This window comes from Engraulis encrasicolus, chromosome 2, assembly GCF_034702125.1.
Source record: "Engraulis encrasicolus isolate BLACKSEA-1 chromosome 2, IST_EnEncr_1.0, whole genome shotgun sequence".
Lineage (NCBI taxonomy): Eukaryota > Metazoa > Chordata > Actinopteri > Clupeiformes > Engraulidae > Engraulis > Engraulis encrasicolus.
In genome coordinates, this window is record NC_085858.1 from 13677979 (window position 1) to 13749496 (window position 71518).

The following is a 71518-nucleotide window of genomic DNA, read 5'->3' on the forward strand; positions in this document are numbered from 1 at the left end:
TTCAGCAATCCCCCATGCTCATGCATGATATGCATGACATTCACTCCAGAATACAGAGAATGTTGTGAATTTATGCATATATTAATACCCTGGGTTATCAGTAATGGTTCTTGCCAAAGGCGATGCCGGCTAGCACCCTGTGGGAATTCAGAGGTAGCAGACACTCAGAATATTGCCCACTCTTACCCAGCCCATGAGCCAGGGTGATGGACACTGAGTCCTCATTGGTCTGGTTGCAGCCTATTGCATGGGTGTCCTACATAATGTGCTAAAGATGGTAACTGTTAAACATACTCCTCCTTGCAGTCTGCCACTTTGGCCCAAAGTAAGAGAGAGAGAGAGAGAGAGTGTGTGTGTGTGTGTGTGTGTGTGTGTGTGTGTGTGTGTGTGTGTGTGTGTGTGTGCGTGTGTGTGTGTGTGTGTGTGTGTGTGTGTGTGTGTGTGTGTGTGTGTGTGTGTGTGTGTGTGTGTGTGTGTGTGTGTGTGTGTGTGTGTACGCACGCTCGTTAATGTGATGGAAAGGTCGGACTTGTGCTAATGGTCACTTGTGCTTTCACTCTCAGGGCACCAACCATGGTTCCTGGCTGCAGTAATGAGGGCAGTTGGCCTGGGGAACATGCCTCCCTCCAACTGCTCATTCATTGCTGTCCTAACGATAAGCCAGCTACTGTAGCATCTAGGGCTGTAATGATATTGGATCGAACCGAGAGTCCCGATACTCTGACTCACGCTACTGTATCGTTAAACACCCTTTCAAAGTTTAGTTATCCATCAGTCCAGAAAACAACCATATGATTTGATGTGATAGTGATTCCAAGCTTCAAATGAGAAACTTTTCAGAAATCGTGGGGTTTATCGAACCGTAGGTCAAAAATCGTGATACAGATCGAATCGTGAGTTCATTGTATCGTTACAGCCCTAGTAGCATCTACCCAGCACCTCACAGAACACTGCCTGAGCTACAAAACAAAAAGAATGTTGTAGGGCTATTACACAGAGTTATTTCCTAAGCTGCAAGTTAAGAATGTAGGCCCTATTGTTTGACCACATACGTATTTAACTAGAGTGACCCCCATTATTTAGTTATATCGCCAAAACACGAGCGTCTGGGATGTAATGGTTTTGTGTGCGCCGCGTTAGGTCTGTCGTGTTAACGTGAATACAAAAGTTACAAATGGGACTCTTATTCACCCACACGCACCTGCTTCAATTATCAAGCGAAACACTGGGTGTGGCGCGCATCCCACTACACAAGCAGACTGGGGCTGGTGTGGGGTTCAGGTGATTTGGTCAATGACACTTTGCTAGCAGGTGGACTCGAACCTTTCAACTGTTGTACAACTTCTCCATCTATTCAGCCAAAGTCGCCAACACTGTCATGATGATGTTACAGCTGCATCTCTGGTCAAGACACACATACCATGGCACACACTTTCACACTGAACTCAACGCTCTCAATGTACGCTTTGGACATCTCATTGTGGTGTATTCACTGTTGTGTTGCCTCTGTGCATCCCTGTTACGTAACGCTGCTGCCACACTTTCACACCTGAGGTCAGTAAAGCACATATTGGAACCATGTGGTCACCATGGTTGGCCAAAGGTCAAAAGCAGTACCAACTGAGGCAGCACACATATTGGCAAAATGCATCATCTTCATGGTTTTAGACACAGCTTTGTTTTTATGACGCATACATAAAATCACACATGGGGCAGAGAGAAACAAGCAGGTAAAATTGGAGGTTGAGACGGTGATAAAAGCCTTTATGACATACAGCAACACATTTATGTGAGGAGCATCAACTACAGCAGGCCATTGTCAGGCACACCGAGGCTTTTGGCAGGCTTTTATAAATCAATACGCTGTCTTTGCTTGCCCCGGTAAACCAAGGGTAGGTGGCCATCAAATCGCACTAAAAATAGCATTCGCAGGCCATTCTCCTCATCTCTTTTAGTGAATGTGCGCATAAAGCTGAAACCCCTCTTGGCCTTGACGGCAAACAGAGTTTAAAAGAACATGGTGTCCTACTCCACAGCAGAGAGAGAGAGAGAGCGAAAGAGAGAGAAAGAGAGAGAGAAAAAGAGAGAGAAAAAGAGAGAGAGAGAGAGAGAGAGAGAGAGAGAGAGAGAGAGAGAGAGAGAGAGAGAGAGAGAGAGAGAGAGACTCTGAGATAGCGAGACAGGAAAAAAGAGAGGGACAGAGAGAGCGTGAGAGACTCAGAGATGTGAGACAGAGAAAGACAGATGTAGAGAGCGCGCTGCGCCACTGGACTGAGGCCAGCTAGGTAGAGGAGCAAAGGCCATTAAGGGAGGCTCACTCTTCCTCTTCCTCTCTATGATGGGAGCCTTTGGAGGTGTCATGGCAACACAACATTTGAACAGTGTGGGAGTGAGGTGGAGGGGTGGGTGAGCACTTGATCATCAGCATGGATTGTGTTCTGTGTGTGTGTGTGTGTGTGTGTGTGTGTGTGTGTGTGTGTGTGTGTGTGTGTGTGTGTGTGTGTGTGTGTGTGTGTGTGTGTGTGTGTGTGTGTGTGTGTGTGTGTGTGTGTGTGTGTGTGTGTGTGTGTGTGTGTGTGTGTGTGTGTGTGTGTGTGTGTTCCTCAAGAGAGCTCTGTCCAAGTTTTTGCCTCTGGGAAAATGATTGGCGACGTATTAAATAGGATGTTGTGCAACATTGGACCATTTTCTTGACACAACAGCTCCTGAATTCACATCACCATTTCTTATGTTATAGGCACTGGGGACCAAGGTCATGGCATGGGTCAATGAGGAGAATATACATTCTTTCACCTTTTTAATGCTAATTTATAATAGAAAAACACATGTTGTAGTACACATAGTAGTTATTCATCTCTATTAAAGGAAATCTAGTAGAAATACCGTCGAGATCTATTTAATAATACTGTAATGTTAGAACAAAGTCATAATTCAAATAGAAATTAGAGGGATTAATTCACTTTTAGGATGAAAGTGTCTCCGTTCTAACATACTTGGGTAAAAGTGTATTGAATTGTCAAGTCATTCATGCCATTCATAGTTGTACACTATCAACTATGCTTTAAATGTGCACTGTTATATTTTAGTAGTTTATTTCCAGAATTCATGCAGAATGGGCTGCCCATTCACAAACATGACCTTTTTCATGAATACGTACCACCAAAATCAAATTATACAGTTTTCAGTTATACATTATGACTGGGAAAATTGTACCTTTCATACATGAAAAGGTGGATATTTTCCATGTCCACCATTTTGAATTTGACATTTTTAGCTGAAAAACTTACTGTACCTTGGTCATACTAGTAAATATTGATGTATTACTTAGTAAATATTGATGAAAACATCAGATTTGGTATAGGTAGCAGTTTCAATGAGTAGCATAGTAACAATACCTAATCTGGCCCAAACCCAAAAGACTGTGAACCAGTCTCGTCATTGTGTAAGATGGCCCCATATGTATGTATTTTACTTCAGAAGTTACGACCCACTCTGCATCCTTTCCCCCCCAATCTGAAGGGTTCCAATTTTTACATAGGCCTTCTGGGCACCCCAACTTTGACAGTGTGTCCCGGAGATTCCCATGGGATTTGGCTGTGGATAAATTGTGAGGTGTATCCAGACACCTGTAAGAACACATGGTAAAAAAATCTATAAATTAATAGATAAATTAGTTCACAGATTTTCCCAAAAAAATCCATATCTTTCCCGAACTACCAGCTGGAGCTCCGCCATAACCTCAGGCACTATGCCCCATGACATTCCCCTTTGAGAAGCCAGTTTTGTCTGTTAGGCTGTAATAGGATTATTCTTTGTGCCCGCACACAAAAGCCTTGAGCCTTTGATCAAATTGTAATTGCTGGCTTGTTTAACTCCCGAAATCAAGCCATTATGCAGGCAAGGTGGGTCCATTTCAACATCTGGTGATTTCCCAAACGGTGTATAACTGGGTCGTGTTTGTCTTTACACAGCCTCCTTTCAGCTGAGCCACAGATATAAAATCACCACATGGCAGGTTGTCATATTGCCTTTTGTATGTCTAAGGTCATTTATAATTACAGATGGAGAAGTAGAGGGCACCTGCTCCATATCCAACCTCAGCTGTGGCTGGTGGTGACTACCCAGTAGAGTAGGTAGAGTAGTATAATAATAGCAATCCTACTGTATCTGGAGTATAAATCTGTATTGTAATTTATTGAATAGCACGACATTTGAAAAATGTAAATGACTGCATTAAAAACCCTGGGAGCCGGTAGCCATGGTTGGCACCTGCTACCTCTTTGTTTTGCCATTGTGTAGAGAGTGGACCGGTACACACTGCAGGAAAAAATGTTTCATGGAGGCGGTGTATACATGGGTTCAACATTTTTGTTTTCTACTGACTGCGCGAAACTAGTTGCGCACAACTCAACCTCTGATTGTTGGAAACCGCTGTCGGTCAAAAAATTAGCTCACGTGGTTGAATGCCAGTGTCTTGCCTGCCCCTCCTCACAACACTGTGTTGATAAACAAAAAAATCCCCATCTATAAGTAGGTGGATTCTATAGCGGCCATACACTGCAGGGAGAAATGGTAGGCTATGGCAGTGGTAAGGGGTTTGCAGACAGAGTGGAAGCTTTATAAAAAGTAGGGATGGGAATTTTTGGCAAAAACACTATTAGAAAATCAATGGCCACTATTCGAATAGGCCTAATATTTGAAAATTATTCTCCCTGGCTGTAAACAGTACCCAGGCTCCGCCCTTCTAATGACGCAACACCTTCGGCTCTTCGACATTACTCAGGTAAAGAGCTTGTTTAGGTACAATCTGAGCTCCGCCGACCTGGGGAACTCCTCCCACTTTGTCGGGAAGCAATGAACTTTGAGCATACATGTTGTATGAGTAAGTGGATTCTATATTTGTCTAGCCATGTCTTGGCTATGAGCTGACCCATCAAAATTAAAAGTGAAAGTAAAAAAAAGTAACTTATCCAAGTAACCAGTAGACCTGTGCTTGCCTTACGATCAGCTAATTCTGCACTGACTGGATCAAGTTTGTGTTGGGTCTTTGTTGGGTTTTTAGTGTTTTTCAGTAACAACACAGTCTATTTAGGTACAATGGAGTAAGTGGTGTAACAGCTATTTTGACACCTCTGGCTGTGAGTCCTGCCAAAGTCAATACCTGTTCTAAATTCTAGTACATAGATTCTAGTTCTGGAACCTGTAGATTCTACCAGAGTCATCTATTAAGAGAGTTACGTCACTCCCATAGACCTCAATGGTCCAATCTTTCCACAACAACGGCGGCTCTCGTGCAGCCTCACAGAGTGTTACATGTGAATCGCCATTGACCATAGTTCCAATAGAAGTAGTTACTTAGTTCCAGGAGGTGACCGTAGAACGCAGAAAATGTGGTAAAGGTAAATGTAATTCGTTTGTACTTAACCCTCCTGTTATCCTTGGGGTCTATTTGACCCCTTTCAATGTTTAACACCTGAAAAATACATGAAGTACATATTTCTTCTGCCTCATCTTTGATGACTTTTCCTAAATAGATGGGATGAATGTGAAAAACGTGAAATTTCTGCAAAAATGTTTTCCCTAAGTGCTGTACACATTTAGGTTACATCCGTGTTCCTTGGGGTCAATTTGACCCCAATTGTTTCAAGTGTATAAAACATAAATGGAACATTCATATTTTGCAAATAAATGTTAAAATCTGTTTAGATAATGTGAAATACATGAAAATAAGCTATTCAGCCATGTTTCTTCTGAACATTTTGCTTTTGTTTGGGCCCTGATAACTAAAAATGCTTATGATATGGGGGAGGCCTAAAAGTAATTCACGGCAACATTTTGGACATTGGTGGCTAATACAGCATTGACATTTTGACAAAATACACCAACTGAACCTTGTTGTACCCAAAGCACCATCATGGCACCCACCACAGCAACACCCCCCCCCCATTCCTGTACCTTGGGAGCTACTTTTGCACCCTCCCACTACACACAAACACTAGTATAAGAAGGGTCACATATAGTCAGCATTGCTGTGCATGCTGTTCTGTGCCCAGCATACATAATTATAAGTGATGGTATATTTGAAGAGAAGCTTTATGACTGTGATCCAAATATTGAAATGGACGGTTCTGATGGTGACAAGCCATTGTACTTATTTAGATGGAGACGATCTCAAGGTTGTTTGCTATGTTGAGAGATATAATGGTGCTATTCTTCTCCTCATTTCAGTATTGTGTTCCAAATTGACATCTTTGTCTGCAGCCTTGGTTATAAACTGGTGCTACCTGTCATAGAGAAGGCAGGAACAGCAACAGCTGTAACTTTTGTGAAGGACATACACATTGACATCCATACCACAAGTTCTCCAGTGGGCATACATATTGAATAGAAGTAAACATACAAGTTGCTAGCCCTGTTCCTTCAAACATTACCCCACAACCATGACCATGTAATATGTCTACAAGGAGCACATGCAAAACTTTTTTCCTTATGTGCACACTAATTCAAGCGTAGACACAATGTAGAAAACAATGATTTTCTATGTTGTTCCCGAAACTCTTGGTTGGCAATGTATCCATTTTCTTACCTAACTGTTATACTTGTGCTATAAATACACATTCAAACATTCAAAAAAATGAATGTTGGACTTAAAAAACCTTCTGAATGTTTGGAAATATGTCTATTTCTTTTAGGGTCAAATTGACCGATATGGTAATAGATAGATAATATCCTTGATAATCAAATTTGTTTTTTTCTTTTCAAATGTTATAAGTTATAGAAATTCATATTTAGGGAGTATATGGAGCCAATAAAATTAAAATAATATTTGTCCATCTGTTTTTATACCAATTAATGACATTTTATTGGTATTTTTTGGTGTATAGGCTTTGTGTGGGGGTGCTAGGATATATTGAAAGGACTTTTTATGTCACCAACAGAGCAATAATACATATCTGAGACATAAACATGTGCCAAAGTGTTGTTTCATACTGATTTTGTAGACATTTAAGTGGTTGGGGTCAAATTGACCCCAAGGATCACGGATGTTCCAAAATTTGAGGGTAACAGGAGGGTTAATCTTTGTTTGGTATGTAATGGTTCTGTGTTAGTCTGCAGCAAACAGAAAGTTCCTGGTTAGAAATATTTTAATCTATGTGAATCACATCACCAACCAACTTCCTGGTTCCCGGTTGTCACAACTCTTATTAGACGGCTCTGGATTCTACCACTTTTTGTATTCTCTCTGGTCCTGCTGGGAAAGCCTTCGTGGAGGCGGCCATGCTTGGCCTAGGACTCTTCTCTTCTCTTTGTTTTACCATTGGGTCAATACATGTTGTATAAGTGGGTTCTATAGCCGCCATAAAGCCCTTACGGCCCACGGCAGATGGCCGTGATTGTCTCTTGCTGGAAGTGAATTGCATAACGGCCATAAGCGCTTATTATACTCATTAACCTCTACACTTGTCTGACCCGCGCTGAGCACAGGTCCTCCACTTAACAGTAATCGCTGTGTGTGTGTGTGTGTGTGTGTGTGTGTGTGTGTGTGTGTGTGTGTGTGTGTGTGTGTGTGAAGGAGAGAGAGAGAGAGAGAGAGAGAGAGAGAGAGAGAGAGAGAGAGAGAGAGAGAGAGAGAGAGAAGATGGGGAAGAAGAGAAGGAATGAGTGGGTGGATGTGATAATAGTTTGCTGCTCGATGAGTCTTATCTCTATGAGCCTCACTGTGTGTGTGTGTGTGTGTGTGTGTGTGTGTGTGTGTGTGTGTGTGTGTGTGTGTGTGTGTGTGTGTGTGTGTGTGTGTGTGTGTGTGTGTGTGTGTGTGTGTGTGTGTGTGTGTGTGTGTGTGTGTTTGTTTGCCCCGCCTGCTTGGACTACAGACCCACATCCAGAGTTGTTTCCTGACTGTTCCTCTCAGTCTGTTTGCACTGGCCTTATTGCCACTGCAGCGGAGGCAGACACACAGCAGAAACCCCACTCCTGTCGCTGACACAGAATCCAGCATGGACGTCTTCTTGACACAGCAAGTGAGTGCAATAACTGCCTGCAAGTCCGTCAAACATGGTCAATTTCACCGTGTAAATTCCATGCTTAGAGAAAGAAGTACGTACTTGGGAGCAACTAAAAGGGTCAGATTCAACTCTCACGTTTTTCAATTAACACTGAAAACATTTACACTTGAACAACACGATTCCTATTATGACCGCCTGCCCACCCAGTACACCCTGCCTTCCAAGCACATAATCACAACACCCCCCTCCCTGCAGCACCTCTCTCACCACCATCCCCCCTCTCGCAACCTCTTCTGAAACCAGGACACAAACATCTCTTCACCTGCCGCCAAAGCCAATGGGAACAACATGTGGTGTAAGAGATATGCGCGCGGACAAATGGGGGTGCCAGAAAAAGAACATCCGCTAATTACATGTCACGTTCCTCACGCTGGACTACACCACACAGGATTGAACAGGGAGTCCTTCTAACCACCTTCTCTGTGTGTGTGTGTGTGTGTGTGTGTGTGTGTGTGTGTGTGTGTGTGTGTGTGTGTGTGTGTGTGTGTGTGTGTGTGTGTGTGTGTGTGTGTGTGTGTGTGTGTGTGTGTGTGTTTTGTGTGTAGCATCCATGATGAAAGCACAGGTGTTTGTGTTTACCAAATCCAAGCTCGTCGTAATGGCTTGGGTTCCATTTAGCCTTTCATTGCTACCCTCCATTTCCCTTCTATTTAATTTCATGATTTTATGGCTATCGTTAAATAAGGTAGCTGGTGATGCCGACACCACTATTTCTCAAACACAGCTCTGTCACCAAAGTCCAGCTGCGAGTCTTTGCTGCCTGCCTGTCTGCCTTTGCCCGTCGTGAAAGGACAGAAGGACAAATGCTGGAGCTACAGAGAGGCGGCTCAAAAGATTGGCGGCCCTCTTCCTGATCCCCAAACAATATACCGTACATAAGCCACATGAAGGCGGTGGACTGATGGACTCCTTGATGGCAGTTCCAGACACCAGACAGCTCCTACTATTCTGCAGAGGCTCACGTCAGGTTTGGAGAGACTGCTGAGAACACCTTTCATCTCATCAAAGCCCCATGGAGCTTCAATCATCTCGCAGGACTGGCTTTCAAGGTTCAAGGTTCAAGAGTTTATTTGCCATGTCAACAAAGTTGATAGGATTTTTTTTTTGTAGCATATCCCCCCAACATCAAATCAAATCAAATACAAACAATGGACAGGACACACAGCTGCAAAGCACATACAATAAATATAACTATCGGTTGACGCCGCAAACAGTAAACAGAAAGGGTCCCAGCAGACATTAGACAGCAGTTAAATTACAGATTATGCTGCGCTAATAAAGTGCATTAAGGGTAAAGTGCATAGAGAGTGGGAAATTATGGCAGGTTAAGATGTCTGATAGTGGGTATGTGCTGTTTCTAACTCTGGATGTGGATGCTGTGATGCTTCTATCTCTCTTGCCTGATGGGAGGAGGTTAATTAGATGATGTGCTGGATGTGAGGGATCGGCTATGATTTTCCTTGCCTTACACCCATCCCTCATGACCTATATTCCCTACTACCAGCAGAGGGATAACAGTGAGAGGTCTTCTACGTCTGCAGTCACTTACTGTATAGCATCGCACAAAAGTAATATGCCCTAAAAGTTCCTTGAATTGTCAATCCATCACAGACTTCTTTAAGTGAAAGTGAAAGCCCATTGGGAATCTCCAACTTCCATTGTAATTGTGACACACACAGCACTCCACAGCACACAATTGAACACTGCACACAAAGAAATTGCATTTATGCCTCACCCGTGCAAGGGGGAAGCCCTCAATGGCGCCCCCAGGGAGCAATGCGGCGGGACGGTACCATGATCAGGGTACGTCAGTCATGGAGGAGAATGGGGGAGAGCCCGAACCGGCAACCTTTGGGCTAAAGTCTGACACCCTAACCGCTTACCCATGACTTACTTACCTATTCTGCCAACCACATCAGGTTTGAAAAGACTGCTGAGAACACCTTTCATCTCTTCAAAGCCCTGTAGAGCTTCAATCATCTCGCAAGGACTGGCTTTCATCCACGCATCCCTCATGACCTATATTCCCAACTACCAGCAGAGGGGAAAACAGTGGGAGGTCTTCTTCCTAGGCAGTCACTTACTGTATAGCATCATGCAAAAGTAATATGCCCTGAAACTGAAAGTTTCTCTGCGGCCGAACTCTGTAGATGACGAGTTGTGTGGCATTGTAAAGTGGAGTTGGGCTCACGCCTTCCAACTCTCAATCAATCAGAGCAATCAAGCTCAGAGAGTCCAGTTCATGCTCAGCCTCACTCTCAACGATCATGAAATCCTGATAAGTTGTCATTTCCCATACACAGAATAAATGGCCATGCAAAATTATACTAATCAACCCCACTGAAATGGACCACTTATAATCATGCTATCAGTTCAATGTGGAGTTTATGATGATATATATACTGTATATATGAGGAATACTTCACTGTGGAGTGAATGGCTAACCATTTCAATTAAAGTTTCATTGGGATTAATTAACTTGTAAAATAAAGGCGAAGAAACGTGCACACTAAACATGCACGTCGAGGCAGTTTTGTTAAGTGTGTTGCTTAGCAAGGCAATTTAAACGGTAGTCTAAAAGTTTACAAATTGCAGCGTTTTCAAACAGGTGGGTAGCCTAAGTGCCATGGCCTGAAAGACACAATGTTCCAGACAGGAGATGTGGAAAAACACTAACATCACCACTTCTCTACTCTGTAATTGCAAAAAAGGGTGTATAACAGAGATGTACAAAATGGCACGCCACACAGACAGACAGCAATTACTCTCATACGAACATCCCAATCAAGGCAGCGCATGAACAAAAGCAGCCAGCCTGCTCTGTACTGGCCATGTGTCCACATAGACGAGCCTGTTACACAAATGGGCTTTGGTTATCATGGCAACCTGTGCCATCGTGCAAGCCAGAGAAAATGTACAAGACAGAATGATGACTGACTGAGACAGAGAGAAAATGAATGTGGGAGATTGAAACAAGAGGGGGTTAAGAAGGGTTTGAGATTATTGGGAAGAAAAAGGAAAAAAAGAGTAAATGGAAGAAGGAAACAGAGGAACGAGTGGATGAGAAAGAAAATGTTAGAGAAAGAGAGCAAATGAGAGAGAGAGAGAGAGAGAGAGAGAGAGAGAGAGAGAGAGAGAGAGAGAGAGAGAGAGAGAGAGAGAGAGAGAGAGAGAGAGAGAGGACAAGAGAACAAGTGTCTGACTAATGCTCGGCACCCACTTCATATCAAAGGTGGAAGCCCAGGGCAGCTGGGGATGCAGGTGGGTACACCCCCCCCCTCCAGAGACTCTTAGGCATCTAGAGGCCAAAACCATTAGCACTCGACAGAAACATGCTACTGATGGGAGGTTCATCATTTCATGACGGTCTATCAGATTATAGAGTCAATTTTACAGGGGAAAAAAGGTCAAAGTGGTTGAGTGGTTGGTTGGGAGGAAAGCAATCCAGAGACGGGCAAATGAAAACGAGTTATGTGAGCAAGAGGGAGAAGACGAGGGAAAAAGAGAATCACAAAAAACACAAACACAAGAGATGAATTGGACAAGACAGCAAAGACCTGAACTTGATTCCACACATTTAATGCATGTCATACAATGGCTCATTTCCATTTTATATGACCTAATTTTCCATCTCTTACTGCAATATTGACAACGTGCAAATACAAGTCTAATAAGAGACTGAGCATGGGTGAAACAGAAAGGCAAACAGGGTGTGGTGTGCGTGTGCATGTGCGTGTGTGTGTGTGCGCATGGGAGAGAGAGAGAGAGAGAGAGAGAGAGAGAGAGAGAGAGAGAGAGAGAGAGAGAGAGAGAGAGAGAGAAACAGAGGCACAGACACAGACACAGACACAGACAGACAAATAGATAGAAAAGAGGGTGAGAGAGATAGACTGAGAGGACAGAGAGAGAGGGGCGATTGAATTCGACCATGGTAGCATGCAGGCGCACAATAGATAAGCCGGGAGTTATTAGTCTGTCGTCTGAGATGCCGGCTCCTCTGATAAGAGAGCCCCCTGCCCCTGCTCAACTCTGCGAGTACCGGAGCTGCTGCTCACCGCACCAAACCTCCCCCACCACCACACCACCACAATGCACACAGAGCAACGGTGCCTGATCTAGCTGCATGATTGAACTTCACACCGATAATGGCCAACTCTACGTACCCTGCTGCAATACTGTTCCCAGAACTGTTTAATCAACAGGTCGATAAGCAGGAGGCCTGGAGATGGGAACAAGAATTGGATAAAATGCTTTACACCGTCCCCATCTCGTTACACATACAGTATACAGTATTTATGAAAATGCACACCTACAAATACTACCCTTTCTGTAGGTGTGTATGATTGAGGTGACCCCAGTGCTGTATGGATGCTGTGCTGGAGCTTTGAAGTTTGGTTAGTGGGTAAAATATGGCTTATTTCTCTCTCCCTCTCTCTCTCTCTCTCTCTCTCTCTCTCTCTCACACACACACACACACACACATACACACACAATCAGTCAGTCGCACGCACACATACACACACTTCCATCACAGATTCTTTTCCCTGCACCCTTTCAAAATAAAGAAGACCCTTGAAATACTGAATGATAAATATAAATATAAAATTGATATGACAAGGTGTTGCTACAATGTCTACTTAAAATTCACAACACCATAGGATAGCACCAATGGATTCATTTCTCAACGATTCATGAAAAGACCTTAACCTCGTTTCTACGGCAACTAAAGGGAGTGATGCTCTGAATAACAAACATGTGCTTTCAACTTGCATTGCCAGAGAAGGAGCTGAAAGTAGGCAATGATTATGCCAACAGCAAAACCATTTGCTCTGATTAAATAGGGTTTTAAAGCCATTTAAAATTCTTCTGTTGGAAACAATATCATTGTAAGCTATTGAAAAATAACTCTAGATTCAGGAAACCGTAGGCAGCAAGGAGGCTAAAAATAAATCTAGGCTATTATTTAATCTATTCTCATTATTCACCCCCAGAGAAACCCCTTACAAGGTCACCAAACCCTTCAAAACCATCCCAGGCTCCTTACAAGTGCAGAGTCTTCAAGTCTGGCATGCTCTGAGGTGAATTCTCTAGCACAGCCTCCTTATTTGCCTACTCTACTCTCTACTCTCCCTCATCTGCATGCCGCTCAGCGATTGGATGCCAGGAATACAATAAGACCGGCTCGCTCCTCATGGATTGGCCAGAGGCAAAACCGGGCGGCGAGCTAGAGTGATTGAAAAAATCCATAAATAAGGCACGCAGGCACAGGCAGAGACACATCTGCACCTGCCAGCCATTGACACCATCCTACTACTACTACTACTACAGCTCTCAGCTCTGTAGCCAGCCGTGTTCCAGCAGTAGTGCTTCTACTTCTAGATTCTCCTCCTGTGATTTTTTTGTTTTGCTACGTTAGGCTACTGAAGATACTCCACAGGTCCTGTTAAGTGAACAACTCAACAAGTTATTTCACCCTCATTTATAGAAATACAAAAGGGTTGAAACTTGTGGAAGTAAGAGGCATCATAGAGAGCAAAAAAGAGAGAGAGAGAGAGAGAGCACGTCAATCCAAGTGACTGTTGACAGAAGACAGGAAAGCACAGGTGAGCAAGAGAGAAGCAAGAAGCAGCATGTCACTGGAAGTAAAGGAGAAGACGGAGGTGCGCCTGGTGTTCCTGGGCGCCGCCGGCGTGGGCAAGACGGCGCTCATCCGCCGCTTCCTGGAGGACTCCTTCGAGCCCAAGCACCGGCGCACGGTGGAGGAGCTACACAGCAAGGAGTACGAGCTGCCCGGCGGCCTGAAGGTCACCGTGCACATCCTGGACACCAGCGGCAGCTACCCCTTCCCGGCCATGCGCAAGCTCAGCATCCAGACGGGCGACGCCTTCGCGCTGGTCTACGCCGTGGACGACGCCGACTCCCTGGAGACGGTCAAGAGCCTGCGCCAGGAGATCCTGGAGGTCAAGCAGGACAAGTGCACGCCCATCGTGGTGGTGGGCAACAAGTCGGACTGCGGCCAGGACGCGCGCAAGGTGTCGGGCGACGAGGTGCTGCCCACCGTGGAGCTGGACTGGAACAGCAGCTTCGTGGAGGCCTCGGCCAAGGAGAACGACAACGTGCTGGAGGTGTTCCGGGAGCTGCTGCAGCAGACCAGCCTGCCCAGCCGCCTCAGCCCCGCGCTGCGCCGCCGCCGCGAGACCTTCCCCAAGGACAACGGCGCCCGGCCGCCCATGAACAAGACCAACAGCTGCACCGTCTCCTAACCGTCTCGCAGAGCAGCACAGAAGACGTGACGTCACGCACAGCTGAAAGACCTGTTTTGATGATGAAGAAGGATGTGTCCTGTGTGTCTGTGAGTGCACTCAGGGACATCAGCTGATTGGCACACTGACTCTCAACATGCACAGTGACACAAATGCCATGACGTATTCATGAGTGAACTGTGCGGCACAGACAGACACATCGTCAAGAGACACATCGTCACAAACTTTTGTTTGTTTGTTTTGAAGCTGAAGCTCGTTGTGACTCTGATACTGTTGCCCGAGCTATTGTGTGCCCAAGCAGCAGCCAGAGAGAAGAAAAAAGGCACAGACGGGGAAAGAAGGAAACCCAGTAAGGCACAAGGAAGGAGATTGGACACTGGCTGCACCACTTATGTCAAAATGTGACATATGTGAGAATAGGGATTGTGATGGTGCAGAAGAATGTAAAAACAAATGTTGTGTTGTGACAGATTCTCAAAGGGTGCCCAAACCTGTTCAACCGTTGTTTGTCTGTGTGTATGTGTGTGTATAAGGGACAAAGCTAAACATATGATCAATTTAAAGCTGCCTCATAGAATTGGCTCTGTGCATTGGTTAAAAATAGATGCTTTTACTTATGTAACAATACCTACAATGTATTTGAGAAACACTATAATGTAATGACTGTTCTTTTTTTTATTATACTGTGTATATAGGAGAGAGGAGTTTCTTGTATCTTAATGCACTGTTATGGTACCTAACAAGCCACTGCCATTTAGTAGCAGTGTATTGTCCATTGCAGCTGTCAACTTGCACACTCATTTGGTGAAATCATCTATGCTTTTTTGTACTACACTGTGAAACCTGGTGCAATGTTGTTTTTGTTGTTTTCAGAGGATTGTTGACTGAGAAGCAAATGGGAATAAAATCATGAACAAGAAAACAGGTGTTTGTATTACGTAATACATTACACTACAACGCATTGCATTTGACAGGTTGAGTTATCCAACTCAATGAATAGATGCAGATAATATTTTGCATTTTGGGGACATGACCATTATGTGGGATTTGTTGAAGTGTGCAGTCTTTGAATATTTCATAGATGTCAAATTATTCTGAGACAGAAGGTACAGTACAGGACCACAGAATCCACTCATCTACTTTCTCATTGGCCATTTAGGAAGTCATATACAGTCATGAGGTAATCTGTCAACACATTAATGAGATAAGCTTTGATGCATCATGGTGTATTTTGTGTGGAGCGCCTGCACCCCATTATAACACACCTCAAAACTACTTCAAAACTACACAGCAGCAAAAGAAGTCTATAGCCGAGAGTTCAGTGGTGCTAACTTCAAGGGTCAATGCACAATGAACAAGTAGACATTTAAAAAGAGATGTATATTAACTGCAGTGTTATTATGTGGCCAACAAGGGATTTAAAATTAATTCCTCAGAATTCTGTTCGGATGCCTTTGGCAAACCATGCACTGCAAATTGCTCCCCCGCTGGTACACATGTACTACATTTACACATTTTGCCCCAAATTATGCTGTGGAAATGCAAATATCCCTATTCACTATAAATGCAAAACAGTGCCATTGCATTAGAGTTTGTGAAAGTGACTGAAATATCTAATAGGCTATCAGAGAAAAACAGATTTTGCCTAAATAATTCATAGGCACACTACAAATAAGGCTAGATACGGCAGCTTATTTGAATTGTGGTTCCAAAGGCAAATATATTTTATATATGATAGATGACACTGATAATCATATTTGTATGTCTTTGCGTTCAATAGGTTCATTTTGTTTTTATGTCCTTTGGTCTATAAAACATCTGAGTGTCTTGAAAAGCGCTATACAAAACCCATGTATTATTACTATTATTATTATTGTACTTGATATTACAGGTTGTAGGTCCACTCCACAATAAAATTCATAAACTGACTGCATCTGCTGAACATAAGTATATGAGTATATGAAACCAATCAAATAGAAACTTACAACACAAACATCAATTTGCAGGTGCAACTGGTCTGAAAAGTATAGCTATAGAGTTTTTGTATAGATATTTACTTCTAATGCAAACACAGACACACAGCTCAGTGGCTTTGGCACACCTTACATCACACTGCCACCTGGTGTCTCAGTCCAAATCTGACGCCTCCCACACAGACCACTTGCCGTGGCCACTGGCTGTGAATATATCTTGAGAATCTCCATTCTCTTACATGAATAATTCATTCAGCTCTGCACGCCTACTGGCTTCCCAGTAATTCCCACATCACGGAAAGAAAGCACAGAGAAAAACAAAACGGCCTTCATTACACATTCAACAAATCAGTGTGAATTTCACATCTGCCCTCCACATGCAGGTGGCAATCACAGACACTTAAGATGTCAAATGCAGTCAGTGGGTATGCTGATCATTCTCATCATTGCCTTGGCAACACCATCTATTTTCTACATCTACTATTTCTGTGGACAAAAAAGTCTATCCATCAACACTACCTGTACCTTGCAGGGCTGGGAACAATACACTGCTTTGATTTACAGCTTTCACACAACATATTTTATATTTATATGTGTGTTGAGGGTTATCGTGCGCGCACACACACACCATTTCCCCTTTCTGGCCCTGTGTAAAGACAAGGTACATTGTTCCCGAGTGCACGAAGGGGAAGTGACTTCGGAACAGGAGCCCTCTGGTTCCTCTTTAGGCATTAAAAAGCACACAGATGTCTAGCACTGTTGGAGACTTCAGTACTTCATGCCCACGTGCCGCTCAGTGTACAAAAACTGACAAAGTCGTCTCTCTGAAACTTCCACTCAAGGAAGCATGAGCACAAACGTGAGTATTGACTTGTGAACTTCTAAGTTTAGCGGATAACGTGTTCTTACATGTGCATTAGTTTCTCTACCATCCTTCTTAGGAGTGAGTCACTGCTTCGCAAGCTTCTGCCAGTGGCTAAGATTACCACACTTAGCAGTGACAGAAGCCTCTCCCTCTCCTCTGTGAATGGAGGTAGACTAATGGATCATGCTGCTGCCGTCTGAAATATTAAGGAGCATCACAAACAGAGAAATTGGTCTTTGCCTCTTCACTTGGTCAAAGCTCCTCAGAGCTGGGCTCTGAAACCTGAGGAGTTTGGAACAAGTCAAGGGTCCCAGGCGACAGCTGTCAGCTAGTGAAGCATTGAGACAGTCCATCGTTAAAAGGTCACTGCAGTAAAGCCTCTCAGAAAAAAATTCTAATGCACAATAGTTTGTGATGAATGCAATTGAGTAAAACTTGCTGTGGACTTGACAGCAGAGGTAACGTGAAGAAATGAGAAGTACCTTTTGAAGCTTTCCTTACATGAAATACATTACTGGAGATGTTGTTTTATACAGGTTTATGCTTGTGTAATTGACAGTCAGCTTACTTATCCAATTATGTGTGCATGGTCTCATAATCACTGAGCTAAAATAAAGACAGAAAAGTGAAACTTCAGGCCAAGTTGCATTTATTTACAAAAATATGACTGCCTCGCAAACTGTCAAGTAATACCAGTAAAGGTATGCATGTTGATAAATGTATGGTTTGTGGAAACAGTGTGGGGTGGGGAGAGCATATATTTGCACCAGAAACTAAGGAGGAGAAAAGTGGTTGGCATAGAAACTGCCACTCTCGAGACCAAGAGACACATCTGTAGAAGGTTGCCCATGTTTGTTACTAAGCACGCCTGTCAAGAGTGACTGATGGATCTCACAACAAAGTAAGACGGGAGAAAGTTTTCGAAAAAGGCAGAACAATTAACACAGACTACATGCTACGCACAGAACAACCAGAACAGACAGTACAAGAAACATCAACAAGAACACTAATAGGCACAGGCTTCAATGACAAGCAGGAAATTACCTTGACGTTCTAGAGCATTTTTGTTCCCTTCTTCACTAATTGATTGTTGTCTTGCTTCTATAACAAGCACATGTCCCTGAGCATAAGGCTCTTAAAACATTACCAGTATCAGACGCATCAATGAGGAAAAAGTGCAAAAAAAAAAAAAAAAAAGTCAGATGCATCTTCAAGAGACCCAAGCATCTGATGAATGCTGGTGAACAGCAAGCAAACCAGCATGCATGTTGGACGATGGCCATGACAAACCACATCTACAGGGTGGGATGTCAAAGTGGAAAAAAACTAAGTGCTTGTTTGACTGTACTGTACATCAATAAAAAAAACATAAGCATAGGTTTCCATCATATGAGGCAACCTGTTACTGCCCACACCTGTGAGAGTTTAAACAGAGGGAACAGCAAGCAACATTTACTGACAGCATAGTTAGGCCAAGCCATCTGCTCTCGCTGAAACGCACTGTAATTTTCACAACCAGTACCAACACAACTAAAGATGTTTTGCACAATGTTAGCGAGTCAATTGTAATAATCCTACATTTGAGAAAAAAAACTATTCCCTTTAAATAGGTGTTCATTTATGAGACACATGGTGTCTCATAAATGTAAGACATACTGGTCGCATGCCCTTTTAAACTGCATCGCTGTATATGCCTTTTTCACAAATGCACTGCATTGTGTTTTGGGATGTTACAGTTTAGACAAAGGCTCGGGCGTGAAATAAATAGACATAAAGGTGCGCCTGGCAGTCTGGTATACATGTGTATCATAAGTACAGGGATGCAATCACAGTGTTGCCATGCCATGAATGGCAGCAGTTTGTCTCGCATGGAATCAACTCCATGTGCATGGGACAAAAAAACAAGGTGCTTAATCAATTTCAATCATCCGCACACAGAGTAAACATTGTAACTTCGGTGTGAAATGGCGGATTCGTTAAATTTAAGCTGCTGTGGCTAACCATACATGTCAAGTGCGTGTAGTTGGCATAGGTTTCGGTCACATGTTGTAATCATAAAAATGAGGTCTTACTAAAGCTCTTTATTGCATGGCTTTTCCTCGAAAGAGAGTCTCAATGAGATTGCGGAATATATATTTGTAAATCTAGACCATGTTTTTTTTTTTTTTTCAAATCTCCCCTTCATGCTCCTGCAAAACTTTCTGAAGTCACCTGTATTTAGTGGAACTCATGTTCACATTTCTATGGGTTGTACATGACTGTATGCTAATCTACACGCCGTTCTCCCTTTTCCCAATGTAAATGCATAGAAGTGTGTGGCTGTTGGTGTTTGGTATGTCACTGTAGGGGGAGAGTATACTTGGCACTTGTGCACCTGGTGGAGTAAGATTAGCTGTCTGGGCGGCTGACTGTGGGGAGTTGCTCCACCACACTCTCCCACTTCCCCTTAATGCTTGCCTAGTGTTGGTTGGCTGGCGTGGAGATTGGCTGACGTTTGGCTGTCTAGTCATCCACGGTGATGTTGCGGAACAGGTAGGCCATGGACTCTCCGTTGTGGATGCGGCGGATGGCCTCGGCCAGGATCATGCTGACGTCCACCGTCTTGATCTTGGGGCACTGCAGCTTCTGCACCTCGTGGGGAACCGTGTTGGTCACCACCACCTGGGGAAGGGGAAACACAAACGCACCACACACTTTTATGGGTGTCTTCAAGTCTTTCTGTACGTGTTGTTTCAGGTCTTATTTCTTAGGCCTTCCTGTTAGCACTTTGATCAGCTGCTTTTGTTGTTTTAAAAGTGTGTTACAAATAAACTTTGACTTGACTTGATACAGGGGACAAGTCAGTTAACGGCACAAGCACACCACACCACACAGCCAGATAGCACAGCACAAACAGACTGAAATAACAGTACACACACAACCTAAAGTAAATGGCCAGACAAAAGATGCTTTAAATTATTTTTTTTTCTTTTTATTCATTCATTCAATGGCAATGACGTTTCGACCTCTCGGTCTTCCTCAGATTTTTTGATTATTTTCAAAAAATACGTAATCTTTTTGTTCAGCATCAGGGATTGTGCACAAGTAACTCTCTAAAGACAAAAGAGGCTAACATGAAAGTGGACACAGATAGAAACAAGTCTGTCTGTCTGAAGACAACACTGTTAATGATTTTTCTGTTCTTTATTAGTATTACTTCACAGTTTTTGCTAATTGTGTGTGTGTGCATGTGTGTGTGTGTGTAAATGCTGATCGTTGTTATCCAATGTTGTCAGGCCTCAATAAATACATCTACTAAATACCTGGACCCAACAAAAAACTGAGACACGAGCGATGTTTCTGTGAGCATTAAACATAAGAAATGTGTCTAACTGGTAAGCAGGTGTTTGATACTTAAAGCCCTGCAGCAACAGTCAAGTAACCATAATGACTGCCATGTTACACACACACACAGGATCGCTCTTAGATGCAACTGGACTTTGAGACTCTGTGCATTCAACCGTAGTCCAATTTCCTGCCTTCCAGCAGGTTATGGAGCACACAGCACAGCACAGCACAGCACAGCACAGCGCAGCGCAGCGCAGCACAGCGCAGCGCAGCGCAGGGCAGCACAGCACAGCGCAGCACAACGCAGCGCAGCGCAGCACAGCACAGCACAGCGAGTGGCATCTGGCCTCACCTCGTCGATGGCGGACTCCTCGATGAGGCGCGGGGCGTCTGCAGACAGCAGGCCGTGCGTGGCCATGATGTAGATCTTGTAGGCGCCGCGCTCCTTCAGGATGTCTGCAGATGCTATGTAGTCCTCCACATCATCGATGATGTCATCCTGGAGGCACAGGGGGAATGGGTCATTGGCGGTTGTAGTAGCAGAAGTCAGGTGGTGCAATACAACCACAGCTAGACTGTCAGACTGCTAGACTCAGACTGTCAATGATAGGTAGAAGAGGTATGTTTATGAATCTTTGGGGTCTATTTCATGAATCTTTGGGGTCCATCGTTGGAATATGTGAACAAGTCTGATATTTCATTTCTTGTTTGATGTTTAGGGTTTAACGTTTTTAACCTTTTTAAAATTTTAATAAAAAGAAGTTGGAAAAAATCTAATGGGCAAATGCTCATTGAAACTGGGCAGCCTATCGCCAAATTTGATCTTGTCATGAAAGTTTACAAGTAATAAACTAATATGTTCTAGTATGGTCAAAGTACAGTCATTTTTGCAGCTAAAATTAAAAATGGCGGACCATTGAGAAGATCCCCCTTTTTTAAAAGTACAATTTCCCCAGTCGTAATGAATACTTAGAATTTGATGGTGGTGGTAAGTATTCATGAAAAGGGTAACATTAGTGAATGGGTAGTATGAAATCTGGAAATAAACAACTAAAAATCTCACACAGTGTACTTTTAATGCTGTCATAAATAAGGTGGGCATGAAAAATTGCTTATTTTAGCTCAACCTCTGCACTCAACCTGGTAATTGCACTCATTTTAAGTGAGATTATACCAAAGAGTTTTACTCTCAATCCGCAGATTCAATATAAGAGCAGGGCGGGCACGACATTAGCCCTCCAACTCCAGGCTACACCATTTCTGTTGAGATGTGATGTTAAACTGCCATGTTGATGAATTTGACTGCAATTACCCCAAGGTCAGTCAGTCGCTCGATTTAACTACTCTAGAAAGGCAGTGGCAAGTGATACCAGTCCACACATGCAAAAAGCCAATTAATGAGTGTAGCAGCACATTGGTACCAAATGCAAATGAAGGCCCAACAAGGCAGCGATGCTTAAATTATGATGGACAAGAAAAACAAGATGGAATAGCAATTTCACCACCATGACATGGAGAGATACATCCTACACTCTATGCACACTTCAAGTAGACAATTCATTTTTATTTAACTTTTACGGCATGGTAACACATTCACAGTAATGCATATGATAAATAACACTCTTGTATACTTTAAATATGAGGGACCAAATAAAAAAAAGATTTAGCATTTTTTTCCCTTACCACTATGATGGCGATGCGTCCTCCCACATCTCCCACCACAGTAATGGGGGGTTTCTCCTTGGCCATCATTACTGAGGGCAGAAGACAGTGCTGTTAGCAAACCCCATGGCCCACACAGAAGATTGACACCTGATTTTTTTTATTGTTTTATTCTTTTTTTAATCAAGACAATTATCTCAATTAAATGGCTAGGCTGGGTAAGATGGGTTTCAATGCAGGCCTTTGCATTTTCCAATTTTTATTTTCATTATTATTATTTTTTTATATAAAAAAATGTCCAGTAAAAATGTCCAGTATGCAAGGGGCACACTCGAAAGCCTGTGCATGATGACTATTTCAGTGGCCATGGAAAAAAGACCATTAGAAAAACTTGCCATGCATGTGTTACGGCATGCAGCTTGCTTTTGAAGCGTGGCACGTTTTCCTCTCGTTATAAAGCTCAGGCTTGGAACATTTCCCATTTTACCCTACCTACGGTTCAAACAATTTTCATCACTCAAAAGGGAGGGCAAAAATCATCGCAGCTCTCATGCCATGCAAGAAAATCAAAATGGTTTGCCTTCTGCCCCCTCACACCAGATCAGAGAGAAGGACAAATTTCAATGCTTGCATCATCACACTAGCATCTGCTTAGCACTGAGGACTGCATAGAACTTTACTCCAAAGACCTACAAACCCACATGGAGAGTCCGATCTCGTCTTTGTAACCAAAAAACATAGACGACATAGTCAACAATAAGAGAGAGAAAAGAGGGGGGTAGGTAGGAGGAGAATGGAAGAGGGGGGGTGTATAACACAGATGTTGTGATTTTGTTGCCATGTGGCGATGGCAGGTCTGTCTCCCAGCAGTCAGCGGAGAACAAACAATCGTCGCACTCAGCAGCGGACATCAATCAATCAATCCTGCTCGGAGATCCAGAGACTGATTGGAGGGGCTCATATGCACAGGGAAGATTCAAAGAAAAACAAAATCACATGCCTCAAACACATGCCCTCCATTATAATGTTTTTTTCCCTTTCCTTTCCTTTCCTTTCCCTTTCTCTCAGGTACCTGCAGGGCCGTGACATCTCCATTTTGAGTGTGCTGCTCTTCACTCACAGCTGTCGCCATGCAACACGCCAGTCTTTTCAAGACACCCCTGTGGTAGCATAATGTTCTATGAAAAGGGTGGTGAAATGCTCAGCCAAGTCTTTAGTTCACGGGAAGGAGCTGTGGTGGTGGTGCATGTATATTGCCTGTTGCTAGGCTGCTCGCAAAGAATGAGGGAGAATAGAAAATAAATGACAAAATAAGGATTGTATGGCAGAAAACGCAATATGTGTAAAAAATCTATGCAATATGCTGTTTTCTTTGTGTGCGCACACTGGTGTACTCAGCTTTAAAAAGCACAACTTGTTCATGTTTTGTTCCCAGACCTTTTTTCAGTAAGAGGTCATGTGTTTCCAAGACCACTATGTTTGCCTTGGTTGTAAGAAACTCGTCTAGCACACTACACAGATCTGAACAGAATGATAGACAAGAGAAGGGCTTGATGGAATGATCAACAAGATGAGCCTTGGATTGGAAACACAAAAAGGAAAAAATATGCTTGGAAAAAAATAAAATAAAAACATGTACATTGATAATGTGTCGATTCCATTTCTTGAGGATCGGCAATTGTATGGATGTCAGAAAAGAAGCACTTCAGGGAGGGCTTTCAAAACAGATTCACAGCATTCTGAAGTCTGCTGATGCCTGCACCAAGCCAATTGCTATTTATTACCTCGGAGAACTCGGAAATTATGTGTGGTCACAGTAACTGAAGTGAAGTGAAGTAGCACTAGAAACCTTACCCAAATCTGGGCAATTTGTCTTATGTGTACTTTTAGGGCAGGCAGTCTCTTCAGAGCACTGGGGAAGGGGTGTTGAGAGCCCTCGTTTTGGAGGCATGCACGCATTGAAGGGGACCACGCTTGGCGCAGTCACCACCATGATTCAGAGCCAAAAAGGGAGTTAACATTCGTACTTGGGAGCTCTATGCCGGGGAACGGAGCTTGCTGTTTGCCTGCTGTTTGTTATCAACAAAATAAAACACTATGTTAAAAAACACAGACGTAATGCTGACTGAGCACAAGAACAGAGATGACAATGGCAAGACTTGGAGAACCCGCTGAAATTAGGTGCATGCTTTGTCATGCCATACACAATATCAGTTCAAGTTACAGGTGTATTGTTTTTTTTTTAAACGTCAAGTTTCCAAGAGAGATTATCCAAGTCCTGCATCACAAAAGAAAACAATACACAAACACACATGTAAGTAAATAAGACTTTGTTGGCAGCCTACTGCCTATTGACTATTATATAATCGTGTCACATCACTCACAAACAAGTGCCAAGGTTAAAGAACACTCAAGATCAGCTTGCAATGTAAACCATTGAAAGATCAACCACAAAATGCTCTTCACACTACATCTACGGTCTTCTACAGAACTCACGAGGTCGGTGCATAAACCTGCCACACCTGGTAAGGTAGGCAGCGAGGTGTACAGTAAAGTCACTCTGTTAGGATTAGAGAAATAGCTCCCGTCTGGTACAATGCTGTTAGTAGTACTGCAAGAGGAAATACATAAAACCCATTTGAAGAGCTTGCCTTCATGGGGGGAGCTGTCTGTGGCAGAGGCAGAAAAAAGACAGGATGGCAGGAGGACAGTAACTGGGGGAGGGAAGGACAGAAAGAAAAAAAAAGAGAGAGAGAGACAGCGCAAGAAGGGGCAGACAGGGGAAGAGGCAGAGCCTGTCTACTGTACCAAACAGGGCTCTAAATTAACTTTTTTGTCACCAGCCAAAATGGTTCAAAGATGCCAATCTTACTCACTAGCCAAACACACACTCACTAATGGGTCAAAGTGGCTAGCAAGTTGTTGTTTTTCTACCAGCCAAAATGAAATTTCACCAGCATTTTACTGTTTGGCTGGTGTTAATTTAGAGCCTTCCTACCAAAGAGACTGGATAATATACATTTAGAATCTCTGTTTCTACTGTAATAGTGCGTATCATTTGCTTTTGGATCTTACATTTGGATGAAGGTTTGACACTCTGTTCAGGCTTCAATGCACAGAAACTGACACGGAAAACAACAATTACTGCAAATTGAACGCACTATAAAACTAACACAAGTTAACTTAAGTAGGATCTATCAATTGGACTTGGATAAATTTCAAAGTCACCTTAATATTCATAGACCCAGACTATAACAACTATCTGACAAATATTTCAGTCCTTCAATTGTGTTTACTCCAGTAATGTGCCTCCTTCTACCTGTTACATTCTGTTCTGAAAATTACACAAACAACTAGCCTTTTCAACCAGATGAGTGCATACTTCCACAATGTAAAACACAATTCAGGAAGTCAACTTTTTGTACGACCATGTGGAACCGTGTAACACTCACAACAGCTTGTACTGTAGAGGATCGATATTACCCATCAAGGCCATTCTTCTCCGCTTTAATAAAGACATGGGCTTTGTCAAAGGATTGACAAAGAAACTGACAATACAAGCTGACTTGACTTGAGCTTGGGAATGAGTGCACCTTGGAGCTTTACCTTGAGATGCACATGTGTGAGGTAATCGTTCCATTGTACCTGCTTTGGGACTATGGGTGGAAAAATAATGATACCTGTGGCAATGTACTTACAAAGGTTAAGGGTTTCATTGCACTCTATCTAAAAAAAGAAAATGGCAATAATAGAAATCATATAATGAAGGAATTTCAAATCCACCAACATTGGTACAGACAGACATGGCTTCACAACAGTCATGATGTGACAACATACAGCTCACTGGCAGTCGCCTGAAAATGACTGAAAGGAGATAAACATGATGGCAGAGAGAGCAGGAACACAAGCAGGAGATTGAGAGAGAGAGAGAGAGAGAGAGAGAGAGAGAGAGAGAGAGAGAGAGAGAGAGAGAGAGAGAGAGAGAGAGAGAGAGAGAGAGAGAGAGACTTAAAGGGGTATGCACTATTTTGGGGCTTAATACAGTTAAAATCGTTGGCCGGGGTTTATAAAGGTGGTAAAATGTCTTATTTTTCATGTTAAGCATTGTCTTGCTTTAAGACAAGTTAAAAGAGGGAGTATGTAGCTAAGCTAGTGAAAGTCAATGGATCACTGTAGCATGTGTGATCCATTGACTCTCACTAGCTTAGATACTTACTCCCTCCTTAAAACAAGACAATGCCTAACACGAAAAATAAGACACTTTACAACCTTTATAAACCCAGGCCAACGATTATAACCGTATTCAGCCCCCAAATAGTGGCATACCCCTTGAAGTGTGAGAAAGAGAGAGAAAAAATAGATGAAATATGGGAAGAGGGAGAAGAGGCTGGCTGTGGTCTTACATGGCAGCTCGAGGCCGGGGTGTCCTGAGGTGTTGCGGACACACGGAGGCGAGTGTCGTCCGTCCGCCATGTCGGACTCTGCACACTGAGCCTCCCCGTGTATGACGGCCAAGCCGAGACGCAGCCTCTCTGCATACGACTGTGCCCTGTGGTCAAAGCAGAAAGGGCAGATTCATTGACTTGCGTTCTTTTCAACAGCATATTATTGACCTCTATGAGACCTCTCTTGAGAGACACTATTTAATTTGGTCCTCGCAGGGCAACTTTTTGTGCAGTGTTGTCAGCCACTTGGTTGTGTTACACATTTGTATCAGACAAGAATAAAATAATCATTCAAACAATCAAATATTGGGTACCCATCAAACTGTTGCCGATCGAGATTGTTTGAAAAGAATTGCCAGTGCATCACCTTCTTCACAGACTTCACATTGGAACAACTACAAATATTGGACCGATAGCATTAACATATCTGATTCAAGTTACCTCTTGGCTGCAGCTGGCGATTTTGCAACAATGATTGCGTTTCTGTAGTCTGGAATCTGCCAGGGAGGGAGAAAAAGGAAAAGTTCAAGGTAAGGTCAATGGCACAAGAAAACTCTGGCGCCATCTGCAGTCCAATTGGCTATCTACAGGAATTTAAAGCAACCAGCCCTGGGAGATCTGTCTAGCCATCAAACTGACATCACATTAGATTAAACTAGTGCTTTGTAACTGAGCCAAAATACAAAATGATAATGGTAAAAAATATTGCTTCTGTATTAAAACTAATTACACCACACTCGCAATTGAAAGGTGCCCTACTTAGCATCCACACTTGTTTTGTATATTTCCTGTGCACTCGGTTATATTTGAAGGACGCTTTGGTTAAAAAGCATCTGCCAAATGCAATGTAATTTAATGTAATGTAATAATGTGGCAAACAAAAACGAAAACTGTGAATGAAAAATGCCCACTTCTTTTTTTGTCTTTTTAATGGCCAAACTTTCAGTCTAGTAAGTTAACCTTCCTCAGCAGTTTAAGTGTGCAAAAATATTGCTTCTAAAAAAAAAGTGTATTTGACACACAATTTATTGAAATCAGTTCTCCTCGCCATTACCTCCTCCTGGATGTACTGGAGCAGGAATGGCGAGGCACGCAAGTTGTCCACAGGAAAGCTGAAGAAGCCCTGGATCTCTTTCTGGTGCAGGTCCATGGTGATGATGTGACTCAAACCTGGGTGACATAAACAAACAAGGCTTCACTTGGCTCAGCTCCAGAAAACAACAGTTATCATTCGCCTTTTTGCAATGTCAAACGAGTTCTATATTGAAGCAAAGCAGGTATGAACGACTGCCGCTTTCAGGCGGAATACCATGAAAAACGGTGGTGTGTGGGTCAATGACAATTTTTTTGTTGGGCTCAGACATCAGGTGGTACAACCACCACAGTTAATACCAAATAAATACATTAGTCATTGGTAATTAGTGTAGTGCAAAGAATATGCTTCTTCAATAACCCATTAAAAAAAAAATGTGACGTGTGGTACTAAAACGTCATTTACCTATGTATGTGCATGTCAATGCCATGGGATACAACTTACACCTGCTTCAAATGCATTGAATTGAAGGCATCATAAGAAAAATGTCCATGACAAGGACAGTAGTTCTTACAATGCAAAAGAAGCTCCAAACCAAACTAAGAAGATGGAGGAAATTATGTTATATGGACTTTTTAATATACTGTTATTCATTACTTGAGTTGTTCCATCTACCCATGTAATGTTTGGTGTTAGATTTCAAGGACTGTACTGTAAACCTACAGTAGGTACACACCTGCTTTGGCCAGCATGGATGCCAATAGTTTACACACGATGGAGCCCCTCTTCCTCATTTTGCACTGCTTGCTGTAGGGAAAGTACGGGATGACTCCAATGATGTTCTTCGCACAGGAGGTCTTGAGAGCATATGCCATGACCAGGAGCTCCATAATGGCTGTGTTGACATCTCTGAGAGATTGGGGGGAAATAAAACAAGTAAGTCAACAGAGTACCAGGTGTACCAGGTTCATTTAACCTGGAGGTAGTGGTAAAATCACCCAATTAAAGAGCCTGTGGTCTACATTTTCCTAACTAATTGGCGCATACAGGGGGTTCTATTTAAGCAATATGACCCGAGTGGGAGGGATGATGTTGACGGATATCATCCCTGGTGTGGTTCGGCCATAGGCACGAAGCCGAAGGCTATTGTATAATAGCTGGTTTATAACTCTCTGTAGGTCAGATTTATCGCATAGCCATTTTCTTGGAATACCCCCAAGGCAGCTCCAGCAGGCAGCAAAACAGTGCTTGCCAAATGGAGTGTTAGCGAGAAGCCCTAAAAATATCCTTTTTACGGCCCCAAGTTCAGGTCTGGGTCATGTTCCTGTGCATGTGCATGTTCAGTTCAGTTCAGTTACAGTGAACTTCAAGCCATGGCTGCTGTGACTGCAGTCTGTCTGTCGTCTTACCTGGGAATGGTCTGGATGATGAAGATAGTTTGTCCTCGAACCGACTCCTTCACGTCAACCCGAGTCTCTGTAAAGGCAGCACAAAATTGTAGTAGTTGCTTTGTATAAGTCGGCGTGATGCACAGATTTAACACATGTGCTGCATATAGCTCTATTGACGTTTGGATTTTAAACTCACCTCTGTTAGATTCCTGGTAAACAACTGATTTCCCCAACTCAACCCCAAGTCGCCTGAAAGTAAACAAACAAAGCATACATTATTGACCCCGACGAACTATGATGACACATTCACACTTAATCTTTCACAACAGAATTCTGGTAGGTATTATCCTTCTAGCACATGGCAGCAGCTAGAACTGGTAAACAAACATGACGCGATGCGTGAGACAGGTGAAAGATAGCCCCATCCAACACAAACGAACACCAAAATCCTTCATGTCATTCCACACAGCTGTCATTTAAAGCGGGATTGCTCGCTATGTTACACAATGTAAGAGTTATTTGGCTATGAATCTAGTACTACATATCCTGCGGGTTGCTTGAAACGTTACGACGAATACACAAACACATAGAGCTCTATACCGGTAACTTACTCTGTAATTTTCTTGGCTAACTCCGTACATGCTGCAGTGGAGTTAGCAGAGAAGACACGGTAGCCAGTTTTCGGGACGTTCATACTTGACTGGGCATGGGGATTTCAAATACGAGTTTGTCCTCCACAGGAAATGCCTCGGTGATTAATTGAGTCCTTCTATCCAAGTAGATGGCTAGATACAACCGACCTGCTTAATACAATTAGATAGCTGACCTACTGTTGAAATTATGTTCGCTAGCTTGCTAGCAAAGGGGAAACAGCTTGATGCCAGTATACATGAATGGAATTACACAATTTTACCTCAGGTATGACGCTAACTAACATTGAGTTTTAATTAATTATTTGCCGTAACTTATTACATATACAGTGAAATACAAAAGCGATACGTGAAGTCCGTCACACAACAATTGTAGCCTCAAGTCAGTCCGCAGTATCCAGCCCTGTTGCTACACCGACTGTACAACACCGCTAGAGATCTCTGCTTGCACACTGCACCGTCGTGACTAGAAGCACGCGCAGCATTCTGGATGCGCTCAAGCCTCGAGGTCGAGAGAGGGTTAGTTAGTTGTTATATACCTACATTTTGAACGCAATATTTCCCTTTCATATATATATATATATATATATACATACTGATTTTTTAATGTATGGTAGAAGTAGCTGTCATCATATAATAATATAATAATGATGGCCAAGGCAGATGTCACTGATATGGTAGGAGCGTGTGCATTTAATTTAGTTTACCCATATGTGCAACAATTTGACGGAACATATACGCTGCATTACAATAACCTTATGACAAAAGTTTTGTCTTTGTTTTTTTCTTTTTCAAAACACCTGCTCCAGCTCCTCGTTGTATCTGTGGTATTTACGTCATTTCCTTTAATTGAAACAGGATCCTCCTCCTTTGACAGCACAGACTTCGGGGTGAAGTGCTGGTCTGGGATCAGCTTTAGTGGGCTTTGTTTGGAAAGTTAGACATGCATTCGTATGGGATATAGCTGTGTTGTCGGTCTCAGATCAGGCATTTGTATGCTGGTTCCACATGAGAAGTCACGTTGTGTAAAACAGCCCTACTTCCGCATTCGCCGTGGTCGTGCAACTTCTCATCATCGCAATGAGGCTAGCTGTGGCAGTGAGTGACCGGGCTCTGAAATGCTTACCACAATTATTTTCTCCAGCTTCTTATCTTAAACACTATGGAACAGTGTGTAGATACCCTTGTCATGCACTATCCAGAACTCTTTCTGTATGTACAGGCATTCCCCTTCTGAGAACACACCAACCGGTAGGTCATTTAGCTTTACCATCTAGCTAACTTTGCTGGCTGTCATGAATTGTGGTTTATTTCCTTCTGATATTGAGTGCCACCCAAGTGGATGTTTTGAGCTGTTTTTGAGCGATTTTGTATCATTTCATAGATTTCATCATTGAAGTGCAGAACGTTAGGATGTGCGTTTCCAAACACAAGAACATACGCTTCAAGGATTCCAACGCCCCCTTCTGGTGACAAGAAGAGAGGGGTATGTGTTGTAACAATAATTATTTTTACACTGTGATGATTAAGTTTGTATAATACCGTATACTAGTGTGGGTATTGTAATACGCCTGAACGTCCCATTAGGCCCATGCTGCTGGAGCGATGTGCTTTCACCCATGTTGTTGGTACACTATGCTACAGCTGTGATTTTTGCTCTTTTTTTAGGGTTGTAGACCTGTATGCGTAATAACCTGCTGTTGTAGCAATGTTGGTGATTTATCTTTTTACCAAGCCTGTATTTTCCCCCTCAGCCAGTGACGTGGAGGTCATTAGCAGTGACATTTGCTATTGGTGGGACTTTACTCGGTGCCATGAAGATGTTCAAGAAGGAGAAGGAAGAATGTGAGAAGCTTTTGTTTACAGAATATATCTTGCATACGGAAAATATACAATCTATGGGAAAAATAAATGTCTGTCTAAAAAGAATGTTGTGCCTCTGTCAGTGATCTATCACTCACACCTTAATGTTTCTCTGCAGCCATTGAGAGAGAGAGGACAAGGTCTTTAGGAAAACCGCTCCTCGGTGGACCTTTCTCCCTGGTTGACCACAACAACAAGCCGTGCAAAAGCGAAGACTTCTTTGGCCAGTGGATTCTCATCTACTTTGGTTTCACACACTGTCCAGACATCTGCCCGGATGAAATCGAGAAAATGATCGAGGTTGTGGATGAAATTGGTAAGAGTACTCCTTTTTTGTCAGTGAGGTACTTCACATCTGTTTTTAAGTTCATTAAATTCTATTTTTAATGTTCATTTCTATCATCTATGACTGCTGCGTGACGATCAAATCTGTGTATTTTGGGCCCTACCATGGCCTAACACCCACTGTGCCGGCGACCTGGGTTCAATTCCAGCCTGGGTCCTTTGCCGACCCTTCCCCATCTCTCTGTCCCACTCACTTCCTGTCCATATCTTCACTGTCCTATCCAGGGGCGGAGTGGGAAGACTTTTCCCACCGGGAGAATTTTCCCCTTAGCGGCCCCTTTTACCCCCCACCACCACCAAAATTGTTGTCAAAATATCAACCTGAAGTAGCCTACACTTGATGAAATAGGCCTTCACAGCCATCATCACAGTCCAAAGCCACCATAGAACATTGCAGGTTAGGCTACATCACGCTACTGTTCCATGAAAATGTGCACTCCACTGTCATTTTGACAGTTTGTAGGCCTATTGAAATATCGTTTAAGGAAGACAGGATGAGCACGGGCACAAAGTTTTGAGTGTGGGGATTTTCAGAATAGGCTATAGCTTACAAAAATTCTGTCTACATTGTGCAATAAATCCACCATGCAGCAACTAAGCCAAACCTAGGCTACTTCAAAGCACAACCATAAGTCAACAAAATTAATAACCAAACGGTGTAGGCCTATCTTAAAACGCTGTCTTCGTCGCAGCAAATGTCTTTGTTTCTTGCTATTACACTTTAATCCACAGTTTAGGCTATACACCCAGCACTGCTCACATCAGAATCTTGTGTGGTAATTATTTCGTTCCATTTCTTCAGACATTACATAGGCTACATCCTAAATGTGCCACATGTAAATATATGTATGATAATAACATTATTTCGACTATAAGGAGATATACCGCTAGTTCTAACAAACTAATGCCATCAAAACATGTACAATGTGTTTTCCTGCTTAGCTGCAGTTCACTTCCTTACCACTTGGTGGAGTCTGTTCGTAACCCAAGTCAATAACCACAGAACAAGTGAATCTGGACTGCCTGACTGTAAACTGTAACAGTCATGTGGAAATCGGAAAATAAATCACAACTTACTAATATTTCTATCCCTTGGTAACCAATCTAAATATCACAGGTTCTTCAAATACTGAAAACGAAACTATGTTACTAAGATCTTGTAAACTTCCGCGATCTACGGTGTATGAACATTATCAGTAGAGAGGGGGTGTGGCCAATTTACTGTTTGACACCGTCACTGAGGTATTGTGGTCTGGTCAACGGTATATATACTGGTGAGTCAACCTCCTTATCATAGGATAGGAAACGTAGTTAGTTAGCCTTCATAATGACACATAGAACATAAGTGCTGGCTGTGAACACAATGTGGCTGCTATAATATATTTTGCGGCCGCGGCCCACCGGGACAAGTCCCCGATCTCCCGATGGCCACTCCGTGCCTGGTCCTATCATACAAATAAAGGCAAAAGACACCTTGACTAAGTTCCCTGAAAAGATACATATTTTTGTGTTGCCAATGTCATTTGTATGTAAGTAAATTGCTGATTGAAAGTTGCTTCACCAAAGCAAAATGTACGCTTTTGGGTTGTCATATTATATTTGGCACAAAACCGCATAGAATAGCCTTTCTGATGATAATAGTCACATATTTCTGATAGCGGCTATCCCACCCACTACATTGACTAACGAAAATTCTGCGGGAGACACTGACATTATACCGCCGGTTTGTGACATGGCTCATGCAGGACTTATTACGAATGTATTACTTATTACTTTGTTGTAGGGAGGATAAAGTCTCTTCCTGACCTGACGCCGATCCTCATCACAATCGATCCCGACAGAGACACTGCAGAGGCCATGTCCGTGTATGTGAAAGGTGCGTTTCAAGCTGGTCAAATTTTTCCACACTTTTCAAATTTTAAACAAGTGTGTGTTTCAATATTCTTGTCTCTGTTGTGGTATAAAAAAAATCTGCAGTATAGTATACAGGTACATAGCCCGTGTAAATGTAACTTTCAAATTGAAGGTGCACTATAAAATATATTTAGTAGTTTATTTACAGAATTCATGCTGCCCATTCACAAATGCACAGCACAGTTTGAATGAGCACCATAGTTGGAATACCTAGGCTACTGTGGCCACCATCCTAAACGGTGCACTTTCAAAAACATACCTGGTTTACCACTCTGAAACCAACTGGACACGTGCTCAACATTTTTTGTATCACAAAATGTAATGACATATTTCTTCTTGTAGAATTCTCTCCAAAGCTCATTGGTTTAACGGGAGCTACTGAGCAAATTGATAAGGTGTCTCGAGCATACCGGGTATACTACAGCCAAGGACCTAAGGACGAAGACAACGACTACATAGTGAGTTGGTGATCATCTTCATTCTTCATCATGATGGCAGTGACCGGCTCAAAGGAGAATTCCTGCCAGTTTGAACATGTCGTTGTATTGCTCACACTACACTAGTTTTTTTCAGTTCCTGTAGACGTGGCAGTTTGGACAACTTGGCCCGTGAAATTAGCAGAAATTCCTGTAAAATGAAACCTTCATTCCACATGCACAGTCAAGCACACATTCATTGATGTCAATTGCAGCTGACACCCAATCACTGTTGGCTTTTTCCCTCAACAGGTTGATCACACAATCATCATGTACTTGGTTGGTCCCGACGGGGAGTTTGTGGAGTATTACGGACAAAACAAGAAGAGTGCAGAGATTTCATCCTCTGTTGCGTCACACATGCGAAAGGAGCGCTTGAAGAAGTAGGAGTGCTCTGGACATGCTTACTGAGAGGAACATGCACTGCTTTTGGACACAGTAGGCTCTGTGCCTCAATCTGTGTGGGTGTTTTGCCGCTGGACTTAATCGGATGTCATGGGATGTGTGTTTTTTTTTTTAAGAGATAAATTATTTATGAGTTACACTTTGTATTTGTGGATTCAAAGGAATAATCAATGCACTCTACCAATCTCCAAGTCATAATATCAGTTTTTTGATTGTCAAGCATACCATTTTCCACCTCTGTTCTGTATACAAAAAATAAAATCTCTTGTTCTAAGACGAAACTGTTTGAAGTTCAAGTTAAGCACTCCAGTTCAGATTTTCACATTCATATAAACGGCCAGTCTTAATTGTGTGTTACAGTACAGCGTGGTAGACAAGACAGTACAGGCTGTTTCCAATACAGCTGCTCTATCATGGTATGTGGCATTCACACGTGTGTTCTCATATACGGTGGGGAATAGGCTCAGATATGACCTATGAACAAACGTCTGCAGTACAGTTCTCCACTTCACCACGTTATTCGTTTTAACTTGACCGTCCAGCAGACGTGAACAGGTCAACATGAATGTGAATGCGTACATTTTACTGGTCTTGGTCATTACATCAAAGTCTCAGTAAAATGCCTCTAGTCATCTGACATTTTAACGGCACTATATAGGCTCTTACACATGAGGTATTTCCTCTGTTTTACATGGTTACATAATTTTGCCTGATTCCTCTGTTGCCGACCCTGCTAATACCAATTCAGTCAGACTGCCACTAGACTATGAGCTGCTCATCACCCCTTACATGTGATTTGTGTTTGTCGTCCATTTCATTGTCCTTCACTTGCACTTTTCTACCTGAATATATTCAGGCATTTTCTACCGGAACGTACTCATTAGAGCGTTTGGCAGGACTGTCTGACAGCCACATGGCTGGATCTTTGTGCTTGTCCTCAGTGATGAACATAATGGGTGTCATCAGGGACGCTGAGAGGTTTTCCCGGGCCCGGGACAAAATCTTCTGAAAGGGCCCCCCACCTAATACATATAATGTAATGAGGAACCAATTCTGCTCCCCTGGGCCCGGGAGAACTGACCCCTTTCTCCCCCTTGTCGGCTTCCCTGGGTGTCATCATTGTCTGGCGGGCGGCAGCTCTGTTCCCATGCTGCCCCTGTCCTGGTGATCTAATCATGGGCAAAAACAGAGCTGGGCATCTGCTGCTTCCCTACTCCGCCTCATGGAAACCCACCGCCTCCACCAGTTGCTTCTGGAGTGACCTTGTGTCCTTCCAGCATGTCTGTTAAAGAGCTAGTGTTGTCACTAAGTTGTGGGGATGCCCTGCCTGCGGCTTCCAGACAACAGAGGAGGTCAGCACAGGGTCTTTTGTGCCTTGTGCACTATGTGTCTGTGCGTCCATCCGTGCATGTGTGTGTGACTTGTCTCTATCTGATTAAACCTGCAGCTGTTACTAGCGGATGGCCTGACATTTATGGCCCATTAGCATAATTGGCAGTGCCGTGATGCCCAAAAATGCCATCATCCCTTGGATCCCTTAGGGAGGGCAATGCTGCTGTACCACAGGGCCTGTAGACTGTCTGGCGTTGTGGTGTTGGTATTTTTGCCCATTTGATTTAAAATCAAATCCCGTTGGATTCAGTCATTAAGTAGGCCTACTGCCTCCAGTCTGCGAAATACAATTAAGCCAAAATACATGGCGTAGGCTGAATGACTATACTCTGTTAAGTAGGGCCTACATGATTGCTTTTTCAGTGTAATGTCTGCTGTTCTGAAATGGTTAATAATTACGTAACAATATCATTAGGGCTCTATAGGCATTACGGCAATATATTTGGTCTTATCAAGTAAGTATACTTAAATTCATTCAGATGTCATAAGCTACGCAGATATAGCTCAGTCTTATGAGCTGCATTGTTGGCATGCCAACAGTTACTATGAAATGTTGGGCAGACCAAAAATGTTTTTATACCAAAGCTTTCCTCAAATAACTGGCTTTAGGAACTATCTTGCATGAAACACATTCTTATTCAAATGACCCTGAGTGTTAAAGGCACACTTAATATGAATCCATTTAAAGGATTTTAAGTCAGTCTGGTGGGGCCTTTTTTTAGACTAGTTGTTTAACCCAGTAAACCCACGTAATCAATAGGGCTAGACCCCCCAAAAAAACACGGGCTGGGAACATTCTGTCTGTCTATACTGTCTCAAACTGTTTATTATCAGAAAACAGAAATTATATCATCTGAATACACAAAAATGGACAACAGCATCACGTCAAACACTTTTCAACACAAAATCTTTCACTGTTTTAGGGTGAGGTGGAGCTACTTGATTAAGTTGTCAAAAACCTTCTTGACTTCACTGCAAGATATTGTTGAGATTTTGCTCTTTGGTTTACGTTCTCCCAGGTCAATGGCCTACAGTTAGAACCGTCTTGTGGTGATAAATGGCTGCCTTTGGCATAGAACTACTGCTGTGGTCAGGGCCGCTGACAGCTTTTGCCTGGCTCGGGGCAAAGTCATCTGAATGGGCCCCCCATCCAATACATACCATGTAATGAAAACCCAAATCTGGGCCCCCTCTCTCCCTGGGCCCGGGACAACCGACCCCTTTGTCTCCCCTTGTCCGCTTCGCTGGCTGTGGTGTGCAAGTCAAACTAACGCCCTCTTGCCTCGGGAGTTGCCCTGCCTCTGTGGAGAAACCACTCAAGTTTCTCTGCAGTCAACCAGCGTAGAGTGACTTTTGGGGAGCTTTCCCCCATTCAACATCCAAATCCTAAATGACAGACTGACCTTTGAATACTGTTTTGGAAAGATATTGAACTAAAACATTGCGCTCAGTTGGCACCACGAGGCCAGATGTCATAGGAAAGGACGGGAGGAGGAAGTTTGACTTGCACCCGGCTTGTTACCCTTTGCCCACTTCATTGTGATCCCCTACCAGATGGGTCATGCATGGTGTTGTTGGCCAGCCAGTCTCAGACAGCCGGCCGGCCCCGGGGGTCTGTGTTATGGCTCCACCATGGCAGGCCTAATCTGTTCTGAGCCGAGAAAATGAGCAGTGTTAAATCAAGAGCTCCCAAAAATCCCCCTAATCTGCCATCATTGCTTTTTAATGGGCTGGGTGGCCAGGATCACAATGAAAAACATTTAACAGAGGGAACAGACACAATGAAGACAGGGATAGACGTTTCAAAAGGGCAAAATGAACACAGTTCACCGCCCCCCTCACACCCCCCTAACACTAACACCCCCAACTGAGACCCAGAAATTGATCATGGCCTAAATAAGGTGTGGCTGCCCTTTATGAATATGCTTCCAGAGAAAAAAAGCCTCACGGTATAAAAGCTGTCAAAGTCTTGTTAGCACAGTGACAGAAGGCTGTGAGGAATGCAATTGAGTTTGAAACACACAAGGCACCATAGAGCTGTTTCCAGGTTTGGTGTACTGTAGTAGTACACAGAGAAGACAGAATTTCTAAAGCGAGGCCGGTACTTGTGGATGCAGGTTGTGTCTGCATATTACTGAACACTAAAAGGTAAGCTTCATTCGATATCACTACCTGCATTATATTTTCCATATTGTCAATATTTTACAGGTGTGCTGTAAAGTTTCTTAAGCTGTGGACTGTGGTGGTCATTTCTTGCTTTTTTTTTTTTTTTTTTAAAGATGAGTGACGCTGAGATGGAGATGTTTGGGGAAGCTGCCCCATACCTGCGCAAGTCCGAGCGGGACAGGATCAAGGCTCAGAACAAGCCTTTCGACGCCAAGACCTCCTGCTACGTGGCCGACCCCAAGTGCGAGTACGTCCAGGGCAAGATCCTCAGCCAGGACAGCAACAAGGTCACGGTGGAGACCGAGGATGGAAGGGTGGGTAGTACTCAATCCTTACTCCCCCACTACAGGGGTTTAAAGGGCAGTCATGGGTAAGCGGTTAGAGCGTCAGACTTGTAGCCCAAAAGGTTGCTGGTTCGACTCCTAACCTGCCAGGTTGGTGGGGGGAGTAATTAATTAGTGCTCTGCCCCATCCTCCTCCATGACTAAGGCACCCTGAGCATGGTACCGTCCCGCCGCACTGCTCCCTTGGGGCGCCATTGGGGGCTGCCCCCTTGCACGGGTGAGGCATAAATGCAATTTTGTTGTGTGCAGTCTGCAGTGTTCACTTGTGTGCTGTGGAGTGCTGTGTGACAATGACAATGGGAGTTGGAGTTTCCTAATAGGGCTTTCACTTCACTACAGTAGCCTACTACATGTCTTCATTACCAGTTCTCCATGCTCCACACCCTGATGTGGACCCCTACTGTAGATGCATCCGTTTGGATATCCATGTACTGCCATGCTTATTCATCAGCATATGGCTGGTCATATGGTGTGTATGATTAGATTAGATAAGATAAGATTGCCTTTATTGACGGTGATTCCACCGTGAAAGAGTGGGTAGTTATTTTAGTGCCTGCTAAATGGCTTTACCACTAACTGTCCACACCTACATATGGACACGTTTGATAAATCCTTATGTTCATCAGCATATTTCAAACATAGAGTATATGCAGTATGTACTGTTTATGATTATGTACGTACAGTATGATCCCAAGGAGACAGGATGGAAGGGTGGGTACTCGCTTAGTCGCTATTAGATGTCTTTATAACCAGTTGTTAACATTCGCATGAAACATTATTACATTACATTACACTTAGCTGACGCTTTAATTTTATTCAAGCGACTCACAGTTATTATTTTTCAGGGTATTTGTTACAGTCCATGCAGCAATGTGGGGTTAGGTGCCTTGCTCAAGGGCACTTCATCCATGGATGGAGATGTAGGGAGAGGTCTAGGGGGATTCGAACCTGCAACCCCTAGATTGAAAGACCGACTCTCGAACCAATAGGCCACGGCTGCCCCAAACATATAGACACATTATAAATCCTTATCTACTGTCACGTTTATTCATGAGCATATTTCAAACATGCATAAATTCACTGTTTTTGATACATCATACTGTGTACATGTATGTGTATGATGCCCAATTATTATTCCACTTTAAGGAAACAATATCGCAAATGAGCTTTAGTTTCCTTGGATTGCAGCAATTATAAACATGCAAGATGTGCAGTGGTTGGACTAGTATGCCCAACAACATGTATTATTAAGCATGTACGTACACTGGAGGATTTTTGACCCGTCTCTCTCCACTACAGGTTGTGACGGTGAGGCCAGACGACATCAGGCCAATGAACCCCCCGAAGTTTGACAAGATTGAGGACATGGCCTTGCTGACCCACCTGCATGAGCCGGCGGTGCTTTACAACCTGAAGGAGCGCTACGCAGCCTGGATGATTTATGTAACTACAAGCACTACTCTTAATGACTTCCTTTATTATTCAGCTCCATTATCATTTATTCATCAGGTGTGCTTGCAAATGGGTTTCCTTTCCACTCACCTCATTCACTGGCTTTGTTTATTCGTGGCAATTTGGCTCGTGGAAGTGTTCATCTTTAATCACGTTAGCTGGAGAGATTATGTAAATATATCAACTAGTAGTAGCTCCACACAACAGCAACCACAATCCTTCTGGTAAATGAACTCTCCATATAGTGATTTTCTATTTCTCCAAGCACTAAAAGTGCCTCATAATGTATGCCTCACATTACGTAGCCCATTCACACAGGGGCTGTCAAAGCCAGGTCATCAGGTGCAATGGTGGACCATCCCATTGAGCTAGTCCATGGGGCCCTTCAATTTTCAACATTTACTGTCCTAGATACTATAAGCTTAGATTTGAATTCTTGATCATTTGGAGAGCCCCTCACCTCATTATGTTGTAAATTACCCATCTACCCCCTCTCCTCCTGCAGACCTACTCTGGGCTCTTCTGTGTGACTGTCAACCCCTACAAGTGGCTCCCGGTCTACAACCCTGAGGTGGTGGCTGGCTACCGAGGGAAGAAGAGACAGGAAGTGCCCCCCCATATCTTCTCCATCTCTGATAATGCCTACCAGTTCATGCTGACAGGTACTGTAGATCAGTGTTTCCCAACCAGAGGTACGTGTATCACTAGGGGTACGCGAGCACATTGCAGGGGGTACTTGGAAAAATATAATTTTAACAAATACATGGAGCTTAGTTACATTGGGATAGAGAAAGCGATATAAAACTTGACTTAGGGGGTACTCATGGCACAACGAAAATGCTTAGGGGGTACACAAGACAAAAAAGGTTGGGAAACACTGCTGTAGATGCTCCTTTACATTATGGTGACCAGTGCCATGGCAGAGGAAGATAACAAGCGGACAGCATGTTGGGACCAGTGGAGAAACAAACAAAGAAGCTCTGAGAAAGCCCTAATACAGACAACAATAATAACTGATCCTTGGTCTATATTTAAGACAGCAAAGGGTAAAGTGGAGATACTTAATTGATCCTGAGGGTCAGGATTAGTAAACTAATGTGTGTGGTCCACTTTTCCACAAGTCCACTGTTCCATCCAAACACAATTCTACTGATAATAAAAAAGTGATGAGCATGAACATCATTAGTATTAATACAAATGTTAACTGTTAAATGTGAAATGTTGCATGTACAGTACTGTATAATAACCTTCCCTTTTATCTTTCAGATCGTGAGAACCAGTCAATTCTGATTACGTATGTTCCATTGAATTACTCTCGATAAGTATGCATCAATTAACAAGTGCCATAGTTTTACTCTTAATGAATAAGATGTAATTTGTCTCCACACTTTGCAACAGCGGAGAATCTGGTGCAGGAAAGACTGTGAACACAAAACGTGTCATCCAGTACTTTGCAACAATTGCTATTGGAGACTCGAGCAAGAAAAAGGAGCAGGCACCTGGTAAAATGCAGGTACGTCTCTCAGTATGGTATAGGGGTTTGAATAATAATTGAAATGTATTGATGCATCGATCCTACGGCCGACGATTGAACCGTATCATATCGTGGGGCATTCTTAAGTATAGAAAAAAAATCGAATCGCTGGCCCCTGTCCAATGCCCTAGCTCCATAACATAATAGAAGTAGAAAAGTAATTGGAAAAAATAGAATCTAATTGAATTGTATCGAATCGGGGGAAGTTTCGGAAGTAATCGAATCCCTGCTTTAAGAAATCGATACCATATCATATCTGTTGCATAACTTGCTTTACGCATAACTGCTCAAAACTGAGTCCATGAATGGACTGGGAAAAACGTCTGTTTTTCTCTTGTGATGCTGTAACTGAAACAGGGCACTCTGGAGGATCAAATCATCCAGGCGAACCCTCTTCTGGAGGCCTTTGGGAATGCCAAGACCGTGAGGAATGACAACTCCTCTCGTTTTGTGAGTATTTAATTAGCCCTCTTCTATGAGTGTAATTTCCACCGCTCTATCTGTACTTTTATTCAAAACGGAAGAAAACTTTTTTTTTCTTTGGCTTCAGGGTAAATTTATCAGAATCCACTTTGGAACAAAGGGGAAACTGGCATCAGCTGATATTGAGACGTGTAAGTCTTTTACAGTGGATATTTGAGTTAATTGAAATGAACATTTCAGCACAATACTGCTTTATCCAGCTGATGTACGTACTGTATATGCTCTGCTCCTCAGATCTTCTGGAAAAATCCAGAGTTACGTTTCAGCTACCTGCAGAGAGAAGTTATCACATCTTCTACCAGATTCTGTCTAACAAGAAGCCGGATTTGATAGGTTGGCACATTTCAAATACATAGTCATGGGAAAGGCTATCTACAGTCTGGAGTTTACAGGTCAATTATATAACTTCATCCTCTCTTCTTGTGTTATTTCCTCAGAGATAATGCTGCTCACCACAAACCCATATGATTACCCTTTCATCAGCCAAGGGGAGATCACAGTGCAGAGCATTGATGACACCGAGGAACTCATGGCTACAGATGTGAGAGTCACTCTTCCTCTACTCAACAGGATGAATAGCGGTGGATAATGAATAAATAGAGGATTTGATCTCTCTCTCTCTCTCTCTCTGCTTCCATAGAATGCTATTGACATCTTGGGTTTCAACACTGACGAGAAAAGTGGCATATACAAGCTTACGGGTGCAGTGATGCACCATGGCAACATGAAGTTCAAGCAGAAGCAGCGAGAGGAGCAAGCGGAGCCTGATGGCACTGAGGGTATTTTTTAAAACACACGAATATCAAGATGTTTTAATGTTGATAACTTCATTTATACATTGCTGATTACCTTCTGGTTGTGATCCATTGATTTTTTTCCAGTGGCTGACAAAGTGGCCTTCCTCATGGGCCTGAACTCAGCAGACCTGCTCAAGGCTCTGTGTTACCCCAGGGTCAAAGTGGGAAATGAGTATGTCACTAAGGGCCAAACTGTCCAACAGGTAAACTCAAACTGTAAATAGTCATTTGGAAATGGAAATCAGATATGAAGAATCTATAACTATAGAAGCTGTTATATATGTTTTGTATGGGAGTGAGTAGATTTACGGTACAGTACTGTACTACATTGTACTACATACTGTGTGTGTGTGTGTGTGTGTGTGTGTGTGTGTGTGTGTGTGTGTGTGTGTGTGTGTGTGTGTGTGTGTGTGTGTGTGTGTGTGTGTGTGTGTTGAACTTCCTGTAAAGCGTCTTTGAGTACGCTATACTTTCCGCACGCTTTTCATGGCTTTCTTTCCTTCAAGGTATATAATTCCATGGGTGGCCTCTCCAAAGCGGTGTATGAGAAGCTCTTCCTGTGGATGGTGACCAGGATCAATCAGCAGCTGGACACCAAGCTGTCGCGCCAGCACTTCATCGGAGTGCTGGACATCGCCGGATTTGAAATCTTCGAAGTGAGTGTCATTCAACTGTGACTCGGGAATCACAGAATGTCTCACAGTCACATGCTTTGACACCGGTGCTAATGTGCACACACCTTACTACTGTGCAAAGGCAAAATGCAGTGACTACATTTTTTCAAAATTGAATTTAGACTTGATGAATGGTCCTCACAACACCTCCTATATCTTGTGAAACCTTATTCTCCAAAATGCGTCCCGTTTTATATATTTTATATATTGCAATGCCAAATTTGTAACTACAATATCCAACCTAATACCAATGCTTTGAATGTCTTTTTCCCAGCTTCAATGTTGACATAGTTACTGCACTTTGCCTTTGTAGGGCAGCATACTTGAGAGACATTGCCAAGGTCCAGCCTGGGTCATTCCCAACCATTCCCCAGCTCCCTATCTTTCTACTTTCTTCTTTATGTCTCTCTTCACTGTCCCATCTGAATAAAAGCAAAAAAGCTCAAAAATACATTACAAAAGAAATTCACAGGCACAAACTGAGAGGGATTATGTTTGGCATGCCAAACTGTCTACCGTCTGCTTTCCAACAGATGAACAGCCTGGAGCAGATGTGCATTAATTTCACCAACGAGAAACTGCAACAGTTTTTCAACCACCACATGTTCGTGCTGGAACAAGAGGAGTATAAGAAAGAGGGAATTGAATGGGAATTTATAGACTTCGGGATGGATTTAGCTGCCTGCATTGAGCTCATTGAAAAGGTAACGTAAGTAGCGTAATACGTGATATACTCTATGTAGAGAAAGGTTTAAATGTTCATTTTATATCAATAAACAATGCAATTATCTGTAAAGAATAATTATTATTCCCTTTTTGTGTCCAGCCAATGGGCATTTTTTCCATTCTGGAAGAGGAGTGTATGTTTCCAAAGGCCTCAGACACTTCCTTTAAAAACAAACTGTACGATCAACACTCTGGCAAGAACAGCAACTTCCAGAAACCCAAGCCTGCCAAAGGCAAGGTGGAGGCCCATTTTTCTCTGGTGCACTATGCCGGAACGGTGGATTACAACATCACCGGCTGGCTGGAGAAGAACAAAGACCCTTTGAATGACACGGTGGTGCAGCTGTATCAGAAGGCCGCTCTCAAACTACTGTCACAGCTATTTGCCACCTACGCCTCTGCAGACGGTGAGTCTCCACAGTAAACAGGAGCGTCCTCAATCTCCCATGTATGCAGCTCACTTTAGTGCCAATAATAGGAATATTAAAATGTAATTCTCCGTTTAGAGTACCTATTCTTAATTTGCTTTCAGTTACACCAGAACTTAAAATATGTTTATGATTAAAATAATGGTGCACAACAACTGTGTACAACCATCACATACACATATACAACTTGTAGAACTTTTCCTATAAAACTAAGGAATTGTGTGATATTGTCTCTTTCCCTGCTGTAGAGGGGGGCAGTAAGAAGGGCAGCAAGAAGAAAGGCTCATCTTTTCAAACAGTGTCTGCACTTTTCAGGGTAAATCAATTGTTCTTCTGGCACAAACTAGGTGATTATGATTTTCCAGCCCCAATTAGGTGATAATTTAGTTTGGTTCTGGTATGTACTACAGATGTTCCAATTAATCATGTGATTTTTATATATGGATATGTCACATATAACAGATGAGAAGATGTGTTATGTTATATTCTGAGGCCTGTGTCTCGCACACTTCCAAAAAGACTTCTCAGACATAGTGCATGTTACTGGGTGTCCAATTGTGAATCTGACATCAAATTGCTGTTTGCAGGAAAATCTAAACAAGCTCATGACCAATCTGAGGTCCACCCACCCCCACTTTGTGCGTTGTATCATTCCCAATGAGACCAAGACACCAGGTGAGACATCACCACCCCTACCTTTTTTGTGTGTGTGGTTTTTTTTGTTATTATTATTATTTTTCAGACAGGACAGTGGGAGATTACAGGAAGCAAGATAGAGAGAGAGACAGGGAAGGATCGGGAAATGACCCGGGAATCGAACCCGGGTCACCCGTATAGCAGCCCAGTGCCCAGCCATTAGAGCCACGGCTAGGCCGACCTTGTTGGTTCTAAATAATTTATACATATACACTCATAGAAACTTACCAGTAGTACTGATTTGTATTTTATAATGAAAAAAAGAACAAACATGAAGTATAATAAAACAACATGCAAGAAATTACCCTGAACTTCTGTTGTTTTGTCTGGAGGTGCCATGGAAAACATCCTAGTGCTGCACCAGCTGCGCTGCAACGGTGTGCTGGAAGGCATTCGGATTTGTAGGAAGGGATTCCCCAGTAGAATTCTCTACGGAGATTTCAAGCAGAGGTTCATGTTCATCCCACATTACACACCCATCAATTGCAATGGTAATCATTTTAATGAAGACCCCTCCTAAACAATGAACATTATATTCTCCTTTTCAATAGGTATAGGATTCTGAATGCGAGTGCCATCCCTGAGGGACAGTTCATTGACAGCAAAAAGGCTTCTGAGAAGTTGCTGTCCTCAATTGATGTTGATCACAACCAATATAAGTTTGGATATACAAAGGTTAGAATGTACAGTATTTCTGCTAGTATTTGAGAAATAGACTATGTTAAACCCTAAGGCTAGTGTTGCTGTAAATCAATACTGTCAGCACTGTGACAAATACTGTAAAGTCTGGCATACACCTATTGGCATAAATGTTACAGCATTATTGCTTGGTTTTAATAGTTTTATTTACTGCACTTATTGCATTTCTTTGGTTAACACCCAATATGTGGAAAGACCTTCATCCCAGTAATTCAGTTTTAAGGGAAGTGCTGAAGGAAAGAGCTGAATGCCTCCAATTCACATGAAAGTACTGCACCTGATGTTTCATCATGACTGTTTTATTCTCCTCAGGTGTTCTTCAAAGCCGGGCTGCTCGGTCTGTTGGAGGAGATGAGAGACGAGCGACTAGCTGTGCTCATGACCCGTATCCAGGCTGTCTCCAGGGGTTACGTGTCCAGGCTCAAGTTCAAAGAGATGACAAGGAAAAGGTGGAGGAGAACATCATACATACAGTATTTTTTGACTGTGCCATACTGGCAGCCATGATGTAGGGTACTATTCAAATATGATTCTGAATGACGGATCTTTGACTGGGTTTCTGTACAGGGAGTCTATCTACGTCCTGCAGTACAACCTGCGCTCCTTCATGAATGTGAAGAACTGGCCGTGGATGAGGCTCTTCTTCAAGATCAAACCGTTGCTCCGCAGTGCCGAGGCAGAGAAAGAGATGCAGAACATGAAAGAAGAGTTCTCCAAGATGAAAGAGGACTTTGCCAAGTCTGAGGCCAGACGGAAGGAGTTGGAGGAGAAAATGGTCGTCCTTGTCCAAGAGAAGAATGACCTTTACTTTCAAATCCAAGCGGTATGGGTTCCCTTTTTTCTTGCAGGTTTTTTTTTTTTTAAATCAATGTCATTGTCAACTTACGATAAATGCAATGGCAATGACTGTCTTATCTTCATAGTACTACAGTATGTGTTTGCAACCCACCGAAATGAATATGGGCCTAATCACTAAAACCTGAACATGGTTTACAGGAACGAGATAATCTCTTAGATGCTGAGGAGAGATATGAGGGCATGATCAAAAGCAAGATCCACCTGGAGGCAAAAGTGAAGGAGTTTGCTGAGAGGATCGAAGAGGAGGAGGAGATAAATTCTGAAATCACAGCCAGGAAAAGGAAATTAGAAGATGAGTGCTCGGAGCTGAAAAGAGACATTGATGACCTGGAACTCACCATTGCCAAGGTTGAAAAAGAAAAATATGCCACTGAGAATAAGGTGAGAGGAAGGATTACTTTTCCAGCAATCTGATAGCACAATCTGTTACCACAGTACTGCCCTGCAAAGGCAAACTGCAGTATCTATGCCAACACTGAAACAGAGAAAATTGCCTTAAAAGTTTTGGCATTAGCTTGGATATTGAAGTCACTGCAAATTTGTCATATTCTAGCAATATCTCTAAAACAGGACGCATTTGGAATATAAGATAGAGGTGTTATGAAGAGCGTTCTCAGTATTTACTCAATTTTGACAAAATAGGTAGTTACTGTGCTTTGCCTTTGTATGGCAGAGTACATAACCTGCTCAAATTACAGTGCTCAGTTCATTAGCATGAGAAATGATAATGTTTTTGTGCTATTTTTAACTCCATCTTTAGGTGAAGAACTTGATCGAGGAACTTGCCACAATGGAAGAAGCTCTCTTGAAGTCCTCAAAGGAAATGAAAGCTTTGCAGGAGGTTCACCAGCAGACCCTGGATGACCTCCAGGCAGAGGAGGATAAAGTCAACACTCTTACCAAGACCAAGCTAAAGCTGGAGCAACAAGTGGATGATGTGTGTATCTCAGTTGTTTTTCCATGCACACTGCTGATAATGGTTGGTGTTTTTATTATATATCTGTGTAGTTGATAAATGAGAAGGTTATCTTTTCAGCTGGAGGGTTCTTTGGAGCAAGAAAAGAAGATCCGGGCAGATATTGACAGAGCCAAGAGGAAACTGGAGGGTGACCTCAAACTGTCCTTAGAAAATGTGATGGATTTGGAAAATGAGAGGCAACAATTTGAGGAAAGATTCAAAAAGTATGGGTCATTCTCTGAAAAGTCATGTATTTCAAGTATGTATTTTCACATTAAAATGAAATTAATTATGCCTGAAAATGTCTTCTTCTCCTGTCACAGGAAGGATTTCGAACTGAATTACCTTCAGGGCAAAATTGATGATGAGCAAATGCTTAGCTTGCAGCTTCAAAAGAAAATAAAAGAGTTTCAGGTAAGCTTATATTTAGACAAGCACTCAATTAAGCCTTGGGTCATTGTTTTTATTTCATCATTTCAAATAATTATTTATAGGCTCGTATTGAAGAACTGGAGGAGGAGATTGAGGCCGAGCGTGCTGCCCGAGCCAAAGTGGAGAAGCAGCGGTCCGACCTGTCCAGGGAGCTGGAGGAGATCAGCGAGAGGCTGGAGGAGGCCGGCGGTGCCACTGCGGCTCAGATCGAGATGAACAAGAAGCGGGACGCAGAATTCCAGAAGCTTAGGCGTGACCTGGAAGAGGCCACCCTGCAGCACGAGACTGTCGCTGCCACCCTCCGCAAGAAACAGGCTGACAGCGTTGCGGAACTGGGGGAGCAAATTGAGAATCTTCAGAAGGTTAAGCAAAAACTGGAGAAGGAGAAAAGTGAATACAAGATGGAGATTGATGACATGTCAAGCCACATGGAGGGAGTTCTGAAAAGTAAAGTAAGCCTGAAACCATTTCATTTCCCACCTTGTAAAAATAAAATAAAATCACTGTCCACAAGTGTGATTTTCATATAAGCCTATTATTGCTATGACAGGTCAATACAGAGAAACAGTGTCGCAGTCTTGAGGATCAATGTCATGAATACAAGGCAAAGGCCGAGGAAGCTCAGAGGGCCCTGACTGACTACACAAGTCAAAACGCACGTCTTCTAGCTGAAAATGGTGACATCTCTGCTTCTGCTTCTGCCATATAAATACATTACACCTCCTGCTGGTGGTTGTACTAAAGGATTTTTATCTCATTGAACAGGTGAGCTCACACGCAGTCTTGAGGAGAAGGAGAGTACCATTTCTCAGCTGAACAGAGTTAAGAATGTGGGCACTCAGCAACTTGAGGAACTGAGGCGGCTTCTGGAGGAGGAAATTAAGGTTCACCATTTCCAATCACTTTTTCATTTTCTTTCTCTTCATTTTACATCCATTGTGTTACGTCAGTTTTCTTAATTGAGCTGCTCTTGTCTGAAATATTAATGATTTTTCCGATGGACTTCAGGCCAAGAATGCCCTGGCCCATGCTCTGCAGGGGTCCCGTCATGACTGTGACCTCCTGCGGGAGCAGTTTGAGGAGGAGCAGGAGGCCAAGGCTGAGCTGCAGCGCTCCATGTCCAAGGCCAACAGCGAGGTGGCACAGTGGAGAACCAAATACGAGACTGACGCCATCCAGCGCACAGAGGAGCTGGAGGAGGCCAAGTAATTTGACATTTATGATGCCCCATGTGCTTAGCATGTTGAGCAGCATATCAAGTCAAGCCAACATAATCAAATATACTATAAACGAGACATACAAAATTGAATTTATGGCACTCATGGGAGCGTATCTTCAAATATTGTTGACCCATTTCATGCTTACACAATTTTTTTCATTTTGTATGCTGCAATTCAGAAAGAGACTTGCACAGCGTCTTCAGGACTCTGAAGAGCAGACTGAGGCAGTGAATGCCAAGTGTGCCTCTCTGGAGAAGACCAAGCAGAGACTACAGGCTGAGGTGGAGGACCTCATGGTGGAGATGGAGCGGGCTGCTGCCTCCAGTGCCGTCCTGGACAAGAAGCAAAAGAACTTTGATAAGGTAATTCATAGTAAATTATACATTACATTATATTTATAATATTTCATAATTTGATCAATTACTTAATGAACTAATTCATTATTTACTACTTTCTGTGTGGTTAACATTGCCTAACATTTTACGTCGCAATGAATGAAGGAATGAGTGTGCAAATGAACGAATGATCAAACTCTCTCACTCTTGCTCCAGATTCTCGTGGAGTGGAAGCAGAAGTATGAGGAGAGTCAGTCAGAGCTTGAAGCCTCCCAAAGGGAGTCCAGGAGTCTGAGCACTGACCTCTTCAAACTGAAGAATGCCTATGAAGAGGCCCTGGATCACCTTGAGAACATGAAGAGAGAGAACAAGAACCTTCAGCGTATGTCTCCATGGTCTTATTTGCTGCAAGCATACTGCAACACATGGTGACAAATCAAGCTCATATCAGGGCCTCCACACATCGGCTCCGACAAAGTTCGATTCCATTGTTGTCAATACAACCCTGCATCTCGCGGATGTCGGCAAGCGATTGGAGTCGAGTTCTATTTTGTCGGAGCCGCCCGTTGACTATCTATGCTATGTTGGTGTGAAATTGGGTTTAGGGGTCAGAATTGTGTCAGAAGCAAAAGTGCTCCACAGTGCTGTCGGAGCCAATGTGCGGAGGCCCTTACATGCCCAGACAAGTCATTGGATTTCCTAAATTCTTCTCATCTCTTATCTCGCTTCAACATGCTTGCATCATTAAGAATCTTTATGATGTGTATTTTTATCATCTTTATTTTCAGAGGAGATTTCGGATGTGACTGAAAATCTGGCTCAATCGTCCAAAACCATTCACGAGCTGGAGAAGGCTGTGAAACAGGGCGAGCAAGACAAAGTGGATATTCAGACAGCCCTCGAGGAGGCTGAGGTACCCAACATAGTCCTGGACCAGCCCTGTAGACCCGTTCGCAATTTTGAGTTGAGGGCGTTTCTCACTGGATTTGAGTTAGTGGGTTCCTAGACATTAAAAATCACGGAGGTGCTCGTCCACCATAGTGCCAGATTTTTCACAATATGGCCGCCAAATATTGCCGCAATTGCCTATGACAAATATCTGTCTTTTTACTTTTAAACTGTTTATACACACGTCATACATACATTCTGACCAGTTTTTGGAGGGGTATTCAATTCTGACAATTACATGAGGAGGATGTGTGATTTTGACCTTCAAAGGTCATTGCCAAGGTCAAATTTGCTATTCTGAAGAGCGTTAATAGACTTCCATTGTAAAAATGAGAGACAAATGATCAATTGTGGCATGAGGAGTTATTTGCTGATATTACTATGATAATTTGTGTCAGTATAGTCCTTAAAAGGTCAAGGTCAAGGTCAATGTCAATGTCAAGGTCTTTTCCCTATTATGAAGAACTCAGCCATGTGCTTGCCCATTAAGTCATTATTAAGAATAAGGAACTGCCACTTAATGTAAATCTAACATTTCTAACATTTAATATTTCTTAACACTTGATGGACCATCATAGCATAAATAATTAATGAATAAATGTGATGATAAAGACCTAGGCTTAAATTAAGCCAAAAACACAATACATTAACTAAGGTGGAACGTTGTAACATTGTAGTGATTTATTTAGTTTAACTAAAAAAAATCATGTTATCATTATGATATCATATATTATGATAATGGTTTCATGCATTTTAATGGCAGGAGTATTTCAGGTGTGTGCTCCTGCGACCCATGTTGCTTAGGCTCATGCCTTATTTTGGGGTCCTTGGTTCTTGCAAGTATGTTGCAGACTCTATGAACTAGAAATGCCCCTCTCTAAATGTGCCCTCTTATAGCACTACTGATGGGAGGAAGAGCATTGATTCCAGCACCATTGCTGTACATTTCTTCTCTGTGATCATCAAATATTACAGCTGTTGTGGTTGATCTGGCCCCAGCCCAGACACGCACCAAGTACTTCTCAGCCAATGTTGCATCTTACTCGGTCAATATTTTGGCCTCTCCAAAGTTAACCAAGTACTGGACTGGATCAGAAACCATGGCTGCATGTTTAGTCCCAACCTCATGCAACCCCCCTACTCATGCAATCATCTCCTTACAGGATATGTTCTTTGATCACAGTTTTTGTCAGTGACGCTCCAAGATGAGAGACTAATTGATTGAGGGGTTAGATTCTCCTCATCTAACCAGTGCCATACTGCTGGTAAATCTCCTGCATACCAAGTTCTTGGAAATATGGGCTGTAGTGGAGAAGCAATGCAAATGTATCTGTATCATTTGAGTCTATAACAACTTTTCTGCTTCACACTAACAGCCCACTCAACATGCACCAGCAACCTGGCCTAAACCTCATCAACGCAGTTCAAGAGCTCTGGAATCTCTTCACCATCAGCTGACTTTGCTGGTAGCACCTAATCATCAACAACAACAGGGCTGACAATGACAGTAGTATTGCCTCTGGTTTGATAAAAAATAATGTCTGGAACTAACAATTGGAGATTTCACTTGTTCTCCAAAGAGGCCCAGAACTTATCAAGTTGGTGAGGAATGGGTGTTTGTCCGTTCATGCCAATGATGTCAACGGCTGTTGTTTAGTTGGTACGCCCCATGCGCTCACCTTTCTTCAATGACATCTCAATGTAGGAGTCACAAGATGGATGAGCTCTGGATGTCACCAGAGGGATATTGCTGAGTTGATGATGGCATTGATGACAGCGCCTAAATTCTGCCAGAGGCATCTGACGGATCTTTGACATTAAGTCTACCCGAACATGAGGGTAATAAGTAGACTCAGAGCTTCATTGGGTGAGATTAAGGTGAGGTTCAATTTCATTGACAAGCTTTGACTAGTTAACAACCAACGGAAAGTCACCATCTAACAGGGGTGATGCTGAAATGACATAATGAGATCTGCTGAATACTCATGCCCCGTTCATCAGCAATGTCCATCCTCCTATGTGCCTCAGCTATGTCTTTAGATGAGACCAACTTCTGCTCCTTTACGATGATTGATGGTGTCTTCTATGGTTGATCTTTGTACTGCAGAAGATTCCTTTTTGAAACATTCCACTTATCTAATGTTCATGAGAACCAACCTATCCTGCCTGTATAAGCTGAAGACAAGCTTCCAAGCAAGCTTTGGAGACGGTTGCGCAGGCGAGGTGTGACAACCTGGTTGCTGAGCAGATTGTGCAGTGGAACGGGTGCATTAACGGTCACTGAGTATGGATTCTGCGGATCAACCACAACGTCTAGCAACAATGACACATTTCAGTTGAATGTAAGGCGTGGAGTGGTGTTCAGTGCATGTTGGAGGTGGCATTCTCTCCGCTTCAAAGTGGTGTTGTTGGTGAGAAAGTTGAGGACATCAGTGATCATTGTAATCTGATGGAAAGAGCTCAAACTTTGCTGCAACATTAACATTGCGTGTGGCTCCTACTACAAAGTGTCCTCCATGACCCTTAAATACTCTCTGAATGCTGCTCAACCTTTATGTCACCTCCCACAGCACAGAACTAGCAATGGCGATCCTGCACAACCCACTGACCTACAGAAAAGCAATAGTACAGCTCACGCCTAGTACCGACTGGGGAAATTGGCAAGCGGGATCCGCGACGCGCAATATCGCGCTGGGGGTGTGGTCACAGATACTCCCAGTAGATTCTCCCCGGGGCTAACTACGCTGCTCACCCGACTTTCGAGCCTCGCGGCGCGGCATGTGTCTCGCAGCTGACACCGGGTAGACCGAGCGAGATAACAAACGACGAAAGGTCGTTTGCACACATTACTCACCCAATATCACAACACAGTGTTTACATGGCTTAAATTTGATTGTGTTTTGGTCCTAGATAACATTTAAGCCCCGTTATATCATTATAGAAGTACAGAAGTAGTCTAATATAAGATTGTAGCTGCCTGGTTCTGGTAAAATGCTAACGTTAGCTTACCCGGTTAGCTCAAAACATCGAGTGATCAAATGGCAATGAGGGGTAACCTATTTGTGTTACATAAGTTCGTGGGGCATTTTTACATCAATCCGTGGTAGTCGTGACATTTATAGGCATTTAGGGTCTTTATATTAAGCAAAAACGTGATGTTGGAAATCACAGAAATCGGCGGCATGTTTTTCCAAAAAAAAAATTTACTCCCGCCCTTGCTACCCATACACCCATCTGATTGGCTATTGGACCATCAAATTTGCATGATATAGAGATCTCGTCTATATCAAACCGCGTCCCGCTGCGATATCGCTTCACCTCCGCGCTGTCAAGCGCGATATCGCCCCCATTCAAAGTCAATGAGAGCGGAGCGGAATTACTCTGTGTGGGTACGGGCCGTCAGAATGTGTTAACACTAGAATCTTGATTTGTTCAAGATACCATGATCCATAACATAGGTAATTAATGCAGTTACGTACTGCAAAGATTGGCATAGGACGTTATGGTAGCCACATATTGATTCATTTTCCTTCTCTTTCATAGACAACAGCATTTTTAATGATGGCCGCCAAATCCAGCCAAACCTCAAAGAATTGGCAGAGCTCTGACTTGTCTTGATTCAAGCTCTCCACTTGCTCAATCAAGGCCTCAAACTCAAATTCTGGGCAACTGAAGCCAGTGAAGTGTGCAATGCCTGAATGCATCAATGCATCATCCAGGCCAGAACCTCGAGGCAATTTTCCCTGATATCTGAGAATAACACGCGTCCAATGGAAAGGGCCAATACAGTGGAAGAGATCCTTGAAGTGCTCCGTCTCATGCAGGTTTCATCACACCAAATTGCCATTGATGCCTGGTTCATCTGTCTGCGAACACCGGAAGTTGGATAGGCAGTGTCTGACAGTGGCACACTCAGTAATGGGTCTTGGTATTATAGGAAGGAAGCCAGCACGCATCATTGGCACCACAGCAGATGAGACAAGTGTGTGTACAGCAGCCCGCATCAAAAGGTCTCCTCCTGACACACCAGAGCGAATCAGGCTGATCAAGAATGTGTGCTTTCCTGATAAACCTTTTGCAGTTGCAACATGCAGTAATGTTGCTTGCTTGTTTTCAGGATGCAGCAGCATGTCTGGTGGTAGGGCCGGTCGAACCACTGGCTTTGCATGATCATCTACCTCTTGGCATGGTAAATTCCTCTGCAGTATATCATCAGCTTGGCTTAATTCTGTGCCCGACACTGGAGACTTTTGAAGGTGTCTGTTCACTGAAGCATCTTGAAACAGTAATAAGGCTTCATAGTGTGAACCCTTGGTACTAGAAAGTGATGATTTGTCAGCATAATCAGAGTTGGATACCTGCCAATGTATAATCCTCCCTTGTAAAAGTGCTTAGTATGGTTTTCTGTCGGTTTTTCGAGCATTCCACAACATAGCTAGCAAGAAGACTGGTCAGATCTGATTGTCTGGTAGCTTGAACATGAACCAATCCTGTGAAAAGTTGCGAGAGGGTTCTTGATATGAAGGTTTTTGCTGTGGGAAGCATCATATGCAATGGTGTTCGCCTTATTCCGCTTTGATTGTTATGCACAAGCATTTGAAAGAGGCAGTGAAGTTGTGCACTCTTGTGATGTCTGACACACTTCTCCTCTTCTAGTGGGGGGATCCTATCTGTGTTGACTGTTGCAGTGCATGTGCTGTCCTGACCTCTGACTGTGTGGAAGTGTTAGATGGCCGAGTTGTTCAGAATAGGGAAAAGGCCTGGAACATGACCTTGACCTTAACCTTGACCTTTTAAAGACTATACTGACACAAAATAATCATAGCAATATCAGCAAATAACTGCTCATTCCATAATTGAGAATTTGTTTCTCATTTTTACAATGAAAGTCTATTGACATTCTTCAGAATAGCAAATTTGACCTTGGCAATGACCTTTTAAGGTCACATTCTCCTCATGTAATTGTCAGAAATGGTTTCCTCTCCAAAAATTGGTCAGAATTGATGTATGGCATGTGTATAAACAATTTAAAAGTAAAAAACACAGGTTTTTGTCATAGGCGATGGCGGCCATATTTGGCGGCCATATTGTGAAAAATCTGGCACTATGGTGGACGAGCACCTCCGTGATTTTTAATGTCTAGGAACCCACTAACTCAAATCCAGTGAGAAACGCCCTCAACTCAAAATTGCGAACGGGTCTACAGGGCTGGTCCTGGACTAACACCTTTCATCAGGGTCAAAACAGAAACAGATTTTGGGAGACAAAATATATAAGGTACTAATGTAATTGGTATAAACTTGTCTACCTAGTCCTCGCTGGAACACGAAGAAGCCAAGATCCTCCATGTCCAGCTGGAGCTCAACCAAGTAAAGTCGGACCTGGACCGGAAGGTGGCCGAGAAAGACGAAGAGATGGACACGCTGAAGAAAAACTACCAGCGCACCGTTGACACGCTCCAGAGCGCCCTAGACTCTGAGACCCGTAGCCGAAATGAATCCATGCGTGTGAAGAAGAAAATGGAGGGAGACCTGAATGAGATGGAGATCCAGCTGTGCCATGCTAACCGGCAGGCTGCTGAGGCCCACAGGCAACTCCGCACCCTGCAGACACAGCTGAAGGTCAGTGTGCAAGGCAGGCGAGATAACATTGCAGACAATAGTGTAGTGACGTTTGTGAACGAATCAATTATTTTGAACGGCTCGATTGATGGGAACCGAATCACAACTGGGAGCCACTCATTTCCATTTTTATCGTGATCTTCACATGAGTACATTAATTTGGGGAAAAAACATAAGTGTCTGCCTCACAGAGTGGCAGAAACGGTCTTTAGAAAGAGGAGGATAATCAGTTGTTGTTTGGACAAAATGAATAAATAAGGAATTAACACTGAATAAATAATGAAAAACCATTCAAAGCAGAGCCAATTTTTTAACGAAAAAAAAAAAAAAACCTTCAAAACAGAACCATCTGGGTACAATACATTTTGTGTCCACCCAACAGTCAGTGCCAGTGTGAACACGGGGTAAAATATTGCCTAATCAGTAGACATTGCTCTGCTAACTAGCCTACTTCAGCCAAGACGGTTAAAAAAGTCACCAACATTATCATGGTCAGTTATGCTATTTTGTTGAACCAAAGACTGTTTGGGCCACAAAATGGAATGGAATTGTGTGCTTATGTGACACAATTTCCAAGTTTGTATTTTGCATACGCTATCTAACCCTCTCGGCCTCCTGTGTTGTGTTTCAATCAGGACACTCAGGTGCACCTGGACGACGCCCTCCATGGACAGGAGGACATGAAGGAGCAGCTGGCTATCACTGAGCGCCGCAACGTTCTCATGACCGCCGAGATCGAGGAGATCAGAGTAGCTCTGGAACAGTCGGACAGGTGTCGCAAAATGGCAGAACAGGAGGTGCTTGACATCAGCGAGAAAATGCAGTTTCTTAGCACTCAGGTGAGCGTTCAGGTTTGGTTAGTTTGGGACGGATTTAGTTGTTGCTTAGTTGTTAAAAGCCTTGTAACGAATAATGATGGGCAACCAGGACTCAGGGGCTATAATCCAGTTCCACATATGGCCTAGATTTAAAACCAGGTCATTTGGAATGTGTGATAGTAGATTACAGCATCTGAATCCAGCTTTGCCATCAGCGGTAATGAACTTCTCTTTGACATCCATCACAGACAACCAGCCTGAACAATGCTAAGAAGAAGATGGAGATTGACATCGCCCAGCTCCAGTCAGAGGTGGAGGATGCAATCCAGGAGGCCAGAAATGCAGATGAGAAAGCAAAGAAAGCCATCATAGATGTCAGTAAAATATTGCATGTTTGGCTTGTAAAAGCATAAAGAACAACTGGAAATTGATCAAGGGGAATAGACAATTTTTTGTGCTTTAGGCTGCCATGATGGCAGAGGAGCTGAAGAAGGAGCAGGACACCAGTGCTCACCTGGAGAGGATGAAGAAGAACATGGAGACAACAGTCAAAGACCTCCAGCAACGCCTGCTCGAAGCAGAACAACTTGCAATGAAGGGTGGAAGGAAAGAGATTCAAAAACTAGAGACAAGAGTGAGAGATGCACAATTCTATTCACATTAACATGTTGAGATGAGTCGAACACAAGTTTTATTTATGCAGTGGTTTTATGTTTGTGTTTTCGTAACAGGTGAAAGATCTGGAGAATGAGCTTGATGGCGAACAGAAACGAGGTGCAGAGTCAATGAAAGGCTTAAGAAAATACGAGCGTAGGATCAGGGAACTTACATATCAGGTAACAGACATTTAAACCAGAGCATGTAATCCAATCCACTCCCATCCCTAGCTGCTGAAAGTCTATCTGATGTGTGTGGCTTTTTATCTGATATGTGTGTGCCCTTCTATTTCCCATTTATAGACAGAAGAGGATAGGAAAAATGCTGCACGGCTGCAGGACTTGGTAAACAAACTGCAACTGAAAGTGAAAGCTTACAAGAAACAGTGTGAAGACGCGGTACGTTCGACAGGTGTAAACAACAACAAAAAACTCACTCTATTGCTTAAACATCTCAGTGACCTATTTGCATTCTTATATTAGCTCTTTAATAGTCTGAGTCAAAGTATTGTAGATGATTTAACTTTTGATATTGTATGTCTGAGTACACACAGTGGTAGTTGTATTGAGTACAGTATATTCTAAGGATGAAGTACACCAATGTTGTCTTCCATAAGTCAATTTCCTGTTGTTTATGTAGGAGGAGCAGACCAGCGTGCACCTCACCAAGCTCAGGAAGGTCCAGCACGAGCTGGAGGAGGCTGAGGAGCGCGCCGACATCGCAGAGTCCCAAGTCAACAAGCTCCGAGCCAGAAGCAGAGACCTGGGGGGTAAGGGGGAGGAGTAGCCAGTGTTGCCAGATTAGGTGGTTTTGAGCATTTTTGGGCCTGGAAATCAGCAGACAAATCTGGCAACCCTGAGAGTAGCGAGTGCTGAGGGCATGCAGTGCATAGTCCTTAGTACAGTATGTATCAGCATGTAGATGAGAAATCAATTGTTCATGTATTTGAGGGTTGTTAATGTTGACTTGACAAATTATGAGAGACAAAATGTCCTTTAACCCATTGATGCCTGATGTTGCGTTGTGCAACATTGGCCCTGGCGCCTGGAGCGTCATTACGCAACATTCAGGCTCATGAAATGTTAAGACCTTTATTAAAAATCTCTGTTTGTTTGAAATGAATGAACACCTTCTAATGAAAGATGAGGGTCTTAGCGTTTAAATGCAACTTAGTGCATATTTTTATGTGCTTCAGAAGCTGAGATATTTAGGTTTTTATAGGCTGAGGGCAGCTTTTCTTAAAAAGGGCTCAGGCATTCAGCACCCTTCACGTGCCTTAGGCATCAATGGGTTAATTATCAGTAGTATTAATTGTTATGTATTGGTAGTTTGATACAGTAGACATGAACACAATGGCGTTATTTTCCCTGTATGAGTATTACCTATATAAATATACTTTTGACAGAATCTTCTATTCATGTCATCTCTTTAAACTCAATGTATGTTTTTATCTCAGTAAGCCTCACTTTTTTCCATTAAAATGATCATAGTGCTTTATCACAGACGGGTCTCATATCATGCTCTGTCTTTTCCCACATTTTTTTTTTCAATTGGACCTACAGTATATCTGTTCTAGGCTGAATCCCATTTCGCCCCTTAGCCCTTAGCCCTACGCCTTTCCCCTTCCCCTCCGTTTTGCTTGTTCATGTGAAGGGCTAGGGCCGTCCCAATTCACGTTCAGACAGAGGGGAAGGGGTAAGGGGAAGGGCAGAGATTATCCGAAGGCACACTTCAAACGGAGAGGTACGACCGAATTCCCTGAATGCATTGCGAATACCCTTTAAAAATGGTGCCGGCATCAACAAAAGCACACAAATATAAGTATTTTCATGAAACGCACATGCACATGAATCGCGATTAACGTTAACCTAACGTATGGAATTCATGACAGCTGTGAGTGTCATTCCGTGATTGTTGAAGGGGTGTCTCAATTCGTAGGGGTTGCATTTCAAGCCCTACGCCTTACAGCTCCGTTTGAATGGACAATGGGCAAGGGGAAGGCGTAGGGGTAGGGGTAGAAATTAGAAATGAGATTCTGCACTAATCTAGCTTTTCCCCTTGCCATATGTAGACCACACTCCAAAAAAGTCCCAACATTAGTAGGAGAGTATTGTAACTCCAAGCTAGTTCTAATCAGTGATGTATAGTATATCTTGCCATAAATCTTGGAAATGAAGTAAAAAAACATGGTTTAATCATAAGAGCTTAGATGAAGCAAAGTATGGTCTTTCTCACCGCCAGAAATAATGTGTTTGTCTGAAGCTATTCCAGGAATGTAATAGTGCAGACAGCCTGGGATTATGCACGAGAGAGAGGGCCTTATACTGGCCTGGGCTGTGGGTTAGCAATGCTAATAATAGCCGCTAGAAAGCAGTCCGGCACAACTGGGCCACGCCTCATGGATCATCATCATGAAGTGTCTGTATTGTCAGTGGTACGCTGAAAACTGTGATGATGTGCTTCAAAATTATTATTATTGATAATATTATTATTATTTTGTTTTTGACTTCAATTAACAACATTTTCACAGAAGCTATGGCAGACAAGACTCCGGGTCCACATGTAGCCTACCCTGTATGTAGTGTCCAAAGGTAACGGGCAGTAATCATCAGTACAAGTATAAACTGCTTAATCAATCAATCACTGAATCAATCAATCATTCCATCAATTTTATTACAGTATATAGCACATTATCATGCACCGTCATTATTCAATGTGCTTAAACCAAGCAAAATCCATAAAAACATTAGACATCCATAAAGGCATTATCTATAAAACCAAAATACGTCCATAGAACCCTAATTTCAAAATACTATCTTAGTATTTTATTTTTAATTTATAAGTCTTACATGGTCAGGTCCCTCAGGTCCTTTGTCCAGTTTTGTGCTGATTTTAAATGTGCTGTATAAATAAAACTTACGGAAAAAACCCCCACTAAATTCAAAATGTATAGAAAACTCATTGACTTTGTTTATTGGAGTGAAACAGCATTTTACTTCATCCTAGCTGCCATCAAAATTATTAAAATAATTAATGACTGTTTGTGATAAAACTTCAAAAACTTTCAACATCAACAGTCACTTAGTAACTACTGTAGTATGTCCAGTACAGCCGCCAATGGAATGACATGTGTGAGTTATTGCTGTAGTAAGTAAATGGAATTCATTGGGATAATTTGCCAGTATAAATCATCCAGTTCAATTACAGTCCACTGACGCAATACAACATGCACACAGCTACCACCAGATGGAGCCCTTTGCCTACCTTACCATAGCAAACCCAATAGGCAACCCTCAACTGCATTCTCAGTTCATTGCTCAGATATCAGCTTCTGTGACTTCTCCTAGTGGCAGGACCCCAATGACGCACATGTCATAGTAGCGTAAACTAACATCCTACGCAGAGACACAACCTTTCCAGGACCAACTGAAACTAGACTCAGAGAGCAGCCCTTTTGCGTAAAGGGAACTGTCCTTTATGAAGAGGGTGCCCAGAGACGTCCCACTGTTTTCCATGACAGAATGGATTATTGTGGGCTCAAGTTTGTAATTCCTATAAGCACATTCCCTTTTTTTCTCAGAGGTGAAGCCTGATTGGCGGCAGCTGACAAGTACAGGGCATTTGTTGCGCTGTGTGCTATTGGTGGGGGTTAATTCTAAACATGTATGACTTTCATAAAGGGTCACTTTGATGTGGACAGCGTCCTGCTGGGTACCAGAAGGAAACCACACTGATGATGATGATCTCAACAATATACTCGGTAGAAATGCAGTGTTAATTCAACATTTAGAGAGTACTCGACTCGAGGACCAAATACACTCAAGAAGATGTTCAATCAACTCTCGAAGTGCTGAATTGATACTGCAAAAAATGTGTGGTGCACCCACAATCTTGGTTAAATTTTGTTTGACCCTGTACAATAAACTTTGTTTGCCCCAAGACCTAAGTTAGTTGGGTGCAGGTCTGTGTACCGAGAATGACAATTCAGTAACTTAACTGCCATTGCGGGATTTGCATCAAAGGCCTTCTCATCTTCTTCTAATTTAATTGAATGTGAAAAAGTCAGCAGAGCAATGTGTCAGAATCAAAGTTAACTGCATATAAGTGTCTCGTCTTAAACATTTGCATATTTCTGTTGGTAATATTATAAATGGAATCCCCTATTTGCAGTATTGTGAAAACGACTAGTACATACCTCTACCTTCAGAACAGGAATGAAACCCTACACAGGTGTATTGTATCCTTCCGTTTGTGTCCTCAAGGGACAAGCTCCTTGGGGAATGTGAGACAACAGTTCTGACAGATTATCGCAACTGAAGAATCACACATTATGTCAAGTGTGCTCTGGCAGCAGCGTTATATTTGGTAGCGGCAGGCAGCCTTTGATTTTCAGGGGGGGGGAAAGAAAACACCAGCTGGACTACACACACACACACAGCCCCTTCAAACGGAAGGCGTCGCTGGGAACGGATTTATGGAAAAGCCCTCCTGAGCCATGTGTGTCCCAAGCCTCATGCCGTTTACACACAACACCCATGGTGGATGTCATCTGGGGCACTGAAGCAGCCTGGCCTGCTACCTGTACACTGAAAACTTCAATAATGGTGGTCAGTTGAAGTTAGGCGGTGAGACATAATAGCACATCAATGTGCATGAGGACAACATGCCTAAATAAATGTGGTGAACACCTAGGAAACCTAAGTCTTCAGTCACCATGCACTGTAAAAAAAATCACAACTTTACCAGATGCCTCAGAATTCCAACTTAAGTTAAATTATTATTTTAAGTTGTGTGAAGCTTTGAATTGCAGCTTTGTGTTCAAAGCTCCACACAACTTACAATAAATATTTAAATTAACTTGGAATTCTGAGGCAGCTGATAAACTTGTTTGTGTGTTTTTTTTGTTTACAGTGCATGGAGACTGAATACTGGTTTCCTGTAATTAAACCATTACAGTGTATAGCAGAATTAATTAACTATGTCATAATCTATCTATCTATCTATCTATCTATCTATCTATCTATCTATCTATCTATCTATCTATCTATCTATCTATCTATCTATCTATCTATCTATCTATCTATCTATCTATCTATAATTTTTTTTACAGTGCAGGTAGTATCAAAATGATTGTCACCATTTCTCTCACACATTCTCCCTTCTGTCATGAAGTCTTTCATGTGTGCCTTTGAACATGCGGTACAGTAGAGAACAACAGCACAGTTCCACCTGTCAGGAAGGTCGGATTATATATACAGTAAGGGTTCTCAGACATGTGGAGGTGAGGGGGATTGTGATGGTTTAAGGGTTAGGCAGGTGAAGAAAGCGATACCTGCCGGTTCCACAAATATCCTGTGCTAGGCCTCTTTCGTTCTTCCTCCCAAATGACATTGTGTGCATGACTGCATTGATGCATACAGTGCTCAGAGCCTGCAAGTGGGGTAATAAAATGAAAGAAAAAAATCTCTTTTTGTGTGTTGATTTGTCATTGATAATAAAGAAGAAAATGACACAGTACATATTGACTTTATTTTTTACTTCATTAACATCCTGATATTTTCCTATCTATGTTTTTCAATAAAACTGGTAGATTACAGTTGTCATGTGGAGGAGTCAGTAAAGATGGAAGGCGTGTAAAAATAACTCAAGAGTGGTAACTTGTCGTCACCTGTCGGCGATGACACATCCTGTTATCCCCCTTGAGGGTCGGCTGCCGTTTTAAGGGCTTAAAAGAAATCGATAATGCGACTTGATTGAGATTTGCATAGTATTACAGGCCTAAACATAGCGTCTGCATTTTTGCTTGAGAAGCACGCTGGCCCTCATATAAGGGCCATTGCTTCTGCTCCTCCCGCACTAAGGGCCCTCAGGTTTTCTTGGACAGGGGTAAGATCTCATGCATCTTTCTGACTGACATTTTCCACATAACTTCAAGAGATACCCTTAATACCGTAGCTTTAAGGCTCTAGCAAGTGTAATGCTTAAACATGTGTGATTGACCTTTGATTTGTGTTTTAATTATGTGAGTAGTTTCTTTTCAGTAGTCATCCCTCGTTCCTCTGTGCTTTGAGTTAGACATTCCACATTTTAAAGACACTGAACTGAAGGTAAGGATGAAAACACCTTATTTTTGTTCAAATAGACTATAATGTGCAAAATACCTGTGTCAATACAAAAGGCAGGTTACATAGATGTACTTGAAAAGATGTTTATCAAGCTATTCTGTTCTAGTGAGCGAGCGAGCACCATGAGTTCGGATGCGGAGATGGCCGTGTTCGGCCCGGCTGCCATCTACCTCCGCAAGCCTGAGAAGGAGCGCATCGAGGCCCAGAACCGTCCGTTTGACGCCAAGTCAGCCTGCTTCGTCCCAGACACCAAGGAGCTATACATCAAGAGTGTCGTCCAGAGCAGGGAGGATGGTAAAGTGACTGTGCAGACAGAGGCAGGGGAGGTGAGTGTTTTTGGGAGGAGGTTAGACCTTGACACCGACTGAAGATGGTACCAAAAGTCAGACCCTGGGCCTATACTGCAAAGTGGGTTCAGGAGTAAACCACTTTAAGTCAAGAGGAAAATGAGGACCACAGGCTCTTAGATGATTTGCCTCTTAACTTAACCTGGTTTGCTCCTGAACCAGCTTTGTAGTAGGCCCCCTGACTACAAGTATAAGGTCCTCAACCAGTTCATGAAGGTGTGTATTCTTCTCTGTGTGTGTGACAGACAGTGACCGTTAAAGACGCTGACTGCCACCCCATGAACCCACCCAAGTATGACAAGATTGAGGACATGGTCATGATGACTCACCTCAATGAGCCATCTGTGCTGTTTAACCTCAAAGAGCGTTACGCAGCCTGGATGATCTATGTAAGTATTACTCTGGGGATCTATAAAACACCTGACGGGGGGGAAATCCATTACAGATGTCCGTGATGAATCTTTTTGTCACCTACTCTGGGCTGTCCTGAAAAATCCCATTAGAATTCACTATCATCATAATTATGATGGGGTTTTGTTTCACCCTGCAGACCTACTCTGGGCTGTTCTGTGTAACAGTGAACCCCTACAAGTGGCTGCCTGTGTACAATGCAGAGGTGGTGTCCGCCTACAGGGGGAAGAAGCGCATGGAGGCTCCACCCCACATCTTCTCTGTGTCTGATAACGCCTACCAGAATATGCTGACAGGTGAGTCCAAAAGCATGGGAGGCCCTTCCACCAGGTTTTTCTTTGAAAAAGCTTTGCTACTACTCTACACAACATTACTTGACATTCGAAATCCATCCATACCGTACATTCTAGACATGTCATACATTTTTTTGACATGAACAATGTTTGACATCTTTTGATATCAACAGACCGTGAGAATCAGTCTGTTCTGATCACGTAAGTGATGTTTGTGTTTTTTCTTTCAAATACAGTAGCTTGTCAGCCTGATAACTCTATGTACAATAACATTAACTGCATATACTGTATATATATATGTTCTCTAGTGGAGAATCTGGTGCAGGGAAGACTGTGAACACCAAGCGTGTCATACAGTACTTTGCAACAATTGCAGTGTCTGGTGGAGACAGCAAGAAGAAAGAGGCTGCCCCTGGCAAAATTCAGGTAGTTTAATGGTATGGAGAAAACTATGATTGATGGGGAAGTACACATGTTTCAGCAGTGATTTATTAAACTTTATTTTAATAGGGCACGCTGGAAGATCAAATCATCTCAGCCAACCCTCTGCTTGAAGCATTTGGGAATGCTAAGACTGTGAGGAATGATAACTCATCACGTTTTGTAAGTATTTTGTTTCTTCCACTAAAATCATATTGAATGGAGGCACTTTTTGAATGCCTTATTTTCAGAAAAAAAATGAGACACAAGAAATACTTTTTTGTTCATGTTGACAGGGTAAATTCATTAGAATTCACTTCGGGACAACGGGGAAACTGTCATCTGCAGATATCGAAACTTGTAAGTCCTGTAGCTTTTAAGTCAATAAATGATGATTATTACTTCTATTCTTTTTTCAGTCAATAACTATAATTGTTTTATTCTTTTTAAAGACTTATTGGAAAAATCCAGAGTGACGTTTCAGCTCTCAGATGAAAGAAGCTATCACATCTTCTATCAAATCATGACAAACCACAAACCAGAGCTCATTGGTACTGTTAGCTGATCAATCTGCATATTCGTATGTAGTACCACTGTGTATTCCTTCCCTACTGTAACCCTCTTGCATTTCACCTCCTTCAGAAACACTGCTGATCACTACCAACCCCTATGATTTCCCAATGATCAGCCAGGGACAGATCACAGTGGCCAGCATTGATGACAAGGAGGAGCTGGTTGCTACAGATGTATGTAATTGCTTATTTGCCAGATACATTATTTGATGCTTGTGTACTTCAGCCTCCCTCATTCCTCCATAGATGCTCTTAACAGTTAGCTGTGATCATTATTGCAAACAGAAAATGAGTTTGTTTTCCTTTGTTGTTTTTGAAGACTGCTATAGACATACTGGGCTTCACCCCTGATGAGAAAGTGAGCATCTACAAGCTGACGGGAGCTGTAATGCATTATGGGAACATGAAGTTCAAGCAAAAACAGCGAGAGGAGCAGGCTGAGCCAGACGGCACTGAGGGTAATGGGTTTTTTGTTTGTTTGTTTTTTTGTAGTTGTATTGATTGATTTTTTGTTTTTGCTTGCAGTTTTCTTTCCTTTCTCTCAGAGTATGTAAATTACATGTGAAATATGACAAGCATAGCATCAACACATCCTGCCTTCATTCTTCAGTGGCTGACAAAGTGGCCTACCTCATGGGCCTGAACTCTGCGGATCTCCTCAAGGCTCTGTGTTACCCCAGAGTCAAGGTTGGAAATGAGTTTGTTACCAAGGGGCAAAATGTCCAGCAGGTAAATGTATTATTCATTCATTTCAGATTTACCTATGGTTTAGGCTACCCAGTGCTGACTTAACAATAGCTGTGATGAGGCTTAGGTGGCTCAGAGGGTATAAACTTACTATACACTTGGCATTCATTATGTGCTTCGGGTTCAACCCTGCACTGTGATTAAATCAAAGTTTTAATTTGTAGGTGGTCAACTCAGTTGGAGCTTTGGCAAAATCTGTGTATGAGAAGATGTTTCTGTGGATGGTAATAAGGATAAATCAGATGTTGGACACCAAGCAACCCAGACAGTTCTACATTGGAGTCCTTGACATCGCTGGGTTTGAAATTTTTGATGTAAGACATGCTGTTTGCTTACACTTAATATAGTTTATTTAGCTTCTCAATAACTGAACTGAACTCTGTAATGTCCGATGCTCAATTTTGACACTTTGAAGATTTTGTTTGTACTTATTTTCCATTTTTGCCACAGTACAACAGCTTGGAACAGCTGTGTATCAACTTCACAAATGAGAAGCTGCAACAGTTTTTCAATCACCACATGTTTGTGCTGGAGCAAGATGAATATAAAAAGGAAGGAATTGACTGGGAATTTATTGACTTTGGAATGGACTTGGCTGCCTGCATTGAGCTCATTGAGAAGGTACAGTAGCCTATAGGACAATATACTCTAATCTATTACTCTATGATGACTCACTAAATAGTACACTCACACACGCCCAAAATGTATATCATTAGGAAGGTCCTTATACAAATACAACGCCTTACATATACTGAGACCTATAAAACCATCTGTAGAAATTGTGTTGTTGGTTGGGGATGGTTCAGGAAGGGCAACCAAAATGGCAGTATTCTTCTGACTCCTTCATGCTTTGGTGCCATGCATTACATTCTACAGTACATTAGATAACCACCATGAACAGTGCGCTGATATTTTTGCCAGTGTGTATTCATTTGTCTTTCCCTTTCATAGCCAATGGGGATCTTCTCCATCCTTGAGGAAGAGTGTATGTTTCCAAAGGCAACTGACACCTCTTTCAAGAATAAGCTGTATGACCAACACCTGGGCAAGAACAATGCCTTCCAGAAGCCCAAGCCTGTCAAGGGCAAGCCTGAGGCCCACTTCACCCTGGTGCACTATGCCGGCACGGTGGACTACAACCTCACCGGCTGGCTGGATAAGAACAAGGACCCGCTAAATGAGTCTGTGGTGCAGCTCTACCAGAAATCCTCCATCAAGCTGCTGTCTATGCTCTATGCATCCTTCTCATCTTCTGAGTCAGGTATGTGAAAGCTTTTGGATGTAGAGTATTTTTATTGAGCCCCAAGGAAATGAAGGTGTCTATATCAGCTTTACATAAATACACAAATACAAAACATACCCTAACACCTTATACTGTACACACCATTGTACATTGCAGTAAACATATACGGTACTGTACATGTAGTACACACTTCAGTACAGCAATCACCCTTACAGCAGTACATCAGGTACAGTATTAGACATGAGCTCAATACAGAATAAGAGTTTGTCTTGAGTGACACTGTCTAACAGATGGAGTTTAACCCATTCCATGGCTGTACCCACCAGATGTTTTGCAATGTACAGTGGTGCTCATATGTTTACATACCCCAGCAGAATATACGCTTTCTCTGCGATTTCTCACGAAATATGACGGATTACACAAAACCTTTTTTTTCACTCATTGCTAGTGACTGGTTTAAGATATTTATTAGCAATATTCTGTGTTTACTCTTTCAAAAGCATGATCACAACCCAAACTACCCAGATGACCCTGTTCAAAAGTTTACATACCCTAGTTTCTGATGCTGAATATGGCCCTGTTTAACATCAAGGACCGCTCTAAATTGTTTGTGGTAGTTGTGGATAAGGCTCTTAATGTTCTCAGATGACAAAACAGCACATTCTTCCTGGCAGAATGGTTGTGTCCTATAATACCTTTGGGTGTCTTGCTGGAACCTCACATTTGAGGTTTCCCCTGAGTGGCTCAATGATGTTGAGATCAGGAAAGTGAGATGGTCGCTCAAAAACCTTCATTTTATTCTTTCTGAAACTAATGATGGGTTGATTTGGCTTTCTGTGTCGAAATATTGTCATGTTGGCACTGTTGGAATTTCAATTCAGAAATGCAATATGAGGGGTTTGGTTGGAATCAAGCCAATGGGCAAGGGAATCATTGCATTGCAATGATCATTGCAAGGGAAATTGTTCAGGAGGCATAGAGCAACCAAAAAATAACTTCAGGTGAAATGTAGGACAACATGAAAAAATGTTTTAAACTGTACAGGAAAGAGGCACTTGAGGAAAGATGGGCTGTTGGGGGTTGCCAGGAGAAAGCCATTACTACAAAAATGCAAACATGTTATTTTGCATATGATACACCAAATAGCATAGTGAGAAGCATCAGAGTGCATGTGACAAAGTAATTTGAAAAAATTTGATCAATATGGAACCTTTTTCAGCCACTATTAACAGTACCATTTGGAGAACAGTCAACGGAGCCTATGATGAAAGTTACACCATCCCTTCTGTGAAACATGGTTATGGACCACTGATGTCATGGGGACATTTGAGTTACAAATGCACTACACTTTTGGTCCATACTCACAGAATGATGAATACATTGCCCCGTGAAAAATACTGAGGAAACTTGACACTCATCAGCCTTGAATCTGCACATGGTCCATTGTTTGGACATGCCAACATGACAATATTTCGACACAAAAAAGCCAAATCAACCCGTCATTCGCTTCAGAAAGAATAAAATGAAGGTTTTTGAGCAACCATCTCACTTTCCTTATCTCAACATCATTGAGCCACTCAGGGGAAACCTCAAATGTGAGGTTCCAGCAAGACACCCAAAGGTATTATAGGAAACAACCATTCTTCCAGGAAGAATGTGCTGTTTTGTCATCAGAGAACATTAAGAGCCTTATCCACAACTACCACAAACAATTTAGAGTGGTCCCTGATGTTAAACAGGGCCATATTCAGCATCAGAAACTAGGGTATGTAAACTTTTGAACAGGGTCATTTGGGTAGTTTGGGTTGTGATCATGCTTTTGAAAGAGTAAACACAGAATACTGCTAATAACTATCTTAAGCCAGTCACTAGCAATGAGTAAAAAAAAAGTTTTGTGTAATCCTTCATATTTTGAGAGAAATCGGCAATAAAGCGTATATTCTGCTGGGGTATGTAAACATATGAGCACCACTGTATTTGACTTTGTAGTGGATAGGACCGTGAATATCATGACAGGAAGAGAGTGGACTAGAGCAGCGAGGTAGGGTTCGTAATGGGAAATGAGCCAGGGGTTCACATGGGCATCACTTCTCCACCTCCATCACCTGCTCCATTTTTTTGTCTCTTCCGGAAGAGGGTGGTGGTGGCAGTGGTGGGGGTGCTGCTGGTGGTGGTGGAAGTAAGAAGGCTGCCAAGAAGAAGGGAGGCTCCTTCCAGACAGTCTCAGCCGTCTTCCGGGTAAACTGACACATACCTAGCACATACCTATCACTCCCCAGGTTCAAGTTTCAAGTTTCTTAGCCATATAGAAAATAAAATTGAAAGTGCATTGGTTGTACAGAACTGAAATTAATATACAAATAAATGCCTCTTGCCTCTCCTTCAATTCTCGTTCACTGATGGTTACCTACAGGAAAATCTTGGCAAACTGATGACCAACTTGAGAAGCACACACCCTCACTTTGTGCGATGTCTGATTCCCAATGAAGTAAAAACTCCAGGTATGTGAACTCCAACCCCTCAATATAACTACTGGTATATCAAAACACCTGCCTCAATAAAAACCCAACAGGGAAATAATGTCATAGTTTATTCTGATCCTCTTCTATTTGTCCATTAAAATAACAATAGGGATTATGGACAATCACCTTGTCATTCACCAGCTGCGCTGTAACGGTGTGCTGGAGGGCATCAGAATTTGCCGGAAGGGCTTCCCCAGTAGAATCCTGTACGCTGACTTTAAGCAGAGGTAAGTGAACCACAGGGACCATAAGATTCATAACCATCTTGTTGATAAGATACCACCAGTGCTGACCCTATAATGCTCATCATTCCCCTTTCTAAAAAGTACCACCATCCTCTCTCCAAACAGGTACAGAATACTGAATGCCAGTGCAATCCCAGAGGGCCAATTCATTGATGGCAAGAAGGCTTCCGAGAAGCTTTTGGGTTCCATCGATGTCGACCACACCGAATATCGCTTTGGGCACACAAAGGTAACCACAAGGGATGAAATATCCCAGCGGTGAAAGAGGGGCCTTGGTACAGGACGGTATAATCATAGCCAAGATATTCTTTATTTATCTACAAAAGCAAGGCTAAAAGCGACTAATAGAGGAACTGTGATTGTAATTGCAATTGTTTACTGTGGGGCACAGGTGTTTTTCAAAGCAGGACTGCTGGGTACACTGGAGGAGATGCGAGACGAGAAGCTGGCTTCCCTGGTGACCTCCACACAGGCCCTGTGCCGAGGATACCTCATGAGGGCAGAATTTGACAAGATGAACTCCAGAAAGTAATGTGCTCAGTCACTTTTATCGTAATTGCATAATTTATCCTGTAGGTAAATCACACTAATGTTAGCATTGTCACCACACCGACAGACAGCTTCAGGAGTTGTGGTTCACTCCACTTTCAAGACTCTAAGGCTAGGTATAAGAAATG

At 42.7% G+C, this 71518-nt stretch overlaps 4 protein-coding genes and 1 pseudogene across 5 annotated transcripts in view; 4 read left to right on the forward strand and 1 right to left on the reverse strand.

The window, feature by feature from the left end:
- Window positions 1-13362: 13362 nt before the first annotated feature.
- On the forward strand, window positions 13363-15270 carry rasd4 (rasd family member 4). Its single transcript, XM_063213369.1, has one exon. It carries the CDS (start codon window positions 13697-13699, stop codon window positions 14327-14329), a length of 633 nt encoding a protein of 210 aa, XP_063069439.1. The 5' UTR covers window positions 13363-13696; the 3' UTR covers window positions 14330-15270.
- A 2529-nt stretch (window positions 15271-17799) lies between these two features.
- Window positions 17800-30164, reverse strand: prpsap1 (phosphoribosyl pyrophosphate synthetase-associated protein 1). 2 transcript variants are annotated; one of them, XM_063222601.1, is made up of 11 exons: window positions 29637-30164; window positions 29222-29274; window positions 29044-29110; window positions 28371-28543; window positions 27656-27771; window positions 27043-27098; window positions 26560-26705; window positions 24808-24825; window positions 22178-22248; window positions 20847-20993; window positions 17800-19828 (listed from the first exon to the last, which is right to left on the reverse strand). In XM_063222601.1, exons 1-11 carry the CDS (start codon window positions 29717-29719, stop codon window positions 19670-19672), a joined length of 1089 nt encoding a protein of 362 aa, XP_063078671.1. In that variant the 5' UTR covers window positions 29720-30164; the 3' UTR covers window positions 17800-19669. The 2 variants fall into 2 exon arrangements, with proteins under 2 accessions (XP_063078671.1, XP_063078679.1); XM_063222609.1 differs by lacking the exon at window positions 24808-24825 and having other exon boundaries at window positions 29637-30163.
- A 380-nt stretch (window positions 30165-30544) lies between these two features.
- Window positions 30545-34952, forward strand: LOC134468741 (protein SCO1 homolog, mitochondrial). The gene is made up of 7 exons (XM_063222619.1): window positions 30545-30926; window positions 31060-31161; window positions 31430-31520; window positions 31657-31854; window positions 33667-33759; window positions 34140-34255; window positions 34526-34952. The coding sequence occupies exons 1-7, from the start codon at window positions 30756-30758 to the stop codon at window positions 34658-34660; spliced, it is 906 nt and encodes a 301-aa protein (XP_063078689.1). The 5' UTR covers window positions 30545-30755; the 3' UTR covers window positions 34661-34952.
- Window positions 34953-38349: 3397 nt separating this feature from the next.
- LOC134468701 (myosin-4-like) lies at window positions 38350-59313 on the forward strand (annotated as a pseudogene).
- A 4850-nt stretch (window positions 59314-64163) lies between these two features.
- LOC134468712 (myosin heavy chain, fast skeletal muscle-like) overlaps window positions 64164-71518 on the forward strand; it is a 22330-nt gene continuing 14975 nt past the window's right edge. Inside the window, exons 1-19 of the mRNA XM_063222596.1 lie at window positions 64164-64367; window positions 64634-64777; window positions 64939-65095; window positions 65266-65293; window positions 65401-65518; window positions 65603-65695; window positions 65809-65872; window positions 65965-66063; window positions 66155-66258; window positions 66404-66542; window positions 66695-66813; window positions 66996-67145; window positions 67282-67452; window positions 67783-68092; window positions 70209-70312; window positions 70488-70575; window positions 70706-70823; window positions 70947-71070; window positions 71233-71369. Of these exons, the coding sequence (XP_063078666.1) occupies window positions 64164-64367; window positions 64634-64777; window positions 64939-65095; window positions 65266-65293; window positions 65401-65518; window positions 65603-65695; window positions 65809-65872; window positions 65965-66063; window positions 66155-66258; window positions 66404-66542; window positions 66695-66813; window positions 66996-67145; window positions 67282-67452; window positions 67783-68092; window positions 70209-70312; window positions 70488-70575; window positions 70706-70823; window positions 70947-71070; window positions 71233-71369 (2471 nt within the window). The remainder of the gene's footprint in view (window positions 64368-64633; window positions 64778-64938; window positions 65096-65265; window positions 65294-65400; window positions 65519-65602; window positions 65696-65808; window positions 65873-65964; window positions 66064-66154; window positions 66259-66403; window positions 66543-66694; window positions 66814-66995; window positions 67146-67281; window positions 67453-67782; window positions 68093-70208; window positions 70313-70487; window positions 70576-70705; window positions 70824-70946; window positions 71071-71232; window positions 71370-71518) is intronic.

Excerpts from the sequence above, each read along its gene's own strand:
- rasd4 (XM_063213369.1), top strand. The coding sequence starts at position 13,697 with ATGTCACTGGAAGTAAAGGAGAAGACGGAGGTGCGCCTGGTGTTCCTG.
- LOC134468741 (XM_063222619.1), top strand. The coding sequence starts at position 30,756 with ATGAGGCTAGCTGTGGCAGTGAGTGACCGGGCTCTGAAATGCTTACCA. Across the intron at positions 30,927-31,059 it reads TTCTGAGAACACACCAACCG|ATTTCATCATTGAAGTGCAG; the intron begins GTAGGTCATTTA and ends ATCATTTCATAG. Across the intron at positions 31,162-31,429 it reads CTGGTGACAAGAAGAGAGGG|CCAGTGACGTGGAGGTCATT; the intron begins GTATGTGTTGTA and ends TTTCCCCCTCAG.
- prpsap1 (XM_063222601.1), bottom strand. The coding sequence starts at position 29,719 with ATGAACGTCCCGAAAACTGGCTACCGTGTCTTCTCTGCTAACTCCACT. Across the intron at positions 27,772-28,370 it reads ATCCATGCTGGCCAAAGCAG|GTTTGAGTCACATCATCACC; the intron begins GTGTGTACCTAC and ends TATGTCACCCAG. Across the intron at positions 26,706-27,042 it reads TCGCCAGCTGCAGCCAAGAG|GGCACAGTCGTATGCAGAGA; the intron begins GTAACTTGAATC and ends CTTTGACCACAG.